Below are 60,948 nucleotides of genomic sequence, written 5' to 3'. Positions count from 1 at the left end.
CCAAGATGAAGTGAAAACAACAACAAAAAAAAACTTACCTTAATACAAACTTTTGTGGCCACACGAATATTTCAATGGTGGTTATTGAATCCCCACAATTTCCTCTCGTGTGGCCCACTTGAGTTTTGGATTCACCTCATTTTTTTTGTTGCATGTCCTAAAATGAGCTTGCAAAATAGATGAATGGGGTGGATTTCTTACAAACATCACGGTAGGCCCCACTTAGTATCCAAGCACATGAACTTCCTCCGAAAGCTAGGAAATCGTTTCTTATTGGTATATGTCATTTTCGATGATACAAGCTCACAAAACATGCTAATTTTCTATCTCCCAAATTGATTGCACACTACATAACACAACTTTTAATGTGTGAAACTTCTCTAGGCCATCATGATTTGTGTTAAATCCACACTGTCTATCAATTTTTTCAGATCATCCTAGAGTATGAGTGAAAAAATGAGATAAATCCAAAGCTCAATTGGACCACGCCACTAAAAGTAGTGGGGATTAGACAAATTGTCGTTGAAACCTTTGTATGGCCTACCGTGAGGTTTATTTGCCATCTTATGTTCATAAGGTCACACAGACCTGGATGAAGGTAAAACACAAATATCAGCATGATCAAAGCCTTTTGTGGCCCCAAGAAGTTTTCAACAGTAGGAGTCTTCCTATTATTTCCTATGATGTGATCCACTTGATCTATGGATCTGCCTTGTTTTTTGGGCTCATATCTTAGAATGATTTGAAAAAATAAATAAAAATGGATGGATGGTGTGGACCTAAGAAATACATCATGGTGGGGCATGTGCATTTCACTAGTCAAGAAATTCTGTTGCTTGTTGTTGCGTAACACATTCCGGGAAGCGAAAAGAGAATCAGAAGTTTTGGCATGTGGAATTTCCATGGGCCCTGTCATGATATATGTGTTAGATCTACACCGTCCATCCATTTTTCCATATCATTTTAGGTCATGACACAAAAATGAGGCAGATCACATTCTCAAGTGCGCCATACTACGGTAAAATAGTGGAAATTGGATGCTTATTGTTAAAAACTTTTTAGGGCCATGAAAGGCTCTTATCAAGCTGATATTTGTGTTTTCCTTTCATCTAGGTCCATGCGACCTTATGAAGATGTTAGATGGCAAATAAACCTTCCGATGGACCCTAGGAAGGTTTCAAAGGTAGTAGTTCAATCCCCACTACTTTTTGTAGTGTAATCCATTTGAGCTTTTGATGTGCCTCATTTTTGGGCTCGCCCTCTAGAGTGGTATAGAAAAATTAATGGATACTATGGATCTAATACATAAATCATGGCAAGGCCAAAGAAGTTTCACACATTAAAAAATGTGTCGTGTAGTACACAAATATATTTGAGAGGGAAATTGGTGTATTTTGGGAGCTAGTGTCATCAGTGACGACATGCACCAATGAGAAGTGACGATACTTAATTTCCCCATGCCATCAACAAGAACGATTTGCACTCTCAGTAAAAAAGCTGGTTGAGTTTACGTAGAGGGTAGTTTTGTCAAATTTGATAATACAAATTTTAAACCATATAAAACACTAATGCCATTAGACGCCATGACTTGGGATGACTAACGGTGCAAAGCATAAGCTTGTTAATTTAAATATTTTAAAATCGAGCGATTATAGGTCGATGGCCCTAAAGGCGGCCGGTTATATGGAAAAACCTCTAAAATGTATCTTTCATCTACTTCGATTATAATATCCACAAAGGTTTTTGAGTTTTGAAAAACTCAAAATCATATACATATCAAGTCAATACACCCACCTTTTGAAGCAATCAAATATAAGGATTGCTCTACAATGCTGTTAAAAATAATATCTTATTAAAATAAGATCTGAGACTAGTTAATGTAAAAAACTTGTCTCATATAGTTATACAACAAAAATACACAGACTTTCTCCTCCAAACTATAGGAGAACAAGCCAAGTGAAATAAAAATCTAATAAAATTTAATAAGCCTAAATTAGTGAAAGTTCGAATCAACAAACCTATATTCTGAGCTTCCCGAATTTGTCTTTAATACTTTTAAAAATTTTAACTCTTGAAAAGAAATTTAACTCCCCAAAACTCGACACTCGAATACGGAGACTCGAATCCCGAATTCGAGGGTGTTAACACTATGATGATCGAGTGCACTAGAACCAATAATGACAATGCCTCAATTTTCGCAGCTTGAGTACGGTGCTCTAGTTGCGCAAACCCGAGTGTTTCCTAGGGACGTCGTACGTGGGGGCATGTCCCACGTGTCTAGATAATCATATTATCATTCATCACATGTCCAAAATAAATAAGAGTAACACATATTGAAATCAGCAAATATTAAAAGGAAAACAAGATGACTAAAGCATAAAGTGTATAGGCAATCATCTAAATAAAGTGTACAATTCCAAAAGGGGCACCCATAGAGACCACCACAAACCATAAACACCACCCCATGTACAAGACATAAACATAAAAGATAGATTAAGAGTTTATTGGCTCAAGCTCTCAAAACCTAACCAAGCTAACGTTGCGCCGCTCCTTATCACCTAACTTTCATCCGAGCTCTACTTAAACGCTCTCGGACTTCATGACTCCACCTACCTGCATCAAATGTTATTTTTAAATTCGAGTCATGAGCGGCCAACTTAGTGAGAAATTCCACCAAGATTACATAATCGACATATTAATCAAATATAGTTTTATAGGAAAACATATAAAATAATCATAGTTTATAATTTATCTTATTTAAGTGTATAAATGCATGAAGTGCTCATTGCACTTGAGATACAATTTAGCCGGACCAATGCAAGAGATTGGGTCATTCAAACATTTGACCCATCTCATAGTAAACAAATGGCTGTTAGAATAGTTAATTAGCAGCTAGCAAAAGTAACAATGTACATGCATCAATAGTATCTAGCCACCCAATAATGCCAATGGGCCATAAATGCATGATTAATCCAACCTTTATTAGTCAGATTCGCAAACAAATTATTTAAGCAAAACCTCTATAACTAGTGTCCAACCTTGATATAAATTAAATGTGCACACTGAAGGAGAAGCAAGATATAGATTAAATAACATAATCATTAATGCATATAAAAGAGATATCTAAAATGTTTGTACATGATCAGATCAAAATTGAAAACTCCCACTACCCAAATACATCCTTGACATCTACAATTCCCACGGACGCCACATGTTCCTTAAAGAGCGTGATAGGAAAGCCCTTAGTGAGAGGATCCACTATCATCTGACTCATACCGATAAGTTCTATAGACACTTGACGATTATAAATGTAAGACCCGTGTCCTAATCCGTACTGTTCCGTTAGCTTCCGCGGTCCTTCCGGTCAAATTTCGGCAACCTTCGCACCGTATCCGGTGTTTGCGCACGATCCTAAGCCAGGTCCCGCGCACCGACGTCGGCTTGGTCCGAAAGTTATATCATAGCGACCGCGTCGTCGCCGCGGTTCCAACGCCGTGACTTGCGCACCGAATCGATACCCAGGCAAGAAAATGCCGATCAGCGTTTATTCCGAAGAAAAACCGCACGTTGCGGATTTCGAGGGAATCTCTACAATTAGTCCCATCAATCAACCATTAAAGCATCCCATACCTTAAGTACATCAACCCATCTCCACCTTTTTCAAAAGTCTACCCTCTTTCCACCTCATCACTCCTCTTTTTTCCATTTTCAACATCAACCATACCCCTTTTTACAATTTTTCAACCCAAACCATCCCCCATCACTCCATCACTCCATCTCTCTCTCTCTCTCTCTCTCCCTTACAAGTCTCTCTCTCATTCCATACTCTCCCATAGCAAAATTCATACGTATGGTCCTTCCATGGTGAGAAAATTTCATTTGTGAGGCCCACCTTTCCCACCCCTTCATCTCTTATCTCAACCATCCATTTCTCATCTTCCTCCATCAAAGAGGAGCACAAGGAACTAAGGAAGCCAAGGGAGCAAGAAGATCAAGTGGTGGGTGTCTTGATAGGGTAGATTTTGATATTTTAAAGATGGGCCAAGTGAGGCCAACCGATCAATGGTTTGGATCTCGCTTTGGACCCTAAGATGTGGCCGATGGCCCACTTGGATCATCATGATCATTCCATGATGGGGCCATTCTCCATGGACCCCATCATGATGTTTATTTCCTTACATGCTTAGGGTCATCTAGACCGTTTATTTTAAGTGGAGAAGGGATCTCCACCGTCGAACTTCGACTTCATGAACCCACATGTAATGGGACCCACTTGATGTATGATTTAGTGCAAGGGAGGGCCCATAGTGCCGGGGTCCCTCCATCACACGGTTTCACTCTCCATCTCTCTCCCTTTTATCTTATTTATTTTATTTTTGTAATAATGAGGTTATGTGGCCCACTTGAATGGACCCCACCATGAGGTAGGTATTTTATCCAAATCATTTAAAAGTGGGGCCCACTTTCTATGTGTAAGTACCCTGCCATCCATCCCCTGGTGGCCCACCTAAGCAGGGCCCACCTCCTAAGTGCATGGAAAGTCCAGCGTCCAGGGACGCTGGACGTTGCCATCTTTTCTTTTCCAAGCCTTAGAGTGGTCCACTCATGTAGGCCCCACCTTGATGTATGTATTAAATCCATGCCGTTCATTCCTTTCCCAAGATGGTTTTAGGCGTTGAGCTAGAAGGTGGGATCCATCAGACCTTCAGGCGGGCCATACCATAGCAAATGGTGGTTTTCACCATTGAAAACTTCCTTGATTGGTTATACATTGAAATATGTCCAATATTGGACTTGTTTTGCTCGTGGTGAGCCATGGAAGAACATTGGACGGCGTAGATTCACTGGATATGGACCCCACCTGCGAAATCCCTACAAAAACAGAAATTAAAAAAAAAAATAATAATTTCAACACAGCAGCCGCTGCTGCTGTGTCAGGCGGCAGCAGGCGCTGCCTGCGCCAGCGTCCGGGAGGACGGACGCGTGTACAGCCACCCACGGCTGTAGCCGTGGGCCCCACCTTGATGTTTACATGTCATCTAACCCGTTCTCTGAAGTGGGCCCACCCCAAAAACCAGCGTGATCCAAGACTCAGGTGGCCCACACCGTATGGAACAGTGGGATTGAACCTCTACCTTTGAAACCCATTTGGGGTCCACAGAAGTTTTGGATCAGGGTGAAAATTTCTCCCACCCTCTATTTAGGCCCCCTCGGCCTTGTCAACGGGTCGGATGGCATAGAAACATTGCGGTGGGCCCCACATGGAGCCCACATTGATGTATGTGTTTCATTCCCACCGTCCGCCTGGACGGTGGACATGGAGCCACTGTGATGATTGTGTGGGCCCACTGGGATGATTGCTTAGAGCCCACTGTGATGTGTGCGTGTGTGTGTGTATATATATATATATATAAAATATTATATTTCATATAATATTATATGTATTATGTATATATATATATATATTATATACTATATTATATGTATATATTTTTACTAATGTTGAGGCCCGTGATTGAGGCCCACCTTGATATATAGGTAAGGCCCACCTTGATATATAGGTAAGGCCCACCTCAGTACTTGTGGCCCATGGTTGAGGCCCACTTTAATGTATATATAGAGCCCATGGGTCGAGGCCCATTTAATGTATTAGGGGCCCATGGGTCGAGGCCCATTGAGATGTAATGTGGCTAATGGGTTGAGACCCATTTGATGCATGTATGGGGCCCAACTGGCGAGGCCCATTTGATACATATAGGGCCGTAAGATTAGGCCCATTTAATGCATTCTAAGGCCCACGGGTTATGGCCCATTGCAATGCACATAAGGCCCATTGGTGTGGCCCATTGTTGTGGCTCGCTTGATGAACATGAGGCCCATATGATACGGCCCATTTAATGTATTGAAGGCCCAATGAGTTATACCTAAGGTTCATTGCAATGTGCAGTCCCAATATGATTTATGTAATGATGTTTACGTCAGGGCTATGCCTTGGGAGCAATGATGGTTTGACGTCCACATTGCAAGTATAGTGTGGTTAAATGTCCGCATTATGACTTTCCCTAGGGCCCATTGTTAGGCTCATACGTCTGATGTGTAGGCCGTCTAGGCCCATCTTTGTTATGATTATCATCCATTCTATATAGCATGCTCAGTTCCATGATTCATGACCATATGCATCATACGTATGCTTGATATGAGAAATGACTGATCATCGCACATGCCTTCGGGCAGATTGATTAGGGGCTCCCGTATAAGGGGTGTTGCCCTACATGAGCGCACGATACGCGCAGGATTGCTGCATGACTGAATAGTGTGATTCATGCATTCGCATTGTATGATATGGTTACTGTATGCCCTAGCGACATCAGGGCCGTAGCCTCCACAGACGTATCGTGGTTGGCAGGATTGGATACCGGAAATACTGTTCTACATGGGGTGCGATAGATATCCCTGGGTGAAAGTCCCTAAACCCTTATGGTACCAGGAGGTTGCTCCAACGTCTAGACCGAGTGGGTGCATGAGCGCTGGGTGCCGATTACCAGACGGTTGCGCTTTCCACTGTGTCGTGGTCGGTTGGAAGGGGGTGCGGCCTTACCCGCCCTAGAGTAGGGGGCAATGCTAGGTTAGTTCGACCAGCTCGAGGAATGGGTCCGCTATTGACGAGCCGAGCCCGATATTGGCAGGCGGATAGTGAGGTCCTTTCCACTCACCTTATTGCGCGCGATGGGGCGGCAATCTGGCTTGGAGTGTACTAGACCCCGGTGATATTCCAGATTTGAGCCGTATTGACATGTGGACTTAGATGAGGATTTGTATGCTTGACTTACATTTCGCATTGCATGGCCTTGGTATGGCCGACATCGTCCTTTGCACCGCATGGCCTTGGTACGGCTAATGGGATTCTTAGCATTCATCAGCATGTTCCGCATTACTCTGATACTGCATAACTACATTATCACCTTGAGCATACACTTTCACCACCCTCTAAGCTTTCTATAAGCTTATGCACGACCGTTGCGTGCAGGTGACGTTGGTTCGCAGCAGCGCTGAGGCTTGGGCGCGTAGCTGATCTTCTTTTGGAGCTTTTGGTCTATCTTCATTGTATTTCCCTTATGCTCATTATACTTGTAAAGTTTTTTATTATAATGGAAATGTGATGGAGCTTTTGGTTGTTGTTTGTGGGTTATGCCTTTGGTTATGCTTATTACGAATCAAACTGATGTTGAAAATCCTCCTTGTAGCATCCCAGGATCGGAACCTGGCGAATGGGCGCTGGGAGCCGAGAATGGGGTTCTACGGAGGCTGTCGGCGCCAGATTCGGCGATCGGGAATTTTGTGAGCCCGGTTTCCGAGTTTGGGGCGTGACAATAAACTCTCTCCTTTACAATAATATACTTAATATCAATATACTTTGACCTCAATGAATACTTGTTGTTATTGGAGAAGTTAACTGTAGCTGAACTATCATAATAGATTTTCAATGGTTTCAGGATCATCTGCATAACTTATAAATCAGAGAAAAAATTTTAAAGTCAGATCGCCTAACTCGTGGCTTCATGACAACCTACACACTCCACTTTCATGGTGAAAGATGCCGTAATCGACTATTTCATGCTCCTCCATGATACGACTCCACCAACCATCATGAATATGTAGCCCAAGGTGGACTTCTTATTGTGAGACAACCCCTAAATTTTACATCTGTAAATCCAACCAGCTCCAAACGGTCAGATCTCCTATACGTGAGTGTGAAGTCCTTTATCCTTTGTAGGTAACACAACACTTTCTTAATAGATATCCAATAGATCATCCCTGGATTTCTAAGGTATCTACCCAACATTCCAACCACAAAAGCAATATCTAGACGCGTATAAGCCTGAACATACATGATGCTCCCTACTGCTGATGCATACAAAATATCTTTTATATTGTCCTTTTCTAGGTCATTCTTAGGGCATTAAAATTGGCCAAACCTATCACATTTTACGATAAGGGCCTGGTTATGAGCATAACCTTCATGTTACCTTCATGTTAAACCTTTCGAGAACCCTATCAATATAGGCATACTATGATAGGTTTGAGCAGTTCACGTAATCTATCATGACTAATTTGAATGCTAACGATAAATGATGCATCACGAAGATTTTTCATCTCAAAGTTTTGAGATAAAAATTTCTTAGTCTCGTGCAACAGTCTAATATCATTATTGGCCAACAAACTTTCATCAACATACAAGACTAAAATAATAAACTTACTCCTACAGGCTTTCATATATATACACTCATACCTAATGTTTTCAATGAAAGTATATGAGAAAATGACTTCATGAAACATTAAGTACTACTGTCGTGATACCTGTTTCAACACATAAATGGACTTTTTAAGCTTGCAAACCAGATATTCTGAGCCTTTGGCTTTGAAGCCTTTTAATTGCAACATATATACATTCTTATTTAGAACTCCATTGAAAAAATGCAGTTTTTATGTCCATTTGATGTAGCTCTAAATCCATATGAGCCACGAGCCATAATAATTTTAAACGATTTTTTCTTAGATATGAGTGAGAAAGTCTCCTTAAAGTCAATGCTCTCACGCTAGCTAAAACCCTTTGCAACTAGCCTGGGTTTATACCTTTCGATATCGTTCTTAGAGCCCCGTTTGCTTTTGAACACCCACTTACAACCAATCGGCCTAATATCTTCAGCCAATTCAACAAGGTCACATACTTTGTTACCCCCCATGAATTCTAATTCATCCTTTATGACATCTAACCAATGAAAAGAATTCGTACTTTGTTTGACTTGTAAAAAAGATACAAGATTCTTTTCAACCCCAATGTCAAATTCATGCTCTTGCAAATATATGATATAATCGTTTAAAATCACATATCTTCTCTCTTTATATGATCATCTTAAGGGCTCATTATTCTTAATTGAGTTTTTTTTTTAATTTCCTCATCAGTAGGTTGTATTTGAGACCTTACATGGTCATCCATAGGGATCTCAAAGTCTTCTGCTGGACAGACGACCACGCTACTCTAAATGATTGTAGTGGAAAACTGTAACATCTCGGATTTTCACTGTTTTGGATTTCCAAAATTTCGTTAATTTTTTTTATTTAATTAACTTATAATGTTACTTATTAACCATTAACACTCAATGTTAGTGTATACAAGGGTGAAGCCAATAAAGAACCGCACAAATCTGATTAATCAACCGTCAGAAGCCAACGAATCTGTCCGATCACTTGAACATCAGGTGTAATGTAATATCCCACCCAACCAGAACAGTGTCTTGGGGCGTCCACGTAGGATTTACCACAGGACCGTTCGTTTAAGCCACTCATAGTGAGGTATCACAAATAAATTAGACCAAGATTAACTCAATTGAATAGACCAGACGAGCCTTGATAGAACCTGGTGTGGGCCTCCAAGCCAGATGGCCGTTTACACTTAGCGACAGCCCGTGCGGGCTATACCGTGACATGGGAAGGTCAGAAAATTATAAAAATTCAAGGGAGCATAGATCTCACTGGGCTTGGGGACCATCGTGGACCACGGACCCAGTGGACACCCAGAAGTGGGATCTAGCACTGACTAAATGCACCCCACTTATGCCAGGACCAGAATCTGGTGCTCGCAAATGAAGCTGAGATACAAGACTATCCAGCTGTCGGATCTCTTCTACATTTTCAGGGGAGGTCTAATGAATTTTTCTACACTCGTCCACAAACTCTGGGACCCGATTGTGGAACGGTGACCGTTGATCGCAAATCGGACCCATGCGACCAAACCCCATATCCGATCGATCCCAAATTTTGCATGGCCCTTCAACGGGCCATGGAGCACCTATCCTATAAGTTTCATGGCCAGAGGGCCACCAGAAATGCACCAATTTTCTAAACAAGATCTAGACTGCTCGTTGGTGGGCCACTAGTTCCAAAACTATAGAATAATGTCCGTCTCATTGGGCTTGACGTCCATCGCGGGAATCAGACCTGGGTATTGTCCAGAACCGCTCAACTTGAGCCGAAGGAAGAGTGCATGAAAAGTGCAAATACCTTAAAGGAAGGAGTTGGAACTTAAGTGAATTAAGTCATCCACTCTTATGCAAAGTTGAGGATTTCGGACCGTCGGTTTGCGACCAAACTTTACCCATGGAGAAAAGATATTTCCCTGCTCATATCCATATAGTCGTGGCCCTGATCGACCATCGGTGACCGTTGAATAGATTTCTAATCATATCTGTCGATCGGCGCATCCAAATGGCGGGACGATCATGTTCATACGTAGATCATCATTAGGGCTAACTATCCTACGGTGTATATCAATATGTATACCCTATAATGGGCCCTAAATCTTGAAAAGACCCTCCCATAGGTCTAGTATAGTAAAAATCCAACACTTGGGGCCATTTCCACCAAATCTGGCATTATAAAAGGGCCTCATTTGGGCTCTCTCTCTCCCCATACGATTTTGCCCTAGGGGAGGAAAGAGAGAAGAGAGAAAAAGGAGAAGAGAAAGAGGAGAAAGGAGGAGAAAGAGAGAGGATGAAGAGAGGAAAGGAGTGAACGTGAGCAAGGTGGACCCTAGATCGAGGTGGGGCCCAAGGAAATCAAACCCTACAACTTTCTACCTCGTCTCCAAGAGGAAACCCTCCTCCACGACCGTCATTTCATTTCGTTGATCGCCTAGGTAAGATCCATCACCCATTTTTCTTGAAAACCTTATGATGAGGAGGGGTTTGCATGAGATTCTAACATGCAATGCTTTGTTTTAGGGATTCCGGCCAATCAACCCAAAATCCACACTCCTAGGTCGTTTCCAAGTCTTCAACGATCCATAGGTGCGGACTATTGATCTTAGGTGGCCTAGCACCAATTCTAGTATGAGATTAATGATTTTGATTGCTTGGATGCCATATTAGGAAAATCTAGAGAAAGCCTAGGAATTTTAGGTTTGTTAAAATAATATGAAATTGTTGGTTTGACTCTCATGATGATTGTTCTCGCCTCTCACATGATTTGGTGTATGGATGATTACATGTTCATGCCTTGTGTGATTTTTTCATATTTTGTTGCCTCATAGGATGTATGATTTATTGCTCTTGTACATATGATTTCTCAACATGGAGGAAGTGTTAACTTCCTCACCAACCCACACCACACACATACACTTTATTCATGATATTAATGGTTTGCTTGTTAAAGAAACTTGAATTGTATGTTGAGCAACATGAGAACATGGTGTTGAATATGCTTGATGATGCTTTGGTTGTTGGCATGTTATGAATTATTATTTCTACCCTTAGGTTGGTCAGGAACTTGAGGAGAGACGGTGGTCCCATCGGTAGGACTGCGCTATGGTTGGACATGTGGGTTTGGGCGGGTGTGATCGGGTGGCTGTAGTTCGACTACATGGGACCCTCGTGCCCGATGTCACACGCCTCATGCTCGCCTGACTCGCAAGGTCTAGCCTACCGTCTGACCAACCTTGATTGTTAACCCTGTTTGCTCACATATGTATGGAACCTGATCCACCCTACAACCGTTGTAGCCCAGCAATAACTCACTTGACACTGGTCCACAGTCTCGTGAGCCGGGCATGGTGGAATGGGACACTATGTCCGAGCTGTCGGCCTATGCTGGGGTACCGCGCCTCCCCGTAGTGACCGCGAGCGATCCCATTCTCATGGCACTCCTCATGTGCTTGAAGTCGGGGATGAGGAACCCGACGGGATCACGGACCGCGGGGTCTCGGCCTCACGCATTGGGGGGTCTTGGCCTCGCAACCCGTTTAGGGCATTGATACGTGGGGTGTACCAGAATCCCCAATCTGCTGGATGAATGGACCTAACTAATAACTCGGCTAACACGATCGCATTGCATCGCACTAGTTAGGGTGGCGACTCGGCAATCGAGGTCGCACTGAGGGAGTGTTGGCATTGGCGATCGTTAGATGGTGTCGCACGAGGGAGCGTTGTGGTGAGGGCATGCATCATGTCATGCTGTATACATGCGCATTAATAAGATTACTTAGACTTATGTGATTGTCTGCTTTTCATTAAGATCATATTATAATTGATGCTTGTGATAACTTAAGACTAATAGCACCCACTGAGTTGATCACTCACTCCCACTCTGGGACGGTGTTTTAAAACACCAACCAGACTCATTCATAGATGCAGGTGACTCAGGGCTTGAGGAGCCTGGTGAGGCGAGCTTCGAGGAGGAGGGAGAGCTGTCTTACTTCCAGATGATGGACAGTTCTCCGCCAACTTGAGAGGCGGGATTGGATCGCTGAGCAGGGGCTCAGTTTTACCTCTTTTTGGTCATATTATTCTTTTACGATTTTGTTAGGTAGCATCTTATGCGACCCATGTATTCTTTTGGGCATGTATATATATATATTTGTATTCAGTCTCTTTCATTTCAGTGGACTTGTGTGGATGTACTTCATGTTCCAGGAGATTCCAGGCTGCGCATTTGAATTGGATCGCATATTATTGAAATTTGGCTATAAGTGACCTCGGGAACTCGGGAGTCGAGTATATGCACGACTCCCAATTTTCAGGGTGTTACAGAAACACAATTATTTCTTCCTCAAACACAATATTTCTTAAGTTCATGTTCCAACTATCTTTAGTATTCTCAATAAACCTAGCATTCACAGTCTCAATGACTATCATGGAATATGATGGACAATAAAATCTGAATCTTTGGATCTTTCTATGTATTCTATAAAGAAGCGACTAATCATTTTAAGGTCAAGTCTTTTTTCATGCAGGTTATATGGTGTTTCTGCAGTATAACCTCCTACATGAAAGTATCGTAAACTAGGCTTTCGCCTTATCCATAATTCATATGGAGTTTTCATTACAATTTTACTTAAGACTATTTAAAATATGCACAATTATTTTTAGTACATCACTCCACAAAAATTCTGGCAACATTGAATTACTAATCATAGATTGCACTATGTCCTTGAGAGTATGATTACGCCTTTCTGCTATATCATTCTACTCTAAGTAGCAGGCATGACATATTGGGCAACGATCCCACAATCTTATAGGTATCTAGGAATGGCCTCGGATTATGTTCAGACTTGTCATACGTTCCACAGTACTCACCACCATGGTCAGATCTGACGACTTTGATCTTTTTGTCGAGTTGATTTTAAAGTTCAGCCATATATATTTTAAATGTATTTATGACATTTGATTTGTCATTAATATGGTATAGGTACCCATAACGAGAATTATTGTCTATAAAAGTGATAAAATTAATACTTCTGCCCATTCCAAGATATGTAGGAAATAATTTATAGATATCTGTACGATTCACTTTCAAGAGTCCTACGCTCCTGGTGCACCATTTTTCTTGGTTCGAGTCTGTTTACCTTTAATCTAATCTATACAAACCCCAAAGTCTAAGAAGTCTAGAGAGTGAAGAATTCTTTCACGCACAAGCCTGGCTTAATATCCTATGCCACAACATAGATGAATTTTCACGGTCTAAACTTCGTTTGATATCTTTAGTGTTTCCATATGAGGAGTTAATGTTGTATATATATGAAACATCTAAATTCAATTGATAAATCTTATCAACCAAATTGTTAGAACCAATCACAACTGAATCATAGCAAATACTCAATTTTTTTATTTTCAAATTTAAACTCATAACCATACTTGTCTAAATGAGAAACGGAAATCAAATTGTGTTGCCTTCCACAACACTATTCTGCTGAGGTGTGTAAGCACATGAGCATTGATGAGTAATTCCATGACGAATAAGAAAGTTGGTTAATTCATTGGAAAGAAACTCTTCTCCCGAATTAGATTGAAATACTTTGATCGATCACTACAATAGAATTTCAACTATTATCTTGAATCTCTGAAATCAAGTAATTTATTAGATCAAGAAAATGTCCTAACGATAACCTAAGCCTATAGACTCCAATAGCTTCTATGTCTACTCTAATGTTGTTCCCCATATAGACCAATCTTTTTGCATCGGTTAGTATTCGGCTTTGGAACATATCTTGTATGGAATTACATATGTGAATAGTTGTACTATGATTTATCCACCAAGAGTATGTGGACATATTAAAACAAACTAAAAATTGGTTCTTACACTTAGAAACAAGCCATTCCTTAAATTATGTGCAACCTTCTTCTAATAACTTGGCTTCTTGTAGAAGAAACATGCATCTTTAGGACCCCACTTTTTTTCCCTCAGAGTTAGGTTAATTTTCACCCACAGGACACGTAGAACGCGTTCTTGAATTGCAATTCTTTTTCTTATTTCCCTTTCATCCTTAACCAGATGTCATTAGGTGTGCCCTGTGTCTTACTTAACCTTCTGAGTCTTTTTTCCTCCTAAACGCACTGAGATATCAGTTCGTTTAATGTCTACTTTTCCTTTGCGTGTTATAACTAATTTCGATTTGACCGAATTGTGGATATATGAAGTTTATAACCAAGAAAATCAAGAGTCCATCCTTAATCTTAAGGTCTAATGCGAGGGTTTTTGCCACTACATCGGATAATCCACCATTGTACTCCCTGATGTTTTCCGGACTTTTATAAGTGGCTCAAGTTAGCTTATGTAGGAGCAAACTCAACTCAGCTTTATCTAATTTCATGAATCAGTTTCCTATTTCGATCAAGAACTCTTTTGCTTTCTCAATGTTGGGCATGACACCCTACATGGTCTTAGAAATTGAATTCTTTATGATCTTGAGACACATCTTATTTGACTTGGTCCAGGCCTTATGGTAAATCTTTTCTAATTCCGTACCGGAGTGAGATATAATGGGAGGCTCGACTTCCTCTAAAGCCAGATCCAAGTCCATGCAGCCTAGGACTATTTTAATGGATGACTTTCATTTTTTATAATTAGACCTAGTATGCAAATGAATGGAATTGAATTATTTTAGAACATTGGAAACAATTATATCTAGACATACAAAACATAACACTCACATTAATAAATAAAGAAGTCTCACATAATACTATATGAATCTAAACCACAAATATTATGCATGTATTAACATTCAATTGATTAAGACCTTCAATCAAATGACCTAAAATGATGATAGGCCATAATCATCAAATTCTGGCAAGAGCTCAATGTATTATCGTGACTCCTTTGGGTGAAATTACAACATACAAGATGTTCTACTAAATATGAAGCTGACTAATACTAATGAAATAAATCTAAGACACCCATCACCTTTGGGTGAAAGGAGTCTCTTAAATTTATATCACTATCACCAATCACTCCACCCCGCTCACATCATACCAATCGATGATACCTCTTTGTTCTAACAACCGCCTGTCATGGACACGAATGCAACTGAATGCAATCATATAATGGAGGGTCGCTTGACTCCATGTATTAAAGTCTGAAAGTAAAAATTTTCACAAATTGAGGTCACTTTGGTGGCTAATACAACCAACTCCAACCCCCACTCTTAGACTCAAGGATTGTTATATGGTCCTACCCACAACAAACCATTCTACAAAAGTTCTGATTTGGCCCGAAATATGACTGATGTTGACCTTCTGTAGGCTCAAATATATATTCTAAAGTAATGGTTGGATTAAATTCTTAATGGTTAACTACTTAATATTACCCTCAAATAGATGGGTAATGGCCTTATTTCGGGTTAGATCAAAACTAAATTATATCATTATACCATAAATACTGAAATACTTAGACCAGGCAATAAGTGAAAACCACCAACCATATACTCATTAATTTAGTTTTTACTTATACTAAAATGGTCTAAGTATAATTATTTCAATGATTAAGTTTATCTTCTATCGACAACAGGCTCAAAAAACTAAAGTGAGCAGCATAAGGTCCAAAGAAAATGTAACATCATATAGTCCAAGGTTAGGCCCAAAACTAGGCTTATTTAGTGGCTTAAATCATCGTCAATGGACAACAAGCCCAAAAATATCTAAAAAGGGCCACAAAAGTCCAAAGATGAATATAACAATAGACCTCAAGGTTGGCCCCAAGATTAGAATCAAGCAAGCCCCAAAATTTGGGCCTAAATATATGGTGTTGCAAGTCCATATGTAGGACTAAATATGATAATCAGACAGGCCCAAAAAATGGGCCCTGGATTTGCTAAAGATGGGCCTAAAACCCAACCCATTCATAATCATTCAAGAGACTTATAACTAAGCCAACAATCAACAACAAATGAGCCCTATGATTGAGCCGATAAGTCTCCTAAAAAAACAACTTGGTCATTTGAAAACTGCTTCAGCCCCAAGACAGGCCCAATCTCGGCCTTAAAAATAGCAGGCCTAGAGGCATGTTCCTTTCCAATGGCCAAAACATCCCAAACCCTAGCCTCACCCATCGCCCCCTTTTAAGGCTAACCGAAACCCTAGCCGTTGAACCCCGCTGTAGAGTCACATCATCGGAGTCCCATCCGTCATTGTTGCCGCTCGCCATTGCTAGAGAGGACGCCATCTGCTGCTCAAACACCACTCAAAATGACAATTGATTGCCGTTGTAGGGTCAAGAGACACGTGAAGTTGCCATATAGATTTGAAGAGGGAGGTGAAACAGAGGTGGGTCTACTGCTAACCCCACCTCCCCTCCCCCTTTACCTTAACACCAACCTCAATGACAGTCGGTGATGTTGGGATAACACCAATGGATGTCCGAACTAAATCAGGAACATGTTGTCACCATTAATAGCCGTCACCGGAGGTCGAACGGGGCGTCCGCAATCTAGATCTTGGGTAATTGATAGGAATCAAGATCTTAGGTGTAATGAGTTTTGGCCAGATAGATCTAGGCATAGGGTTTTGGAGCCTCTGCAATTTAAGATCTGAGATTTCCATATTGAGCATGATCATGAGATTCGGGGTTTTGAGAAACCCCTTGCAACTCCACACATTGCTAGTCATAGCACTCGCTAGATTCCAGCAACAAGATCCTTGTTTTTCATCAGATTTTTGAAATTGCGGTAATAACTGTCAATCAGGGCTACAGTGCCATGTTCTAGCTACCAACACGGCCACCGTGCATAGTCACAAATTCGGTCCCAATCCCGTTAATTAATCCAAAAGTAAGTTATGACGAAGAAAACGTTCAGGGTCTGTTTGATTTTCCATGATACATGTAAATCACGGTAAATAAGTAATTATTACTTTTTCACCTAGTTTCAAAAAATCGGTAAAAAAGTATCCACTTAAATCTGTGGACCCCACCGTAATGTATATGATATATCCGCACTGTCTATTTATTTTATTAGAACATTTTGAGGCATGAGCTGAAAAAAAAGGCAAATCCAACGCCCAAATGGCCCATATGAAAGGAAGCAATGGCCTTAATTCATCCACCATTGAAAGTTGTTTTCTTCATTGGGTCCACATTGAGGTTTATTCATCATCTTACCCGTTCATAGGGTCACACAGACATGGATAAGGGGAAACCACAAATATCAACTTGATCCAAAACTTTTAAGGGCCCTAAGAAGTTTTTAACGGTAAGCATTGGATTCTTATTGTTTCCAGTGGTGTGGACCACTTGAGCTTTAGATTTGCTTCTTTTTTGGCTCATTCCCTAAATTCAGCCGGCATAACGAATGATTGGTGTGGATAAGTCACATACATCATGATGGCCCCCACAATGATTTATTAAATTTCTCGATTTAAGCATTTAAAAAGTAAGCAGTCACATCTGCATTGGGAAAGATGAAGTAATTACCTTGGTAAATAATTATTACCCATTTATGTGGTAATTACGGTTGAGATGAAAAATCAAACAGGCCCTTAAAGATCTGAAATCTACCATATTCATGCATAGGTGGCTCCGATACCAATGGTAATCTAAAAGGCAGAATTAATGAATTATCTATGCATTAATAATGGAGATTCTACGCTAAAATCTTAAAGTAGTACCTGATTGGTAAGATATTCCCAATGCCTCGATGTAGTTGAAAGGAATCTTGGTCTTTTGCACCTCACACTGTTACAAGAACATTTCAATGAGATCGAGTTTTTCTCTTATGCGTGGGTGAGGGATCAAAACAGGTACATATAAGAAAAAGGGTCAGAGAATCTTACCCATCCCACTTCTTCCCTCTAGAGTCTTCACACCGTATATTTCCATATCCGACGTAATAATCGTGCATAAGGTATGATTCAAGCATCTCGCCCCATACATTTTTGCAATGATCAGAACTATAGTAAGGCCTACTAAATCATTCAATCAAAATAATCCAACAGTTATATCAAAATGGATAATCATGTGTAGCCCACCTGATGTAATATTAGGAAAACATAGACAAAGGCACGTAACAACGAGATTGCGGCCGCCCATCCTTCAGGCCGCCGGCTAAAATATAAGATAATTCATTGAACCATTACATTCCAAACAGAACACACGGGCATTTATTCTTTTAACTTTATTCCACATACATCCCAAACAATGAATAATCAAAGTATACAAATAGGCTAACAAATTATATAACATCGACTTGTCTCAGGAAAAAAAAAAAGGCCCCATTGGTGTCACACACTGAAATGGCCTGACGATCCAAACCGTCCATTTTCCGGATGCTATGCTCTGTATCTGACCATCATCATGTAAGATAAGTTTCAATGGCTTACATTCAACTCTAAAAGTAAAAAGTCAGGATCATTCTCGAAGACACATAGCTCAGGAAAAAAACAAAACTCGACTCAACCAGATTTCACCAAGTCTCAATAAAAACTCACCTGGTCACTAACAAAACGCGACTCAACTCACCAAATACTCAATAAAATTTTGACCAGAAAATCTCATTTGAGTTTTCAAGAACTCACCTAAGTTTTTGAGTCGAGTTTTTGTGTTTTTAAATTATAATTCAACATATCTGAGAACATGGACGGCTCAAATCATCAGACCAACTTACCATCTGGGCCCCACGCGGGCAGCCCTTGCTGACGAAACTGGGCCACGGCAGAACGAACTCTAGAAATAAAAATAAAAATACGAAGGATAAACATATCAAATCTTGAACCTTTTATGGCAAATACTAGTGCTAATGTTAATAAGATTATTAGCACTCAATCTACTAACCGCCAACTTACACCAGACCCAGAATCTCATCTTCCATAACTTCAATTTCCCAAGCTTCACTCTCACAGGAACTCTAGCTTTAAAATCCAACGGTATCCGACCCATCCGTTGTTGCTCTTGTAACTCTGCCACCACCGTACTACTGAACTGGACCTCTCCGGTCAAGATGACGTGGAGGATGGTCGTGTTCCGATGGCCTTGGTAGAAATTCGGCAGTGACCCGGTACACAGGCTAATGTTGGTATACCACACACTTACATTACTCCCTCGCTCGTAGTAGATTCCGATCCTCTTATTCGGATTGCGGGTGGTGATCTTCAGGTCGAATCGGGCGTATACACTCAAGTTAGGCTTGATCTGGAAGTCGGTGATCATTAGACTGTCGAAGGAGTATTTTGGTATTTTTGGCCGGAAAATTAAGAAGAGTATGCCTATGATGACGCCGATCAGGATGATGAGGACAAGAAATACGATAGCCGTCCAACATAAGCACTTGTAACAACGTCTCCGATTGCTTGGGGCCTCTTGGTCGGGCTCAGGATCAGGTAATGTGAGACCTTCTGCTGGGATTTCATGGTCTGATTCGTCTTTCTCTGATCTGAACGATTCGGTTGTTGGTAATGGCTCTGATGATGGTGGTAATGGATCTGATGTGGATGCTTCGGCCTCTACGGGGTGGATCCTTTGATTATCAGCCATGGCCTGAAAACTGAATTCTACGTACTATATGATCTTCTAGGCATTGAAATCTCTCTCTCTCTCTCTCTCTCTCTCTCTCTCTCTGGATGAGCGGACGAAATGAAAGGCTGGGATGGTGTCTTGATAATGTTATATACTTGTTTGATGGTGTCGTGTCTTTGTAAGAATATTTATGTTGGTGATGGATCACCTTACTCCCACCGGTGTGAAAGTGTGTCTTTACTGTACCTTTCAAGAGAAATTACGATGGAACCGGTAGGACTGGAAGATGGAAGATCTAATCACGTATGGCATTTGTGGCAGGGTTATTTATCAATCAGGACCGTTCATCTAGTTCCTATATACTGTATGGAAAGTGGGTTTAGTAGAATTTATTCAAATTATGTTAGATATCTGATCAGTGGACTCCAAAGTAATGGTAATAAAGAAATAGTTTGGATTTTATACTCAGTGATGGATGGTATTTGTTTGGTATGTGTGATTTTTGAAACATTTTCTGTTCATGATAGGTATCAGAATATGGACGGATCTGATTGATGTATCATTATGCCACGTAGGACTTTGATAGATGGATGTACTATTTTCTGTTCTTCATGCTCTGCCGTATCATCTCCCTTGATTTTCTGTCATACAGTCAAGCTTCAGTAGAAGCTTCTGTATATCTACTCCATGGGTGATGCAATTTGCAGCCGCACAATTTCACATAGTTGCTACACGTGTACAGATGTGCGGTACACGTGTAAGATCTACGATCATCCTCAGTTTGGTCTGTGGTTGAGTCTTTCCCAGCCTGGAAATCAAGCTGGGCGCATGAGTTGCAGAAGAGTAGCTGCTCTTTTAGAAGCCGTCCATCTTTTGCACACGTGCAGTCTGAATGATTTGTGCACCCCTAGATGTATGGCTAGGAAACATTGACGGTGGGGCCTGACTAATGGATGGCGTGGATCGACACACGTGTGAAACTTCTGAAAAATGTGGTGCCCATATGTTTAGGCGCATGCAGGGGAGCGGATTAGGTGTTATCTGGGTAAGGTGTTACCCTTAACGTGGGGGCCCACCTTGATGCATATATTGTATATCCACGCCGTCCATCCGTTTTTCAGCTCATTTTAGTACGTGGTCCCAAAATTTAAAGCAGACCCAAAACTCAGGTAGACCATACCAGTGGAAACACATCATCAAGGTGGACCCCACGGTAGGATATCCTATCCGTGAAAAAAGGTGGGACACATCAGGCTAATCTACAATAGAAGAGAACGCAGCGTAAATATCAATGGACGGCCGATGGTATAACTTAGTGTACTGGAAGGATACGCTGATTGAGCTGATCGGCCTGAATTTATTTTTTTCATGTCATCATCACGGTGTAGCCCACATTTTGAATGGATAGGATATCCTAAACATATGACATGTTGGAGGAAATAAAATGGATGTATCATAACTTATCATACAGCCGCAGTACCTGATCATCTTTTCTTCTGTTTTTTTTTTTAAATTATTTCCTGTTACCACGTAAACTTGCTTACGAGACTTTTTAATGCTACGTGGGGTTGCTGGCTCGCCTTAAAATATAGTGAAAGCCTGTGAATCTGGTATGTGGTCCAGGACTCTCTCCACGATACACGTGTCATGAAGAATCCTTCGGAACCGTCCATCTGGTCCCCAGTATGGCATATGGCTAATGGTTCAATATATCACATTGTTGGAACCATACGAACCATGTACTTGGAAGCATCGAATTGGTTCGCGGTCGAATGTCATTACAGAAAACTGATGTATTGGATTGTTTGAGAGATTTGATTTTTAAAAAGTGGGTCATCCATTATATGGACCACTAGATGAATGGTCCTGATTGATATTCACCCATTCCGTGTGTACATTAGGAGAGAGTGCTCTAACATACCATGGTTCTATCGTCTCTACCGTAAATAGACCATCAGACTATTATTATAAATATCCGGACGCGGATTTCCTGCGAAAGCCATTCGCATTAAGTTCTTGCGCTGTAAGCCTACGTGGAGACTACCGTGATGATTGTGAGAAATCTACCCCATCCATCCGTTTTTTGAGATCATTTAAGGACTTGATACTAACATTTATCAGGATCCAATACTCAAGTTGGCCACACTAGAGAAAAAGGTTGGTAGGGAAATTCCTACCGTTGAAACATCCCTGGGGTCCAAATTAATGTTCACATGCCATCTATACCGTCCATAAAATCATTAATACTGGGATGAACTGAAAGCACAAATATTTTCATGATTCAAAACTTCCGTGGCCCCACGAATATTTCAACTGTGTACGTTCAATCCTCAATTTTTCGGCCCACTTGAGTCTTGGATCCGGCTCCATTTTTATTAAAAGCCTTAAAATGAGCTCAGAAAACGTATGAACGGGGTAGATTTCTCACAAAAATCACGGTTCACTCCAACTAAATTTCCAGAGCAAGAACTTCATGTGAAAGCCGCTAGCAGAAAATCCGCGTCGAAATATATAAAGCTTCGGTATAAATAAATGATCAGGTCCTGCCGCGTATACTACAAGCTAACCGTATTACAAGTATCTCCTGCCAACGTGTTTCATAAACAGAAAATCCGTGCCGTAAAAATAGGGTGATGTCATCATCATGAAAATCATCTCTAATAGAATAGGACGACAAAATGAGCATTGGGCCACACTACTAAAACGAATGGACAATGATGATCTTACCCAACATATATATTTTAAAAATATCAATGAACGAATCAACCTTACTTTCATTTTATACGTGATTCATGATGGGGCAATCTTTTGCACGGATCGGATACATTGAATATAGCTGGAAAACATAAGAAATACGGAAAGGGATCGGCTACTACCCTACCACTAGCCTCTGTGGGCCCCACCATGATGTATGTGTTTCATCCATGCCGTCCACCCATTCTTCCAGATCAATTCAAGATATGAGCCCAAAAATGAGGTTGATCCAAATCTCAAGTAGACCACACAGTGTTGATTGAACGCTCACCATTAAAAACTTCTTGGGGCCACATAAATTTTGGATCAAGCTGATATATATTTTTTCCCTTCATCTAAGTCTATATGACTTATCAACAGGTTAGATGTAAAATAACCATTACAGTGGGCCCTAGGAGGTTTTTAATGGTGGACATTCAATCACTGCTATTTTCCAATGGTGTGGTCCACATGAGAATTATATCTATCTCATTTTTGGGATCAAAACTTAAAATTATTTTTCAAAATGGATGAACGGCGTGGATAAAACATATACATCACGGTGGGGTCCACATAGCACCGACCACTAGCCACCTGGCTGGTGGCGGCGTAAGTAGCCAAACCGCGTCCAAGAAATACGGTAAGCTTATGGTAATGTATGAGGATTCTGATGATTTCTCGTTGGTAAAAGCTCGGTTAAAAATTAAAATCTAGCTGTAGTCTGTAGAGGGATGATTCTCGTGCTGATACAGTGCATGTAGGATGTTTGCGAGCCCCAAACACAACACTTCACAAATGCCGGCCACGAGTTCATGTGTAGAACATCCGACCCGTGTATCAGGTGGGACCCACATTGTATATGATCTGACCAAAAATTAGACCGGTAAACAATCAGGTAGACTGACATTTACTAAAATACTGGAGAGTCGGAGTTCGCCAGCATGGTTTTTTTCCGGATGCTCTACGTAAACGGCTCCCACGTGAAACACGCGTAAGGTTGGTACGTGAGGCTGCGTGTGAAGCTACGCACCCCATAAATACTTGGCTTTTTTTTTTTTTTTTTTTTTGAGTTAGCTAATACTCAAGGCTTTTGTATGATGCTTGATACGTAGGCAGTTCGAAACATTGCATGTGGCATGCATTAGTAGATATTAAACCATCTAAATTAGTAGATATTAAACCATCTAAACTGCCAAACTCACTGGATCATCCAAGTTCAGTTAAAGAAAATTATATTGCTTGCAAAGCCCTAACCTTTGATTGGTTGGTGGACACTCGTTTGTTGAAATAAGGCCGTTGATATATGCCATTTTTAACGGTTCAATGAATCTGGTAGTTGCTGCTGCTCTGCTCTCGGCCGTTGGAATGCGTGTGCCATAAATGAATTTGCATCTCAATCCAAACCGTACAACTATGACCCGAGCGTTGACATAGGCAACACGTGGTGTATGAACATGATCTATGTCAACACGTGGTGTATGAATATGATGTGATGATGCCGGCCACCTGTCCAACTACTCGCTAAATGTGTAAACGTGATTATGCCATATTTGAAAGGTAGGGTTCTTCCTTTTACCGGGGTTACACATTTGTCTCCCATAGGACTTTTCGATATAGATAAAATGCAATTAAAAATGGATTATTACACTCAGCCGTGAAGAACAATGTAAAATACTTTTCCGAGTGAAGAATTGAATTCAGCGTGTGAGCGTAAAATTAAATTATAGCTAAGATTACTAGCTACTTGATTAACGCTACAAATTACACTACGAAATGTAATTTACTTGGCATGAAAAGTAAAATAATTACATTACGTAATGTAATTGACTGGCAAGATAATGTTTAGTTTTAATTGGGTTGGCATGAGACGACCTATTCCTACTGAATTCATTTGTTATTTATAACCTTAAGTCAATTATACGGATCTTTTCCACGTTCTGATGGTTGCTATAACTATTCAGGATTACACGACATTCTAGAGACTTCCTTACCATTTGTCCCGTAATTGTTCCTTCACGATCGACCATCCGCAGCAGCACTTGATACATTCCAACTATGTTATTAAGAAATCATCTTCACACATCTCGTGTGAACGTTACCCACCACCCAAAAAAAAAAATATCGCTTCACCTCTGGAAAAAAGTGAAAGTGACGTGCGACTCCTCATTAATGCGGCATTTATTATCCATACATGGCAGGTAGCCAATAACCGCTCTCTGCCGACTCATCGTAACACGTTAGCGGTAGTCACCCTTTATTGAGGCAAGCGTCGAACCTTGTAATGAGGATATATAAAAGAATATGCATGTAAGCTTATTGTCTAATCTCTAGAAAATTGTGGAGATCAAGTGCATATTTATAATGAAGGTTGGAATCCTTGTTAGAGTGATAATTTCAAGGAAGATGACTTGAATTTCATAGGTAATCTAGAGGCTTAGGAAATGTATTAAGAGTGGGGAATCACCTAAGTTCTAATGACATTAAAAAACCTATCAAAATGCCTGATGCCCAAATGTAACACCTTGAACTTTTCAATACCTGAGTATTGAAAGTTCTTAAGTATTACTATGAAGTTTAACTCAATATATACATGTGAACAATACCAATTTAGCCATCTTAACCCCACATCTATTCCCCAACATGAATCCGACCATTGATCATGTGGTTTGATATATGTACCTTTCCTTACTAATCAGTGAATAATTCTCTATCCATAATGATTTAGATGTAAGTTTTTTTTTTTGTAAGAACTGTTTAGAAAAGTGCATATAATCATGTAGAATCATTAGATTTCACAAAACTCTTAGATCAGTAATAATTATGAAAATGCCGTTAACCTATACCCGTAAATCCCAAATCACATGGTTCTCCTATCTATTTCATGCGAAATTGTATATCAGGCATAATTATCATAAATTAATCATACATGTCAAATTTTGACTATTGGATCAACAAGAACAATGGCTAAAATAGATGTTCACTTGAGATGGCCTACCTAAGGCTCCTATCTACCTCATACGTCGGGAAGGGCCCTATTATAGATCGACAAAACAAATGGATGGAGTAGATTTCTCAAAATATATCTGTGGACCTCACGTTTAGGTGTGTGTACACGAGGTGTGTGTACACCCCAGCGCACTGGGTTATCAGACACGGTTTGACCCGTGAAATCCCAAAAACAGATGGATCCCTACCGCGTACAACGGACAACTTCCATTTGAGAGCCCTGGTGGCCCGCCATCATGATCATCCACGATGATATGAACTGTTCATCATGTCCATGGGACAAATTCGACCAAACCCCAACCCCTTCCACACCAAACCCAATCGGGCAACCAAACAGACTTTCGTCCGCAAACCCTTCCGCAAACAGTGCCAAGAAACCAAAATGGTTTCAAACTCTGTTGCGTAGGAAACTTGAAAAGGGCTACCTGAATCTGATCGGAACCGTTCAAAACAAGGAGGAAGGACGTCCGATCCTCTCCACGTCGACTAAAAAAGGGAAAGTGGGATGAAAGCCTCGACACCCGCCGAATAAACGCACGAAATAGTTGCACCATGCAAAAGTTTCTTCGTAATTACGGATGACCAAATCATTGATCTAGTGGGCCAATCAATCTCAGCAAGTCAATCCAAATCTGACATAAAGGAAGGAAAAGAAAAACCAGAAGGATGACCGCTGGTTGCAGACCACGGCTATACGATTCCGATTTTGTTTGCACAAATGCAGGGTGCGTAAGAAATTCACCTGTTTTCCTTAATGCAAAATAAGAACTACGTAAGAGACCCCGAGAAGAGTCTAGAAGACTCATACCCCTATAAAAACAGCCTTCGTCCTGCGCTTGGAGGAAGCACAGCGAGTAGAGAGAGGGAAACGAGAAAGAAAGAAAGAAAACAGAGAAAGAAAGAGTCCAACAGGAAAGGAAGGAAGGAAGACAGTAAGAGAGAGAAAGAAAGAGAGACACGAGCGGGAAAGAGAAGAAGAAAGTGTGGAGGCCGGCACTTTGGTTCAACTCCAACAAAGAAGAGGAGACCATTGTAGTTATACGCCAGCTTGGTTCGAAATCCAACCTTCCTTTTTCTCTTTCTTCCCTTCTCTTTTCAAAATTCAATCTATCTCTCAACAAAAGAATTCCGTTTACATTAAGCCAAGTCGATTCAATAATAGGATGGGCCTAAACACGATAAGTTAGAAACTTATCAACTTAGACACATGTAACTCGTCTAAGGAATAGTTTAAGTTGAGTTTTCCTCAACCCTAATATGACATCTAACCTAATCAATTCAAATAAGGCAGATTATAGTAGAATCTGATCTTAAAGTACGCCTCTGAGCATTTAACTTAGTAAGAGGCGACACCACAACCCGAGGTGAGAGATTCCTTTAAGCTTGCATTAATTTAAGTTGATATGAATTATCTTACCTTTTATATGCTTTCATGATATTATGATTCTCTCCCTGCAGTTGTTAATTTACTATCAACAATTATTTAGCCTTTAGAATTATGGTATGATGTTAATTACAAGTGATCTTCATTATTTTTATGTGGGGCGATGGATACAAGCCTTGCCCTTGCCTGTACTAATTTGTTGAGTTAGCCCTTGCTACTCTCTTTTTATTGAGTTGGCCATTGCCACTCTCCTCTTTGTTGAGTTAGCCATTGCTACTCTTCTCTTTGTTGAGTTGGCCATTGCCACTTTCCTCTTTGTTGGGTTGGCCATTGTTACTCTCCTCTTTATTGAGTTATCCATTGCTACTCTCCTTTCGATTTTGTTAGCCTTGTACTATCTACCTTTATAGCTTGGGCATATGTCTTGATATTCCAAAACCTCTATCATTCAGTTTCCATTCTTTTTTATGCAAGTGATGTGTTGGAGGTATCACAACTAGTGATTTAATTATTATATCATAAATATAATGGGCTCTGGGTAGAGACCCTCTTGGTTGACGTGTAATTTCATGGGTTTAGATAGTGGCGCACAAATCAATGTAAGTAATTTGCAATGCGTGTTACATCACTTCCGAGATTGGATGTCGCAAATAATCACTCCATGAACAAATCGTGTCATGTAATTCATCTGACCATATGTTGTGCCACCTCGAGGTGTTTATATAAATTCACGGTAGCATTGGACATGCCGGCGAATATTCATAATTATGAGATGCGGGTCGAGTCAAGTTTAATATGAATTGTATTCCACATTGTAATGATCACTATGTATGATGAGCCACACACACTTTGTTAGGCATGCATTCATATAAATATTGGTTGCACATGCTGATACCCCTCGTAGTAGTGAAGTACGAGACGTATCAGAATCCTTACATTACTTTTATGAATCTCTTGAATTATTATTAATCTTAAATGATAACTATCACTATAAGTAGGGCGTTGACCCTCTCCGACCGTACAGATGATGCAGGTGATGTACAGATTGAAGACCTAGAGGACCATCTCCCTATGGAAGATTATACTGATTACATAAGAAGATAGTTTCATGACTTAGTTTTATATTTCTGCAAACTCGATAATGTAATAAGCTTTCGTTGAGATGGCATTTGATAATTTATTGAATTCTTTTACTCTATTGAAATAATAAATACAATTAATTTTATTCTCGTGAATGATTACTTTCGTGAAAGTAACTGAATGAGATTTGAATTAGATGACATCTGAATTTTTTTTTAAAAAAAGACGCAATTTTTAAAGCATCCAAATCTATACATTATTAACACTCGGTTTTCTCGAACACGAGTATAAACTCTGGCCATGAAAATTCGAGATGTTACACCAAATGTCATTTATATAGAAATTGATTTGCAATGGCTATAAAATGGGTAGAAAATGACGTGCTCGATCAATCGAACTTTGTTGAAATAGGCCAGAGAACTTGCTGGACAGTTTTAGCCATCTTCGATCGATCGAGCTTGACCTTCGATCGATCGAGCTTTGATCAAGAGATTTACATCTTTAAACCTCTTTTAGTCAATTTATCATATTTCAATTGAACTCATAAGACTGATGGATGATCAAACAAAGGTTTACCTATTAAGGAATGAATCATCTAGAAGTTAGGTTGTTTTGGATCTAAGGTTAGGGTCACCAAGGCACCTCATGATTTACTTGTTATTCACTCGTTAATGTTTTATGTTCTCTTGGGTCTTCATTCTTCAGCTTCTAATAGCCAACTAACTCACTGAGACATGGACTCACGCGAATGATAAATGTGTACAAATAAGTATACTAACAATTTTAAATAAAGTCGTTTGGTAAAATCACTTTTTCAAGTAAAAAATAAAAGCTCTTATTTTAAGTAAGCATGTTTGGTAAAACCTTCAAATAAGTACTTTTTTAGGGGTAGTTAACATCATTTTTAAAGATTAAAATAACTCTATTACAAGAGCAATCCAATGGTTGTTTTGGTGAATTTCACCGTATATGAAACCATGCCCAAAATGACAAAAGAATGGATGACTACAATCTTCATATTTTAGACATTTGGGCCATCCATTAGATGTGAATCAACCATCATGTGGAGTCCCCCGTTGATGTGGACCGTCCATTATGCGAGCCAAACCTTCAAAGTGGGTCATCTATCATACAAGGCTCGTCTTGGATGTGGAACATTCATCATTAGGAAGGGCCCAACTTGATATAGGTCATCTATCATATGGGCCCCACCATCAATGCCAATTGTCCTTTATGTGGAGCCCTTCTATGTCCACTACCCATCACCGATCACATGGAGTTCACATTTGATGTGTCCATGGTGTGGCCCTATCTTTAAAGTGGATTGTCCATCATGTGGGACCCACTTTTGATAACTCCACCATTCATCGTGTGGGGTGCACCTTCTATGTGGATCATTTATCATGTGGCCCACTTTGGATATGGGTCATCCATCATGCGAGACATTGGATCTGGACTGTCCATTAAGGGGGCCCGCTTAATGTGGGTTGTCCATTATGAAGGGCCACACTTTGATGTGAGCCATCCATCATGTGAAGCCCACTCCGTCTATTATGTGGGCCCACCTTAATGTGGACCATTCATTATGTGGGGCCCCACTTTTAATATGGATAGTTGATCATGTGGGCCCACCTTTGATGTCAACCGACCATCATGTGGGCATCATCCATCATGTGGATCCCACCTTTAATGTGGATTACCCATCAAATGGGACCCACTTGATGTGCATGTTCCGTCATGTGGGTCCCACCTTTGATGTGAACCATTCGTTAGGGGGGCCCACCTTGATGTGGGGCCCCACATTCAATATGAGTCGTTCATCATGAGGGGCCCACCTTTGATGTCCACCATCCATCATGTGGGTCCCACCTTTGTTGTGGACCATCTATCATGTGGGGCCCACTTGATGTGGATAGTCCATTATGTGGGACTCACCTTTGTTGTGCACCGTCCATCATGTGGTGCCCAACCTTCAACATTGGTCATTCATCATGTGGGCCTACCTTTAATGTCAATCTTCCATCATGTGGTCTCACATTAAATGTCCACCATCCATCATGTGGGCCCAACTTTGATTTGGACCATCCATCGAGTAGGGCTTGCTTGATATGGATCATCTATCATGTGGGGCCACACTTTGATGCAAGCGATCCATCATGTGGGATTCACCTTTGATGTGACCGTGCATTATGTGGGCCCACCTTCCATATGGGTTGTTCATTATGTGAGCCTACCTCAAAGAAATTGTAAAGATAAGAGAAGAGGGTAAGATGGGAATTATTTTGGAAAGTTCAAGGACAAACTTGTCCAAAAATTAGTCCAAAATGTCTACCTGCTTGATTATGCCAAATAAGCTCCATTTCAAAAAGTGAATCCTTCTTAACTTATAAAATCGGAGCTTATTTACTACTTTTTAAATGAATAAGACAACAAAATGAATAATTAACCTTGGAAATAGAAAAGGAGAATACCCGAAAGTGTATGTTGCACCAAAAGTGCAATATATAAATAAATTAATCATTCAATAAAGTACTATTAAATTTACATCCATGTTGAAAATATGAAGAAAGACATGCATGTCTCATTTCTTCAAGACTAATCGCTCCATTCTTATCCACATCAATCGCATCAAACCGGTTGCGGTTATCAGCCAACTCCTCTACGTTTAATGTACTTGCTAATGCCTTAAAAAGGTCGAGAAACAACCAATTAGAATCCATCTAAACTATCTAAAAGAAATCATGGTAACCATAAATATTTTCTTTTTCTTCCAAAGGATTTCAATCAAAACACAATTTCTTACCCTAAGAGCAAGTTTCTTTAAACAACTATATTTCAAAAAATGACGCATGTTGGAAATAAAAAATATATCCACAGGGATCTCTGATGCATCTCTCCCTTCTCTCACTCATGGATGTGCTAGAAGAAAGAACACTGATCAGAAGGTATTCCAATCAACTTACAAGTCAAATTGAATGAAAGAAAATACAACCATCAACCCATCCAATCATGTCGTTCAGTTCAAATAGATAAGAAGTTTGATAAGCACCTGTTACTAGCAACATGGTATGGTGTCGGCAAAAGGAATAATTCAAGGCCATAAACTTCTTAGCAAATTTGTTAATATAAGAATTAAGAGCAGATATTTTCAAGTAATCCAACTTGTAAAATCATCATCTAAGCCTTATTCCAACTAATTGGGGTCAACTATAGGAATCTTGTTTTGCCATTCCACTCTATCAAGGACAATAAATTTAGTTAAATCATAGGTCATCGGTTCTTTTCTTACTCTCCTCAGTCCTTATGCACATCCTTTTGAGCCTTCCTCTTGCCCTTTTAGAGCATTCAACTTGAACCAGTTCAACCGTTCTTACTAGCACAGTTCTTGGTGGCTATTGCATATGGCCAAACCATCTAGGTTCTACTTTTTCTCATCTTATAATTATTGGTGCTATTGCTAAGTTCCCTATGTAACATATGCACTTTAAATCATATTACTATCCAGAGACTTGTCTACTAAATGTTATTTAATCCTTTTGATGTAACTAGATACATACATAAGGCTTGAGCTACAATCAGTCTCACATGAGGATCCCCTCCCTCCCCCCCTTTTATGTCCTTCTCCCTCCATCCCTTTCTCCCTCCCTCGCTCGGCAGCAGCCTACTGCTACACCAAAACCCCTACCCAGCTGAGACGAGATTCATAATCCTCTGCAACGGACGCAGATTGTGTATATCCGTTTTACTAGCACATTTTTAGATCATGAGCCCAAAATTGAAGCATATCCAAAGCTCAAGTGGCTCACACCACAAGAAATCACGGGGATAATGGTAACCACCATTGAAATCTTTCTAGGGCCCCACTTATATTTATTTGTAATCCAACCTGCTCATAAAGGGTCGTTTGGATGCCTGTAAAGTCATTAAGTTGTAATCTGATTATAAGTAATTTGATTACAGGTGTAAAGTGTTTACACGTGGTTCTATTTGGCTTTAAGCCGTAATTTAAGTACAGGGAAACAATTGCCCATGTTTTGATAACTCGAAATATGTTTATAGCCTATATTTAGGTATTCACTGACAACAAAACTTGGAATGGTAAATCTTTTAAAAATAATTAATGGACATATAAAGTTTTTATGTAAGATAGATCATTGGGATAAACCCAAATCAATAGAGCATGTGGCCAATTTTTACGATAAACAAATCATTTGGTGGGCTACAGAAGTGGGCCCACTAATTCAAACACAGCATTAAGGTTTGACAACATCCCAACATACAACCCTAGCAATAGTAACAAAGAGAGAGAGGGAGAGAGGGAGAGTGTAACGCCCTGAAATTCGGGGGTCGAGCATAACTCAACTCCCGAGTTCCAAAACATCACTTATGCAACATATTTAATGATGGATGTATGTTGTCTGTATTAGTGCATAAAATATGGAATAGATTAAGCCAAATAACAAATATAATTCAGGGATAAGTGAAGAAAGCAAGCGGAAGACTTATAGAAATATGTGTACAAGTGTAAATCCCTGAAGTACATATACATACCAGGTTGTTCTGACAAGTGTTACTATCAAAATTACAAGTATTAGATTATATCATTTAATTTCCCAAAACCAATCCCAGCATCCCGCGCATTAGAACAAGGCTCACTAGAACCCGTCTGAAAACTGCATAAAAGAGAAAGCAGCCTCATCATCATCCATCTCCTGCTCTGCCTCAGAAGTCGCATTCAAATCTGCAACATCAGAACCTAAGACAGAGTCTGGTGGGTGTTTAACACCGCCCCAGAACGTGGGAGTGAGTGATTAACTCAGTGGAACAATAAAGCACAGGTTAACATATTATCAGTTCAATCAAGCAGTAATGATAAAGCAGAATAGTTAAACATGTCCTAAGTACTCTTGTTAATGTAAAGATGTATGCAGAATGATGCGTGCCCTCACGCGTTCACCCTCAGCGTCTTCATCTTACGTTACGCATGACACCACCTCAAAGTGCGCCACATCTACAAAGCACATGCAAATACGGTGCATGAATATGATTACCAAGTTATTATTAGTCCTTTTCATACAGCAGGATTAGGAAGCTAAAGTACCTTCCTCATATCACCATCCAAACAGTGATCCATTCTAGGGTCGTCAATCCTAGACATCTCATATGATCATATGATTGTAGGTCGTTGCAAAGGGCTTGTCACCAATCAATGCACGCCTATCATACCTTCGTTCCTACACTAAGGCTCGTCACCTCAATGCAGTATCCAGGTATACTCGAGGTCACTACAAAGGGCTCGTCACCAATCAATGTAGGCCGATAGCACGAATATAGTATCCCATACCACCATAATCGGCTCACGAGTTTAGTTGCTCACTGGTCACTACGAGGAGGCTCGTCACCCCAGCGTAGGCCGACAGCTCGACCATGGTGTCCCATACCACCATGTCCGGCTCATGAGTCTTAGCGGATCAAGGTACCATGGTTAATAGAATTTCATTGGTAAGTTCGGTACCCTAGATTCAAACAGTAACGTCCATACATGGTGAACATACATTGGGCAATCGGGTTACTTGACGAACTCGACTAGCATGAGCGCACATTGGGTTGAATGACATAGAGTGCGCAAATACTCCGCGTGGCCAAACCACTGCCGACAACTCTAATACGACTTGGGTTCGTCTAATACATCCTACGTGGCGAAAGTAACCTCAGCCACAATCTTAAGGCCGATTACCGATTTCCTGGACTAATGCATAGTCTCACACACATTACACTACAACAGATATTCGTATTGAATGTAGAACAGTAAAGGAATAACAACTCAAATCATATGGTACACAAGCATTTGAAGAAATATCAACTTAACATGAATGTAAGCATAAGTAATGCTTGAATTTAAACAGCAAGGAATGTAACTTACATGAAGGAAAATCATACACACTAGTGGGAGAGTTGAGAATCGCTTCTCAACGCCCATACTAGGTTGAAATATCACACTTTAGATCATTCAGACATTTCTACAAACACTTAGAATACATAAAACAATATACAAGACGTATGTTGAAATACAAGCATTTGGACAATTCCTTTTACCAAGGAGTTGCCGCACATACAATTAGCATACATACATGACAAATAATCATGGCAAACATAGGTGCATATTTTATACGTATACGGTACTTTATACATACACATAGAATACACAAATCTCAATATAACACATGCATATCAGGAACGCAACATAAACATAACATTTGGCATGTGAAATCTCATCCATAGCAAGAATAAACCATTAACTGGCATTGAAAGCCTTGAAAACCATAACCTATACACTTAAAGTCCGCACCTTAAGCCAGAAAAGAACACCGAACTGATTTCAGACGATATGTCTTCGTCAACGGCGACAGAATAACCTAAGACAAGAATAGAAATGAGATACAGCAACACCAAGTCTATTCTAAGCTCTAACACAGATCAGGGTTAGGTTAACTTACCCAAAGATGAACTCAGAATTGTCCGAATAATGATTCAAAGTGAAGGTTAAAGGATGAAGAAGAACGGGAAAGAATCTAAGATGATTCACCAACTTCTCTCTCAATTTCTCTCTCTTTTCCTTTCTCTTTTCAAGGTAGGGTTAGGAAATTCGTATGGAAAAGAGAGCTAGGGTTTAAGGACTATAAATAGGCCTATTATAGATGAAAATAACCCCAGGGCCAACGTATACTTAGGGTATAACCAAAACCAGCCTCTCACGATCTAACGAAGCACTTCTGGTGGGTCTATTACCACGAAAAGTCGGACTTAAGCTCACTGACCATGAATCTAGGTCAAGCTGAGTTTTCGTACCGACCGGCTCTTCAGATCAGCCATGGCGGACCACTCTCAATACAACGGTCACTGAATCTCGATCAGGTCCACAAGCACAAGGACATGCCTGGGCCACCTTCCCTGATCAGAGGGTGAAATTGGGTCAGAATCCAATGGTCAGATTGCTTAAAATCATCGCGCAAGCGACACGACTCAGATTTCATAAAAGCTTAATAAATTTCCAACCGTTCTCACACTCTTCACTCCAGACTCAATCAAATCGACCTAGAACATTACATGGACTTGATTTTCGAGGTGATGACCAAGTCCAACATGGTGACTGCAACAGCCTAAGATCATTGCTTTCGGACTTCCGACGCACGGTTCAGGTCCGATCCAAAACTTTCAAAAATTCCCAAGAACAACTGGATATAGCGATGGATCCCAAATTTCAGAGTAACATAGAGCTAACTATTCTACAGGTTTTGAGTCATGCAGATCGAATTTAAAGTGATTGATGCAAATTTCACAAGCAATCGAGTATAGCGCTAATTACCCCAAAAACAACTACTAAGGAAAGATCAGCACAAAATTTTCAGGGTCATTACAAAGAGGTTTATCTTCTTTTTCTTCTTCTTGATCATCTTATTGTTTCGTTTTGCGTCTTTGTAACTATTGGAAGATTATCCACAACTCTCTTTACTTTGATTTTTAAAAAAAAATTATACCCGTTACTTGAAATCCCTTTACCTGTAATTTAAAACATAACTTTTTCTCATGTTTCAGATTACAAGTCGGATTACAACCTGTAATTTGATTACAAGCAATATAACCATTCAAATGGCTCATGTAATCTAATTACCTATAAATAGATTCCTACTTAAACACTTTATAGGCATACAAACAACCCTCAACGTGATCCAAACATATCTAAAAGGAAAACGCAAATATCGGCTTGATCTAAAACTTCACTGGCCCACTAAAAGGTTTCAAAGTTAGGCGTTCAATTTATATTGTTTCATTTGTTGTGGTCTTCTTTAAGTCTAGATATGTTTCAATTTTAGCCTAAAATGAGCCCTAAAATGGATGTATGACTTAGATATATAGTATATACATCAAGGTGGATGCCACAGGTAGCGCCGCACTTAATCTACTCACCTCTAAAACTAGGATAGAAAAACAGGGGCACAGATTGGGTACTGAGACAAACAGTCCTGTCAAGGGATATGTGGGCCCACTGTTATATATATATGTAACGTCTCGGAAAAATCCGTACAAAGACCCGAGTATCACCTCAGGTAGAAATCGTTAAGGATCAAATTATGTAGAAATTAGATGAAAATTAACTAAGCACTAAACTAAATTAATTAGTAGATTTGCTTGAACCGCTTTTTATGCGAACTGCAAGACCCAAAATTAGTAGAATCGCTAACTCTACATTACCTAAAAACCTAGGAGAAATCTCAAAACCCAGTTGCTCTCGGGAGCACATTAAAACTCCGTATCGGACCTAGACCGCGCGTCGAAAGTCCGATTACTGCAAAATTATACGATTATGACCGCCTTACTGGCTTGACAATTATCTCGGGAATCAGGTCCAAATAGTATCCAGAAACGCACAACTTGAGCCTGGAGCGAAATGTGTGAGAAACGTGAATTTCTTTAGAAAATAAACTCAAACTTAAGTGAATTGGGCCGTTTACTTGCAGGCCAAATTTAAGATTTCAAACCTTCAGATTCTGACCCAACTACACCTTTGGATCAGGGAAATTTTCCAACACATGTTAGTGTACTTGTGGCCCTAATCGAGTGACGGTGGTTGTTAAACTGAAACTGGTCCTCCATGGTCGATCTATAAATCCGATCAGACCGAAACTTTAACCTGTCAAAGATCCATTGTCATGGAACTTTCTCCAGACCGTATACAGGAAATGAACCTCCAGATGAGCTCCGTTGGCCTGAAACAGCCACCCTTTGGCTATAACCTAAGTATACCATGGTCATGGGGCCATTTGCACCAGTTCTGGGCCTATATAAGGGCCTTAACACACCCCTCTCTCATTCTATACGAATTTTCTAAACCCTAGGAGATAGGAGAAAAGAGGAGGAAAGAGTAAGGAGAAGAGAGAGAGAGAGAGAGAGTGAGAGATAGTTGTTGGGATTCATTCCCACCACTCCACGTGCCGAATCATCTCTTCCGTGTCGCTACACCGTCGAATTTGAATCCATTTTTGGGTAAGAAATCCTAACTCCAATCTGTTTTAGGAATCCGAATAAGGAAAACGATTAAATAACTAACCTATTTCATAATTTAGGTAGCCGTTGTGCTGTAGACAAAGGCGTAGTATACGAACCGAGTTCGTAATCGGCGTATCGACGAAAGGTGTGGACTATAAATATTTAGGTTATAGTTTTTAAGGCTTTTAATGTCAGTTAATGATTTATGACTGACTTGATTACTGTCACATGTATTTAGATGCGATGTTTCCCGTATATTACACATATATATATATGAACTATGTTGAATATAATGCATTCCATGTGTTTGTTGAAATGTCTGAATGAAAATGGAATTATGATTTATGCTTAACATGATTATTGATTGAGAATACATGAATATTGTATGTGTGATAACTCCTTTGTGAAAGGATTTGTCATAATATATGTTATAACAAATTTATTACATGTATGTTGATATGTGTAGTCTAAGTGTTTGATAAAATGTCAGAATGAGAAGTTGCTTGTTGAAATGTATTTAATAAGGGCATTGAGATAAGATTCTCAATTACCTTATCTATGGTTACAGCTTCCTTCATGTAATCTATCTCGCTACTACATGCTTTATAGGTGAAATGCTTATGTATGATATTACGTACACTATGTGTTTGTTGAAATGCTCAAATAAGATTTATATTTGAATTGGTTGTCACATATTGTTTGACTATCACATATGAATTGTTCACTTCCCAAGTATAGGGTTATGATGTAGTAATAAACTCGGTGAGACCGAGGTTGAATCCCAAGGGACTGAAACCTGTACGTAATCTGAAATTAAGTAGAACTAGAACTAGAATAAGATGAAATCTAAATCGAATAGAATTGAGGGAATAATGTTGGAATATTTATCTAAAACTTAAAGAATTTAGAGGTAGGAAACTAGGGTGCCAAGGATCCACTTGTAGCAATTGGGAAGCTACCTTACATTGATTCAAAGACACAACTGGAATCAAAATCCTATCTTATCCAGTTGGTAAGAAGAGATTTGTCAGATCTCTAAACGTCTCATGGATCTAATCATCAACAAATACGATTGGTGCAGATTTGGAAGTGATTCCATCACCTAACCATGACCAAGAGACTATAGTAAACAACAATAATTTACCAATCTCACAGCCAATCATGAGAGAATTGGAAAAGTTAGAAAGGGTTCCATCACCCAACCATGCCCATGAGACGATAGTGAACAACAGGGTTCCCAAGTTAACAATCTCATAATGAAAAGAACATACTCAAAGCTATTGCAGATCTACTGTAATTTGAGTCACAATAAACTATTAAAAACTAAAAGTATTCCTTAATAATCAAACTAGAATCCATAAGAGTTCAATAACCATGAATCAAAGCAAAGCCACCTTCCTAATCACGCTACAAGCTTCACCTCTTAGCCCTAGCTAAGAGGTTTAGCCTAGCAACATGATTAGGCTAAATCCCTTAAACAAAAATAAAATAAATAAGAAGAAAAACAAACTCTAATCTCTCTTTCTTTCTCGGCCTTCACGGCTACCCGATCCAGGATCCCCCTTCTCTCTCTCTCGTCTCTTTCTTTTATAGCTGTTGGAGGTCGATGGAGAGGAGTGCGTAGAGAGTGGTCAGTTGTTGAGAGAAGGCGGCTTCCGTGTGAAGAGGCGGTGGTTGCGTAAGGGTGTTTACGAAGTTGCAGCGTCCGCAACACCTTTCGCAGGAAAAGCAACGCAGCAGATCGCGTCTAAAGGGGATTTTTGGCTCAAAGTGCAGGATCTGAGCCATTCAGGCTGCATGGCTCTGGTCGGTCCCACTTTAGGATGTTTTTGAACGGTCCAGATCATCGGACCGATCCTCTCTATGGACATGTAACAGCCCGAAAAATTCGGGAGAATTTCGGACGCACTGTACGTGCGTAATCCATACGCAGGGGAGCGGCGCTGAAGCTTGGTGGGTCCCATGAACGCTGTCAATAGAGAGATCCGACCCGTCCATTGAATTCCTCTCGGAATTTCAGTTGAGAATGAGTGTTTTTTCTCTGGTTTAATGCAGACCACGGAATCTGTAAACCCACCATCCGTCTTCCATTTGGACGATCGAAAACCGATCTCCGATGTCTTTTGAAATTTATCCATTTAGGTCTGAGTGATAAGGGCCATGTGCGTCTCATGGACGGTCCGGATCGGACCGTTGATGTACGCTGGTGGCCCACAAGACCCAACGCAGGTGCTCTGTTCGCAGCAACAGGGAACGACAGTTGCCTTTTTTGAATTCAAATCGATCAAGAGACAGGTTGACAGCCTCTTCGTTGCCGTGCACGGCTAGTGCACTTGTGCACTATGCTCACCCATCTCAAGGTGGAATCCACCGCACTACTTGTGAGAGATCTGATTTGTCCATCCTTTTTCTCATCTCATTTAAACTGTCGAGACCAATTTTGAAGCATATCCAAATAGCAGGTGGGCCCAAAATCAATGAATTAAAGGTCTGATCCATCCGTTGAGCCACTTTTAGAGGGATCTAATGGCTCAAATTTTATGTGTATGGTTTATTTATGGTCCTCAGGCCATATATAAAGTTTCAATCCAAACTGATGGTGGGAACCCTGTGATCTTGCGATCTGGATAACTTTTAGGCCTCTTTAATGTGAACGGTTTGATTTCCTCAGATCTCTGGCATGTAAATCCATCAATCTTAGTCTCCTAGAGTCTGTCCCTTATCTTGGTGACTCGTGAACGTTAAATCCATGCTTTTAGCATCCTTTTTAGTTCACGCTCATAAATACACCCTGCATCACAAACACGATTAAATCGGGGCATTAAACAGTATCATGTTCGTAAATCTAGGCAATAACTAGGGTCTAATATGCAATATTTGACCCTCAACACAACCCCCAACCAGCATCTTACTAGTCCTGAGCAAAGTATGCGAAAAATAAGTTGAGAATTATAGGACAATTTCTATGAACTCGAGTGATTTTTGAAAAACAAACCAGATACTAGAATTTTAAGATTCATGAATGTTGGGCATTAATCTCTCCTAGACTCAAGTACACGGTAAACTTCATAATCAAGTTCAAAGTATTAATCCATCAATGAGAAAAAAATTCTAAACATTGAGTTCCATGGGTGTTGAGTATAATCTCGACTTATCATCATTAAAATTCACTTCTCTATTCAGGATATCATTGGTAACCAACAAGAGAATTAGTGATAACCAAAACTTAAATCAAAACTTGCCTCACAGATCATCTTTTCATCCTTCTAGCTTTTGATTTTTTTCATTAAAAGTAATGCCCAGGATGGGAATTAAATCCTCACCTATAGGGAGCAAACCTATGGTGAAGACCGTACACCCAAACCTTTTTCACATATCATCCATGGAGAATTAAATCCACACCTATAGGGAGCAAACCTATGGTGAAGATTATTCGTCCAACCCTTTCCAAAGGTATCTTTTTTTTTTTTTTTGTAGCTGGATATTTTCCTTTTCTTCAATTGATCATGATGGACAAATTTTCCAGGCTGGTTCCTTACATGCTTAGTGATTACCAAGTTAATCCTTCAATATCAAACTGAAACCTTAATGTGAAAGCGAGATGTGACATTATGTGAAATCATGACTCAATTAATGTTTATAACTTCTAATTCTGGATTAACAATTCAAACTTAACTATGAAATCTAATAGATAACTGAATCCAAAGTCATAAATCCAACATTACGTATCTTATAATTCTGAATCAAAGATGGCCACCAAAATCACTTTGAATTCACAAGAAATTCCAGAAAAAATTTTGAAAAATTTTCACAAATTTCTGCTCAAGACCAAGAAAACATTGATTAGGTAACCTAATCTCCCGCCCCTAACCTAAAATCTACGTTGTCCTCAATGTAAAAGATATGAGCATGTAATGCACATGAGACATCGAAAGTAAATGAGAAGTGATGGGAAGATAGTACTTGGATAACGAATCGAGAGAAAGTTTTTTATATATGTCACGCCCCAAACTTGAAAACCGGGCTCACAAAATTCTCGATCGCTGAATCCGGCGCTGACAGCCTCCGTAGAACCCCATTCTCGGCTCTCAGCTCCCATTCGCCAGGTTCCGATCCTGGGGTGCTACGAGGAGGATTTTCAATATCAGTTTGATTCGTAATAAGCATAACCAAAGGCATAACCCACAAACAATAACCAAAAACTCCATCACATTTTCACTATGATAAAAAACTTTACAAGTACAATGAGTATAAAGGGAAATACAATGATAATGGATAAAAAGCTCTAAGATGATCTGCTATGCGGTCCTACCTCAGCGCTGCTGCGGTCCAACGTCACCTGCACGCAACGGTCGTACATAAGCTTATGGAAAGCTTAGAGGGTGGTGTAAGTGTGTGCGTAAGGTAGTAATACAATTATGCAGTATCAGAGTAATGCGAAATATGCTGATGGATCCATGAATGCTATTAGCCGTACCAAGGCCATGCGGTGCAAGGTATGAATGATGTCGGCCATACTAAGGCCATGCGGTGTGAAATGCAACTCAAGCATGCAAATGCTCATCTAAGTCCACATATCAATACAACTCAACTCTGGAATATCACCGGGGTCTAATACACTCCAACCAGATTGCCGCCCCATCGCGCGTAATAAGGTGAGTGGAAGAGACCTCACTATCCGCTTACCAATATCGGGCTCGGCTCGTCGATAGCGGACCCATTCCTCGAGCAGGTCAAACTCAGCCTAGCTTTGCCCCCTCCTCTCGGGCGGGTAAGGCCGCACCCCCTTCCAACCAACCATGACACAATGGAGAGTGCGGCCTCCTGGTATTCGGCTCTCAACGCTCATACACCCACTTGGTCTAGACGTTGGAGCAACCTCCTGGTACCATAAGGGTTTAGGAACTTTCACCCAGGGATATCTATAGTACCCCATGTAGAACAAGATTTTCGGTATCCAATCCTTCTAACCACGATATGCCTGTGGTGGCTATAGCCCTGATGTCGCTAGGGCGTGTAGTATACATGTTATACAATGCGAGATGCATGAATCATGCAATCCAGTCATACAGCAATTATGCGCGTACTACGCGCTCATGTGGGCACCTCCCTCTACCAGGGAGTCCCATAACAATTTGCCTAATGGCATGCGCTATGATCAATCACTCATCTCATCACAAACATGCAGATGATACGTATGGGCATGTATTATGATGTCATATTGTCACATACTCATAATCGATATCGATAACCGGTGTCGGCCTAGGCAACCGGCACCGATAATCAGCATCGGTAATCGACGTCGATAATCAGGGTCGATAATCGGCGTCGGCCTCGACAATCGGCACCGATAATCAGCATCAGTAACCGGCACCGATAATCAGGGTCAATAATCACGTCGGCCTCGATAATCAGCACCGTTAATCAGGGTCGATAATCGGCGTCGGCCGTGGTTATGAAGTCATTTGTCTACAGTGAATGGGGCTCACTTATTTGGGTTAACCCACGAAGAGAATGGGCCTAACAAAGCCTAAGGGAAGGTCACAATGAGGACATTTAACCATCATTGCCAATCAATGTGGACGTCAAACCATCATTGCTCCCAAGGAGTGGCCTACATGAGGAGTTCATGCACATTGTAACGGCCACACATACATCACATTGGGCCTCGCTCATGGGCCTCACATACATTGCATCGCCGATCAAATGGGCCGATCGAATGGGCCGATCAAATGGGCCAATTGAATGGGCCGACGATTCAAATGGGCCGAATCAAATGGGCCGATCGAACGGGCCGATCGAATGGGCTAAATCAAATGGGTCGATCAAATGGGCCTCAGGTATATCAGTCGGTCCCACCCTTATGTATTTTGAGATCCGATCTATTCATAAGTTAACATAGAGATAGATGAAATGAAAAAAAATATCAACTTAATCGGAAACTATTGTGGTGCATAGGAGTTTGAACGATGGATGTCACGGTCTACTATTTAAATGGTGGGGGCCCACTTGAACTTTAGATCTGACCCTCTCCTTTGCTCATGCCATAGAATAATACCTCAATATGGTTGGATGGTTTGGACACAACATATGCATCATGGTGGGCCCACCGTTCAAACAGTGAACAATGTAGATAAGGCACATACATCGTTGGGGCCCATGCCAGAGGGGTGAAACACATACATCTAAGGTGGGTCCCACTGTCAGAACAAATACACACGTGCGTCATGGTGGGGCCCACAGAGCTCTGGACATTAAGGGAGAGAGAGAGAGAGAGCAGCACGTGGCTACCTCTTTTTTTTTTTACTTTTTCCTTGTCTCTTTTTTTTACTTTTTCTTTTTCTTTCCTACAACAAAACAGAGGTGGGTCCCACGCAGGGCCCACCACAATAGCTATATATATTGGATATAATATATATATATATAATATAATATAATATATAATATATACAATATATATAATATATATAATATAATGTATATATATAATACAATATATATATATATATATATATATACAACATATACCTGACGTCCAGGCCATCCAGGGCCTGGACGGTCACACAAATCAGGGAGGGCCCCACACGTGGGGAGGGTCCCACCGTCCTTGGACAGTGGACATCATATACGTGATGTGTGACCCACCAAAATGGACGGACGACGTGGGTGGGTCCCATGCACCCCACCGTCAGTTGACACTTCACTGTTGCCACCGCCACTAGGGATGGATGCCAAGACCTCAAAGTTGAAATGAGGTATCTTTCACGCATTCTACCATGTGAGCTATGAGGGCCCACTGTTGAAACGAGGTACCTCCATTCAGTCTACCAGTTGAGCTATGGATCTGAGTGTGCACACGCACCAAGGAGGGCCCACACGGACGTGGCCCCCACCGTCCATGGGTGGTGGACGGTTTGGATAAAACACGTATAGTATGGTGTGGCCCACCAAATGGATGGATGACCTGGGTGGGTCGACCCCACCGTCAGTTGCCAGTACACACTCCATGTTAGTACACACTCATGTCAGCACACACTCCATGTTAGCCACCTCGACAGGGATCAATACCAAGACCCCCTGTGTTGAAACGAGGCATCTTTCACTCGGCCTGCCACCTGAGCTATGGAGCTGGGTGGGCCCACGTTAGATCACACTTCACTGACAGCCACACCCCATTCTAGCCACATCAAGGTGGGGCCCCTATGGACAGTTGAGATGGCATAAAAAACATCACGGTGTGTCCCACATAGATGGGGTCCACCGGTAGATGACATGGATGATAAACATATATTAGGTGGGCCATAATCATAGAAAGAGGGAGAGAGAAAGAGGGAGACATCGGCAATATCGGAGGGGCCTCGCCACTATGGGCCCCTCTTGAATATAAGCATACATCAAGGTGGGTCCCACATATGTGGACCATTAAATAAAAAAAAGATAAAAGACAAACATCCACGATCACCCACCAGCTTCTTCTTACACCCTAGGCTTCCTTAGCTTCTTAGCTTTGATTCTAACGGAGGAGATGAGGTTTTGATGGTTGAGATGGGAGATGAAAGGGTAGGAAAGGTGGGCCACACTTGTAGCTTGGAAGAGATGGGGAGAGGCTTGGACATGTGGTGGTTTTTGGGTTTGCTTGGAATGAGATTTGAAAATGAAGGAGAGAGAGGGTTGTAAAGAGAGAGAAGGAGTGATGGGTGATGGATGTGGTGAGTAATGGGTGTGTAAGAGCCTTTTGACTTTAGGAGTAAATGTTGTAAGAAAAGTATGGGCTTGTAAGAAACTTTTTGACTTTGGGGATTGCTTGGGGATGGGCGAGAGGTGATGTGTACTTGACATGATGGGATTGATTGATTAATGAATTAATGTGACAAGTCGTATAGATTCTCTCGAAATTTACACGCGCGATGTTTTCCTCGCACCGAACGTTGGCCCACATCTCCTGGCCAGAGTATCGAATCAGCGCGTGAGAAGCGGCATCGGAACCGCGGCGACGGCGCGGTCGCTAGGGTACAAGTCTTGAGTTGAGTCGATTCAGGTTGACGGTGTGTGACACAGGATCGCGCGTAAATGCCAGTTAAGGGTCGAAGGTTGCCGAAATTCGACCGGAAAGACCGCGGAAGTATACGGAACGATACGGTCTAGGATACGGGGCTTACAATAGAGATCTCAGCATGAGAGCGGGTTAGCACGAGAGTGAAAACATGAAAGCAAACTATCCGAAAACAACGTATCAAGCAAACTAACCTAATGTCATAAAACCGTCTATCTTAGAACAACATAAAGTAAATTACCCTAGTCCTATGAAAGTAGAGAAAAACTACTGAGTCATGCCGCAAAGTTCCTCTTTCGGCCAGTATCTTGATAAGTTTCTCAATAAGTTCCTCAACAGGATCATCCAAAAACTCTTTTTGCAATAGGCTTGGATGCTCTGGATCATGAATTTCTAAAGAAGTTTATGGACCTCAGTATAAGGTTTCCTTTTAATTTCCTGAGGTATCCAAAGTATATACGATTCACCTATGACAGAAGAAGTTTCAACGTTAGTATCCCGTAGTGAATCAGTGACTACAAGTAAATAAAGTTCAGAAAACTTCACAAGAAGTGATGTACTCTCAACACATTCTGAAGTATCAGACTTCGGTTCCATTATCAACTCCTCCTTTAATGGTAGACATTTAAGATTAAGGGAAGAAGGGGCTTCAGAATAAGGGTTCTCTCGGTCAGTGATGACTACTGAGATGTTGTCTCGCAAGGCATCCACTTTGTCTTTTGACATGGGGTCGTTTAAATTTGTAAAGTGTGTCAAGCAATCATCCAAAGAGTTGGGACATTCAGCTGAGAGTGACTCATTTTCCACATTGAAGTGTGTGATGATCTGCCTAAGGATTCCATCATCTTTAAAAGTAGATGGAGGTATGCTCTCTTGCTCCAGCCCTGCACAGACAATTTGAGGGTCAGTAGACGAAGTATTGATGTGCAAACTTTGTTCATTGATACTACTCAGAAGAGGCATTGAATCGTCAAAACTCGATAGTTCAGATGGTTGCCTCAACTGGGTGGTTTCAAATTTCAGAGTCATATCGAGCAACTCGTCCATCTCCTGAATCATATCATCACGCAATTTAGGAGAATCATCCAAACATGTCTCACAAGAGATAGAAGGGTCGGTTGTAAGAAACTCATCCACTTTTAAATTAGACGGGTAAGATGAGTGGAGCAGCTCATTATAACCGCTCACTTCATGTACATCTTCATCATTGACCTGGACCAAACTTGAGATTAATTTCAGGGGAACTGGGGCTGCACATTCATGATCGTCATCCCCATACTCATCATATTCTATTCTCAGATTGGGTTGAGGTTCACATAAACTAACCTCTTCCTCATCATTGAAATCTTGTGTGTCATGTGAGTGAAGTGTATCACTATCATTATATTTGAACGACACCCATGTCTTTTCACCATTCTTTTGAACAGTCATCGAGATCGACTCATCGAAAAATTGAACCGTATGCTCATTAATGGAATCTAACTCCTCATTTCAAATTTCAGAGTTTTTCACAATCGCATCATGTGAATTCCCTTGTTGAATATCTTTTAGAAGTTCTTGTAGTCTTTGGAGTGTATTTTGCTGTCTGAGCTCTAGAGTTTGGAAGAAATTTTGAATTGAATTCTCTTGGATTATTTCTGGTTGAATTTTAAAGGTAGGGGACCTAAGAGAATTATCACTTGAAGTAAGTGCTTCCAAAGTTTTTATAGTTTCTACAAAACAGGCCAAGTTATGCTGAAATGAATCCTCTTGGATCGTTTCTAGTTGGATCTTAATGGTAGGGTACCCAAGAGAATAATCATTATAATATGTTGTTGGTTCATTTTCCCAATTTTGTTGTTTCCACTGATTATAGTCATACGGATCATAGGTGGGAGAATCTGATGGTTGGTGATACATATTATCACTCATAATATAATCACGCATTATTTTCTTTTTATCGGATGGGTGATAATAATTCTCACTCCCATAGTTATGATAACCCCAACACTCATGTACTGTTTTATTAATCCATGGGGTGTAATTATTCTCCTGCATATAATCACGTAAGGACTTCTTAACCGGTGGATCTTTATATTTCGGTTGGTTCTTGATGATAGTTTTAGAAAAGTTTTGAGACATTGGTTGATTTCTATCATAATCATCATCCCAATATATGCTATTCTTCTCAGCATACTGACGTTCCCACTCGTGCATATATATAGTGAAACCCTAACTCTAGATCTAATTCTAAAGGAAAAATCCTACAGAAATATAGAAAGTAAGTTGAGGAGAAGTTAGAAAGAAGTTACCAGATTGGAGTTCCTACGTTAGAATCCTGTAAAAGGAAATAAAAGAAATTAGTTTCTAAAAACAGAAGAAATCCTAGAATTAGAAAATTACTTAAAGGAATAATCTAAATCTAAAATTAGAAAATAGAAAATTTCTAAAAAAGAAAGCCTAGAATTAGAAAATTTCTAAAAAATAAAACTCTAATTCTAAAAATAGAAAAAGTAGAGAATTTAGAAAGGGATTACCAAATTAGAAGTTTATGTCAGGATCTTACAAAACAGGAAAACATGTTAGTTTCTAAAAATAAAATAGAAAAACTTTAACCTAAAGTTAGTAAAATCCTAATCTTAACCTAATTCTAAAACTAATTAATCTCAGCAAACGTAACCGTCAATCCCCGGCAACGGCGCCAAAAACTTGTTCACTCCCCAAGTATAGGGTTGTGATGTAGTAATAAACTCGGTGAGACTGAGGTCGAATCCCAAGGGACTGAAACTTGTACGTAATCTGAAATTAAGTAGAACTAGAACTAGAATAAGATGAAATCTAAATCGAATAGAATTGAAGGAATAATGATGGAATATTTATCTAAAATTTAAAGAATTCAGAGGTAGGAAACTAGGGTGCCAAGGATCCACTTGTAGCAATTGGGAAGCTACCTTGCATTGATTCAATGACACAACTGGAATCAAAGTCCTATCTTATACAGTTGGTAAGAAGAGATTTGTTAGATCTCTAAACGTCTCATGGATCTAATCATCAACAGATACGATTGGTGCAGATTTGGAAGTGATTCCATCACGTAACCATGCCTATGAGACTATGACAAACAACAACAATTTACCAATCTCACAGCTAATCATGAGAGAATTGGGAAAGTTAGGAAGGGTTCCATCACCCAACCATGCCCATGAGACGATGGTGAACAACAGGGTTCCCAAGTTCACAATCTCATAATGAAAAGAACATACTCAAAGCTATTGCAGATCTACTGTAATTTGAGTCACAATAAACCATTAAAAACTAAAAGTATTCCTTAATAATCAAATTAGAATCCATAAGAGTTCAATAACCATGAACAAAGCAAAGTTACCTTCCTAATCACGCTACAAGCTTCACCTCTTACCCCTAGCTAAGAGGTTTATCCTAGCAACATGATTAGGCTAAATCCCTTAAACAAAAATAAAATAAATAAGAAGAAAAACAAACTCTTATCTCTCTTTCTTTCTCGGCCTTCACAGCTACCCGATCCAGGATCCCCCTTCTCTCTCTCGTCTCTTTCTTTTATAGCTGCTGGAGGTCGGTGGAGAGGAGTGCGTAGCGAGTGGTCAGTTGTTGAGGGAAGGCAGCTTCCGTGCGAAGAGGCGGTGGCTGCGTAAGGGTGTTTACGCAGTTACAGCGTCCACAACACCTTTCGCAGGAAAAGCAACGCAACAGATCGCGTCTAAAGGGGATTTTCGGCTCCAAGTGCAGGATCTGAGCCATTCAGGCTACATGGCTCTGGTCAGTCCCACTTTGGGATGTTTTTGGACGGTCTAGATCATCGAACTGATCCTCTTTATGGACGTGTAACAGCCCAGAAAATCCGGACGAATTCCAGACGCGCTGTACGTGCGTAATCCATACGCAAGGGAGCGGCGCTGAAGCTTGGTGGGTCCCATGAACGCTGTCAACAGAGAGATCTGACCCGTCCATTGAATTCCTCTCGGAATTTCAATTGAGAAGGGGTGTTTTTTCTCTGGTTTAGTGTGGACCACGAAATCTGTAAACCCACCGTCCGTGTCACGCTCCAAACTCGGAAACCGGGCTCACAAAATTCCCGATCGCCGAATCCGGCGCCAACAGCCTTCGTAAAACCCCATTCTCGGCTCCCAGCACCCATTCGCCAGTGATGAGGGTTGAATATTACATATCAGACCCCAATTAGTACCTGAGTTTACGTATATAATAATGTTTAATGGAGTATTTTAATTATATTTTTGTTGCAGGATGAAATCAGGAGCGTTGATGGAAAAAGAGTACTACAAGCATGGATTTGACACTCCGAAGTCACCAGAGCAAGGGACGCACTCCAGAGAACTAAGACTGAAGAATTTACATGCCAGGGATCTGAGAAAATCAAGCCGTTCACGTTAAAAAGGCCCGAAAATGGTCCAGAATGCAAGATCACATGGTTTCCGCCATCCAATTGACTCGAAACTTCATACATGGCCTGGAGGCCATAAATAAACATACATATTAAATTTCAACCATTGGATATCTCGAGAAGTGGGCCAACGGACAGATCAGCCCATTAATTTCCAATTTTAGGCCCGCTTACAATCTGGATATACTTTAAAATTGACCCAGACGGTTTAAATAAGATGAGAAACAGGATGGATGGATTGGATTTCTCTACAGCATCGTAGTGGACCCCGCATGTGTGGCGTGTGTATTGAGGACATGTGTAGCCGCGCCGCACCGGACCATTCAAATCCGTAAAAGCCGGTTTGACCGACTGTCTTCAGCGAAAACGGCAATTGCCGTTACAGCGTTCGCACAGCACCATCATCCGTTGCTGTTGTGGGCCCCATACATTGCCCAAACGGACAATCCAAGCCGTCCACCAGAATTCCAGTATCCCTATTGCCAAACTGTAGGTGACCGAATTTCAAAAGAGAGCGTTTATGGAAATCTAACTGCTCAAAAGCAGGTTAAACGGCAGAGAAAGATAACGGATGGGCCTCATCAAAAGAAGGTAAAAATTGTTTGTTCCTGACAGTAATCTCGTCCTCTATCCAATGGACGGACTGGATTTCCAAAAATAATTGGATAATGGGTCCCACCAGCATCACAGCGGACGGGATCCGCTTGCCCTGTTTTCGCAGGCCGACTGCTGTCCGACTTTTGCAGCGGTTGTGGCCCACCTCTACGGCTCGTATGATCAATCCAAGCCGTCCATCATGTAGACAACTTGAAAACGTCCTAAGGGACGATGTTTATATGGTAACTGAGCAAGGAAAGATGTGTGGTTTTGCATCTGAACTCGGCAGCGAAAGGGAGTCTGCACGCGGCCGTTGCTGCGACAGCGTTTCCACCGTCCTTCCAGCACCTATAAGAAGAGAAGGAAGAAGCTCGTTTTGGGAGAGAAGAAAGCTTGGAGAAGGAAAAGAGAGAAAGCAAGAGGGAAGAGAGGCTGGTTTTTAGCTTAACGTGGAGTTGAGAACAAAGAGAGAGTGGCTGGGAGATTCAACAGCAGAGAGTTTGGAAAAAGAGAAGAAAGAAGGGAGAGAATGAAGGTTGTCTTTTATAAATCTTGTTTTTCCTTCTTTTCAGTTGAATCTATGAGTTTCTAAGTTTTTAGCTAGGGCTGAGATGAAGCCCCTAACTTGAATAACCCTTGTTATGTGTTGATTCCGTTTTGATTTAATTGATGTGTTTCTTTCTCTAGTGTGCTTAATTGGAAGTTCTGTACTTCTCCATTCTAAGAGCTCAACCAAAGTCTAGTTATGGACGTTGTTTGGATTACTATTCTAGGTGCTTGTGTCTGACCATGAACAGGTTCCTATAGAGGAAGAAACAGGAAATTACATCTCTTCATGCCTGACCATGGATGAAAAGATGTGATCCATATGCTTTAAGGAATTATACATTCTGTGTGCCCGACCAAGGACATAGAGTGCGCTTTATTTATTTTGATATCAATCTGGATTAGGGTAAATCAATAGGTAAAACAAGGTTTATGATAATTAGGGGTGGATTCGAAAGTCCTAGTCTTCTCCTTGATTGAATTTTTCTCATTATTCTCGGTTATTTTTCCATTGATTTTTATTTAGTTTACTCAATTACTATCTCAAATATTTGTTGGATTAGTTAAGAAGAGTCTTTAATTTTGAATTGTGACAACCAGTCCTCGTGGGAACGATCTCGTAATACGTACCATATCTACATCTGATTCGTATACTTGCGAGTTTAAAATCATTTAAATCAGGTTGGTTTTTCCGATCCTGGGATGCTACAAGGAGGATTTTCAACATCAGTTTGATTCGTAATAAGCATAACCAAAGGCATAACCCACAAACAACAACCAAAAACTCCATCACATTTCCACTATGATAAAAAACTTTACAAGTACAATGAGCATAAAGGGAAATACAATGATGATAGACCAAAAGCTCCAAAATGATCTGCTACGCGTCCAAGCCTCAGCGCTGCTGCGATCCAACGTCACCTGCACGCAACGGTCGTGCATAAGCTTATAAAAAGCTTAGGGGGTAGTGAAAGTGTATGCTTAAGGTGATAATGCAGCTATGCAGTATCAGAGTAATGCGGAACATGCTGATGAATGCCAAGAATACTATTAGCCGTACCAAGGCCATGCGGTGCAAAGGATGATGTCGGCCATACCAAGGCCATGCCATGCGAAATGCAACTCAAGCATACAAATCCTCGTCTAAGTCCATATATCGATACAACTCAAAATCTGAAATATCACCTGGGTCTAGTACACTCGAAGCCAGATTGCCGCCCCATCGCGCACAATAAGGTGAGTGGAAAAGACCTCACTATCTACCTGCCAATATCGGGCTCGGCTCGTCAATAGCGGACCCATTCCTCCAACTGGTTAGACTCAACCTAGCTTTGCCCCCTCCTCTCAGGCGGGTAAGGCCGCACCCCCTTCCAACCGACCACGACACAGTGGAAAGCACAACCGTTTGGTAATCGGCACTCGGCGCCCATGTACTCACTCGGTCTAAACGTTGGAGCAACTTCTTGGTACCATAAGGGTTTAGGGACTTTCACCCATGGATATCTATAGCACCCCATGTAGAACAGTATTTTCGGTATCCAATCCTGCCAACCATGATACGTCTGTGGAGGTTACGGCCCTGATGTCGCTAGGGCATATAGTAACCATATCACATTATGTGAATGCATGAATCACACTATCCAGTCATGCATCAATCATGCGCGTATCGTGCGCTCATGTAGGGCAACACCCCCTGTACGAGAGCCCCTAAACAATCTGCCTGAAGGCATATGCTATGATCAGTCATTTCTCATATCAAGCATACGTATGATGCATATGATCATGAATCATGGAACTAAACATGTTATATAGGATGGATGATGTTCATAACGAAGATGGGCCTAGACGGCCTACACATTACACGCATGGGCCCTAGGGAAAGTCATAATGCGGACATTTAACCAACACTATACTTGCAATGGGGACGTCAAACCGCCATTGCTCCCAAGGTATAGCCCGTCGTAAACATCATTACATAAATCATGATGGGATTGTACATTGCAATGGACCTTAGGTATATCCCATTGGGCCTTCAATACATCAAATGGGCCATATCATATGGGCCTCATATTCATCAAATGGGCCACATCAATGGGCCGCACCAATGGGCCTTATGTGCATTGCAATGGGCCATAACCCGTGGGCCTTAGAATGCATCAAATGGGCCTAATCTCATGGGCCTTATGTGTATCAAATGGGCCACACCAATGGGGCCCCAAATGTACATCAAATGGGCCTCGACCCATAGGCCTTACATATATATCAAAGTGGGCCTCAACCATGGGCCACAAGTAAGCTGAGATGGGCCTCCCACTAGCAGAAAATTATATATAATATAATATATAATTTATATGTATACTACATACAACATTATATATAATATAATATTATATATATGTATATACACACACACGTACACACCCACACACGCACGCATCCGAACACATCCACCGTCCCTAGACGCTGGGGATACAACACAAATACACAGTGGGCTCCACCGTCCGCCTGGACGGTGGCAGCAAAACATGGATATCACTGTGGGCTCCATGTGGGGCCCACCATAATGTTTACACTTCATCCAACCCGTTGATAAGGTCAAGTAGACCTAGATGAAGGGTGAAAACAAATTTCACCCTGATCCAAAACTTCTGTGGACCCAAAAAGGGTTTTAAAGGTAGAGGTTCAATCCCACTGTTTCCTACGGTGTGGGCCACCTGAGATTTAGATCATGCTGATTTTTGGAGTGGGCCCACTTCAGAGAGTGGCCCACCCGATGAACAGGTTAGATGACAGAAAACATCAAGGTGGGACCCACGGCTAGAGCCGTGGGTTGCTGCCTGTCCGCCCGTCCGCTCGGACGCTGGTGCGCAGGCAGCGCCTGCTGCTATCCTGACACAGCAGCAGTAACTGCTGTGATGTATTTTTATTTTTTTTTATTTTCAGTTTTTCTGTGGTTTTCGCAGGTGGGGTCCACATCTAGACAATCCACTCCGTCAAATGGCCCTCCATGGCTCCAAACAAGCAAAACAAGCCCAATATTGGGCATATTTCGCCGTATAAGCAATAGGGAAGGTTTTAATGGTGAAAATCACCATTTGCTACGGTATGGCCCGCCAGAACCTCGAGTTGACACCATTTTTTGGTTCAACGCCTAAAATGAAGTTGAGAGGAGAATGGACGGCGTGGATTGAAGACATACATCAAGGTGGGACCAAAATGAGTGGGCCTCCCCCATTGGCTTGGAGCCAAGCTAATATTTGTTTTTCCTTCCAACAAACGTCCAGCGTCCCTGGACGCTGGACTTAGCATAAACATTAGAGGCGGGCCCTGCTTAGGTGGGCCACCAAGTGGGGTATGGTATGGGTACAATACACACAAAGTGGGCCCCACTTGAACATGGTTTGGATAAAATACATGTCTCATGGTGGGGTCCATTCAAGTGGGCCACACAATCATATCAAGATAAAAAAAAATGAAATGAAAAAGATAGGGAGAGAGAGAGAGAGATAGAGAGTGAGACCCGCGTGATGGAGGGACCCCGGCACTATGGGCCCTCCCTTGCACTAAATCATACATCAAGTGGGTCCCATTACATGTGGGCCCATTAAATTAAAATCCAACAGTGGAGATCCCTTTTCCACTAAATTAGATGGTCTAGATGACCCTAAATATGCAAGAAAATAAACATCATGATGGGGTCCTTGGAGAATGGCCCCATCATGGAATGATCATGATGATCCAAGTGGGCCATTGGCCACATCTTAGGGTCCAAAGTGAGATCCAAACCATTGATCGGTTGGCCTCACTTGGCCCATCTTAAAAACATCAAAAACTACCTTATCAAAGCACCCACCGCCTGATCTTCTTGCTCCCTTGGCTTCCTTAGCTCCTTGTGCTTCTCTTTGATGGAGGAAGATGAGAAATGGATGGCTAGGATGGGAGATCTAGGGATGAAAAGGTGGGCCACACTTGCATTTTCTCACCATGGGAGGGCTTGGACGTGAGGCTCTCTTGCTTGGATTGGATTTTTGAAAAAAAATGAAGGAGAGAGAGAGTTGTAAAGGGAGAGAGAGAGAGAGGGAGTGATGGGTGATGGAGTGATGGATGGGAGAGAGAGGGATGGGTGTAAGAGCTTCTTTTTTGACTTTTGTGACAAAAGTTGTAAGAAAGGTAAGGCTTATGTAAGAACTTTTTGACTTTGGGGCTTGCTTGGGAAAAGGTGAAAGGTGATGTGTCCTTTATATGATGGGATTGATGAGTTGATTGATTGATGTGACACCTTGTAGAGATTCTCTCAGAATTCGCACGCGCGGCGTTTTTCTCGCACCGAACGCTGGTCCACATATCCCGACCAGGGTATCACCTCGGCGCGTGAGTCGCGGCATCTGGACCGCGACGACGGCGCGGTCGCTAAAGCACGAGTCCTGGGTTGAGTCGACTCGGGTTGACGGCATGAGAATCAGGGTTGCGCGCAAACACCGGTTAAGGGTCGAAGGTTGTCGGAATTCGACCGAGAAGACCGCGGAAGCCTATGGAACAGTACGGTCTAGGATACAGGGCTTACAGTCTGTCTTCCGTTTGAACGATCGAAAATCGATCTCCGATGTCTTTCGAAATTTATCCATTTAGGTCTGAGTGATAAGGGCCATGTGCATGTCATGGACGGTCCAGATCGGACTGTTGATATACGCTAGTGGCCCACAAGACCCAACGTAGGTGCTCTGTTCGCAGCAACAGGGAACGGCAGTTGCCGTTTTTGAATTCGAATCAGTCAAGAGACAGGTTGACCGCCTCTTCATTGCCGTACACGGCTAGTGCACTTGTGCACTGTGCACACCCATCTCAAGGTGGAATCCACCGCACTACTTGTGAGAGATCTGATCCGTCCATCCTTTTTCTCATCTCATTTAAACTGTCGAGACCAATTTTGAAGCATATCCAGATAGCAGGTGGGCCCAAAATCAATGAATTAAAGGTCTGATCCATCCACTGAGCCACTTTCAAAGGGATCCAATGACTCAAATTTTATGTGTATGGTTAATTTATGGTCTTCAGGCCATATATGAAGTTTCAATCCGAACAGATGGTGGAAACCCTGTGATCTTGTGTTCTGAATGACTTTCAGGACTCTTTAATGTGAACGGCTTGATTTCCTCGGATCTGTAGCATGAAAATCCATCAATCTTAGTCTCCTAGAGTCCGTCCCTTGCCTTGGTGACTTATGAACGTTAAATCCATACTTTTAGCATCCTTTTCAGTTCACACTCATAAATACATCCTGCATCACAAACATGATTAAATCGGGGCGTTAAACAGTATCATGTTCGTAAATCTAGGTAATAACTAGGGTCTGATATGTAATATTTGACCCTCAACATGAATGCATATTGTATTTGAGTATGATTGGGACTAATATGTAGTCCAGGCAATCAATAACGGCTTACGATCAGTGGCCGAACTAGTTTCGCCACAACGGATATGTTTGATGAATCCGAGTCGTACAGTGATTATCGACAGTGGTTAGGCCATGAGGGGTGCATATGCGCTCTATGTCGATCAATTTAGCGTGTGCTCGTACCAGTCGAGCTTGTCAAGTAACCCGATTGGCCTAATGTATGTTCACCATGTATGGACATTATTGTTTGAATCTAAGGTACCACTTACTAGCGAAAAGCCCGTTTAACCTTGATACCATGATCTGTCAAGACTCATGAGCCGGGCATGGTGGTATGGGACACCGTGGTCAAGCTGTCGGCCTACGCTGGGGTGACGAGCCTCCCTATAGTGTCCATTGAGCAACCCAAACTCTTGAGCCGAATATAGTGGTATGGGACATTGTATTCGAGCTGTCGGCCTACGCTAAGGTGACGAGCCTTTTCGTAGTGGCCTCGAGTATAAATTAGGCCTACGCTGAGGTGACGAGCCTCTCCGTAGTGACCTGAACTTGCTTATCCACTACTTTTCAATCAGGGGTGATGTTGTCTATAACTTACCTATCGTATGTGATTAACTACGATTGACGACCCTAGATGAATCATTGTTTGGGTAAATGATATAAAGGGAGGTACCTTAGCTTCCTGAATCTGTTGTATGAATAAGCGTAATTAAATATTGGCTAACATGATCATGCACCGCATTGTATGTGTTTTGGCGAGGAAGCGCACATGTCCGGAGTAGTGCATACGCGATCGTGAGATGATGTCGCTGAGGGAGTGCAGGTGAGGGCATGCATCATTATCACATATCATTCTTGCATTAACAAGAGTACTTAGGATATGATTGTTGTATTGCTTTATCATTACTGCTTAACTGAATTGATAACATGTTAACCTTTGCCTTATAGCTCCACTGAGTTGATCACTCACTCCCACTTTGGGATAGTGTTTTAAAACACTAACCAGACTCTATTTTAGCTGCAAATGATGGCGATGCTTACGAAGCAGAGCTTAACTTTTATAATGACGAGGAGGAGTTCTCTTACATGCAACTCTTTGGCGAGTCTATGTAGACCTGGAGTTGCGTCGACGGGGTTACAGGAATACGGATTAAATGCCATTACACTGTATCATTTTGTAAATTTTTGAACTATACATGTAATTATTTAACCTAGTGACATGTTCATACTCTGGGGACTTACAACCATTTATATGCTTTATATATTTATCACAGTCTTTCGCTTGCATAATCTAATTGTCTCTGGAGTATGATATGCTGATTTAGTGTAATCCCATTCATGTTTAATGCACTAATACGGACAACATTTAATCATCATTATCTATGTTGCATAAGTGATGCGTTGGAACTCGGGAGCTGAGCTTCTACTCGACCCCTGATTTTCAGGGTGTTTCAAGTTGGTATCAGAGCATGATTTGTATTAAACTAGACTCAGGTTATGGTAACATGACACACACTGACGTACTTTGACTTAGGAAGGAGCGATAAAAATGTAGAAATAAACGTAGGAGCCCAAGTGTCGCCAACAAGCGAAACTAACCATTGAAACAGGACCCGTATGCATCTGTGATCATGCGAGATGATTTCAGTTCTTTTTTAGACCATCAATCGACGGGTTTAGATAATAATTTAGCCTATTCCACACTCAAATGACTGGAACGCGTGAATATGCGCTAGATAGACGCCGAAAACATCTCAATCGGACTCAGGGGCCCAAAGGCACAAATCGGGGGAAACAAAGTGGCCTCCGCACATTTTCAGCACCCCGGGGGGATGCCATCGCCCCTAGGGCGATGCCATCGCCTTAGGTCCAATGGACTGCGATGGCATTGTGCCTACCGCAAGGCCTCGCAGTCCAGTTCAGCGGGCCAGTCAGGCCGCAGCAGGCCGCTTCGGGCCAATGATGTACACGCGTGTGGGGCCTTGCACGTTCATGTGGGACCACTTTATATATTTCCATTTGCTTCATTCTTCCATTTTCAAGTTTCCAAACCCCTCTAAGCTCTCAAAAATCTGATTTTTCTCTCTCATGTCTCCCTCCATTCTCATATCTTCTTCATCTTCTTCGTTACATACCCACCTCCCACCATTCCTTTCAAACCCATTTCTTATCTCCCTCATTTCCTCCCATTTGAGCACACAAATCCTCCTTTGTGTCTCAAAAATCTCAAAGTCCACCAATCCATCTTATCTCTCCATCTTGTTTCACTCTCATAGCTCTTTTCGAGGTCGTGGCTGCTATCTTCTCTCTCTCCACACTTCTTTCCCACCTCATGGGAAAGAAGAGGGCTTCCATAGATGAAGCTGGGCCTAGCCACCCTACCCATCTAAGAAAGCAGAAATCGGACGTCGAAGCATGTACAAGCACCGCACGAGAGCTGAGGACGAAGTGGGATCTCGATCATCAAATTCCACTCGAAAGGGCCCTACAGTTGACATGGCACATGGTAGGTTTCGGGGTCGTAGAGTTCTCTGTGAAGCACATGTGGACGAAAAGCTATTTGGGTTATATCCAGTGCTGGACCTCCTGTTGGACGCTGGATGGGATCCCATATTTGAAGGCAAGTCACGTGCATGTGAGAGCACTGTCCGAGCCTTCTACGTCCACATACGGGACCCATCGTTGGAGCCTCTACAGTTCACTATTCCTGTGGGTAGACGGGAAGCCACAGTTGATGTTGGTGTGATAACTCGGATTATGGGGATGGAGCATGGTGAGGTTCATGCTAGTGAGAAGAATCTCAGAAGTGTGCGTGAAAGAGGTCGACGTACACGATTTCTTTACGGCCGCCTGATCCACTAGAATTGAGCCAACTGCCTCCCAGGGACCAAGATAACTCATGACTTCCGCATACTCCACAACATATTCACACACAATGTGTATCCTAGGTGGAGCATTCGCTCCGAATGCACTCGTTTGATGGTGGACTTCTTATACAGAGCTGGGCAAGGAGACAAGCTGTGCCTGCATACATTTGTCCTACTACAGATAGTTCAGACCGCACACTCTCCTAGGACTGACATTTTCCTCCCGTTTGGTCGACTTATATGCAATCTGGCTCGTGAATTCGGCTACCGACTTGATACAGAGCTTGTGCCGATCCACTACATTAATGACACTACGCCCAACAACATAGGATTTGGCCCTCGACAACGTCAAGCCCGACTCGATGGGAGTGGGGATGAGACGGGAAGTGAAGAGGAAGAAAGTGATGAAGAAGAGAACAAAAATAAAATAGAGGAAGGAAGTGAGGAAGAGGGAGAGCAGGAAGAGGAAGAAGAGGAGGCCCAAGACTTTGATGGACTCTCTTCCTGCTACACATGAGCGCTACCATGATCGGGCTGCTTCAGAAGGCCGCTTGGCTCAGATTGAGGAGGGTCAGGTCGCCCTGAGACAGGAGGTCAGAGAGACCCGAGCTAAGCTTAAAGAGAGTCAGGCCCATATGAAGCAGAAATTTAAGAAGGTGTCTCGCACCTTGAAGGCTCTCCTGTGCTGTATGCAGGACAAAGGTGCTCCTCCACCATCACCAAATTCAAACGACTAGTCCTATCGTCATTGGGTCTTTTCTTTTCTTATTTTTCTTACTTTCTATGTTATAGCCTTGATAGGCTTAGTAGTATGGTAGAGTGGTTGGTGTGTTTTAGTGTTTAAAAACTTTATTTAGATTAGCTCACATGCATCTTTTGTCATGATCCATGTAAAACTACATCTCATGTATTGTGACAATTTTGGTTAAATGAAATGTATGCAACTCCTTTTGTTATGAAATGTGTAGAATGCTTGAGAAATTGAGTGTTGTTATGATGAATCTCACACACATTACACCCTATGTTGTATATAGGGAATGCCACCTAAGGCCACTCGGAGTACGACACGTTTTACACTTGGCGAATCGATTGACGGGGCACCTCCCCTAAGCGATAGTCATACGGACCCCAGTTTGGGCCCGAATCACGAGACTATGCCGAATTCTCAGCAGGCCACAGGCCCCACAAATGGACCGACACCTTTTGCATCACCAGTTACAGAACAGAACCGCGCGTCTACCTCAACACCACACATATCTCAGGCGGCTCCTCCTCCTGATAGGCTGGAGTAGATGATGCTCCTTATGCAGTAGCAGCAATAGATTTGGACCACCATCGCTAGGGCCCTTGCCTAGAACATGGATGTGGTTCCGCCTGCACCACCTGTGCACCCTGCTGGAAACCTGAATGCTAGCGGCTTATTCGAGTAATTCCAGCGCTTCTGACCTCCCACTTTTGTGGGTACTCACAGACCTGTGGAGGCCGAATATTGGCTTGACCGCATCTCTAAGATGCTAAAGCCGTTGCACTGCACTGAGGCAGAATAGGTTAAGTTGGTCACATATATGTTTGAAAAGAAAGTCAGTCTCTAGTGGGACAGCATCCTTCGGACCGTTCCCGAGGGGTATGTGTGGACATGGGATGCCTTTGAGGCCCGCTTCTACGGGAAGTATTTCCCCCTCACCTACCGTAACGAGAAGGCGAGTGATCCCTTCGCCTCCGTCAGGGAGGAATGACTGTGGCCGAATATGAGAATAGATTCACGAAGTTAACCAAGTATGCTCTCCTGATATTGGCAGACGAGTCGATGCGAATGCGATGATTTTCTGAGGGTTTGTGACCTGAGATAAGTACGAAGATGTGTTGCGCTAGCATTCCCAACTACGCTGAGCTAGTGAACATGTCTCTGCGAGTTGAGCAGGAGAGGGACAAATTATCCCGTTCATGCGTACCCGTGGGTCCGAGGCCTCGACCAGATTTACCGAACAGACCGTTCCTCGGCAAGAGGCCACACGTAGATTCGCCTCCCAGACTTACGGCTCCACCGAC

At 41.5% G+C, this 60,948-nt stretch overlaps 1 protein-coding gene and 1 long non-coding RNA gene across 2 annotated transcripts; both read right to left on the bottom strand.

Moving 5' to 3' along the window:
- Positions 1-2,366: 2,366 nt before the first annotated feature.
- Positions 2,367-18,847, bottom strand: LOC131244426 (uncharacterized). Its single transcript, XR_009170275.1, has 2 exons — positions 17,931-18,847; positions 2,367-2,613 (listed from the first exon to the last, which is right to left on the bottom strand). It is a non-coding gene; the product is annotated as an uncharacterized LOC131244426 (long non-coding RNA).
- Positions 18,848-19,010: 163 nt separating this feature from the next.
- On the bottom strand, positions 19,011-19,926 carry LOC131244425 (NDR1/HIN1-like protein 6). Its single transcript, XM_058244029.1, has one exon. It carries the CDS (start codon positions 19,789-19,791, stop codon positions 19,021-19,023), a length of 771 nt encoding a protein of 256 aa, XP_058100012.1. The 5' UTR covers positions 19,792-19,926; the 3' UTR covers positions 19,011-19,020.
- Between the last annotated feature and the right edge of the window lie 41,022 nt (positions 19,927-60,948).

The sequence above is a fragment of the Magnolia sinica genome, chromosome 4 (assembly GCF_029962835.1).
Source record: "Magnolia sinica isolate HGM2019 chromosome 4, MsV1, whole genome shotgun sequence".
NCBI lineage: Eukaryota > Viridiplantae > Streptophyta > Magnoliopsida > Magnoliales > Magnoliaceae > Magnolia > Magnolia sinica.
This window is presented reverse-complemented; position numbering and strand designations above follow the sequence as displayed.

Excerpts from the sequence above, each read along its gene's own strand:
- LOC131244425 (XM_058244029.1), bottom strand. The coding sequence starts at position 19,791 with ATGGCTGATAATCAAAGGATCCACCCCGTAGAGGCCGAAGCATCCACA.